This window comes from Boleophthalmus pectinirostris, unplaced genomic scaffold (assembly GCF_026225935.1).
Source record: "Boleophthalmus pectinirostris isolate CB_2022bp ecotype Guang Dong unplaced genomic scaffold, ASM2622593v1 HiC_scaffold_23, whole genome shotgun sequence".
NCBI lineage: Eukaryota > Metazoa > Chordata > Actinopteri > Gobiiformes > Gobiidae > Boleophthalmus > Boleophthalmus pectinirostris.
This window is the reverse complement of record NW_026571207.1, coordinates 33140486-33199991: the sequence shown is the minus strand read 5'-3', so window position 1 is coordinate 33199991 and position 59506 is coordinate 33140486. Positions and strand designations below refer to the sequence as shown.

The 59506-nt window shown below is 40.9% G+C and overlaps 1 protein-coding gene across 2 annotated transcripts; it reads left to right on the top strand.

The window, feature by feature from the left end:
* The first annotated feature begins 12927 nt into the window (after positions 1-12927).
* Positions 12928-51257, top strand: sparc (secreted protein, acidic, cysteine-rich (osteonectin)). Of its 2 annotated transcripts, XM_020920558.2 has the most exons (10): positions 12928-13014; positions 38931-38997; positions 42021-42089; positions 45018-45114; positions 47299-47420; positions 47982-48102; positions 49518-49651; positions 49960-50108; positions 50291-50439; positions 50870-51257. In XM_020920558.2, the coding sequence occupies exons 2-10, from the start codon at positions 38941-38943 to the stop codon at positions 50896-50898; spliced, it is 927 nt and encodes a 308-aa protein (XP_020776217.1). In that variant the 5' UTR covers positions 12928-13014; positions 38931-38940; the 3' UTR covers positions 50899-51257. The 2 variants fall into 2 exon arrangements, with proteins under 2 accessions (XP_020776217.1, XP_020776218.1); XM_020920559.2 differs by lacking the exons at positions 12928-13014; positions 38931-38997; positions 42021-42089 and adding an exon at positions 42703-42720.
* The last annotated feature ends 8249 nt before the right edge of the window (positions 51258-59506 follow it).

The following is a 59506-nucleotide window of genomic DNA, read 5'->3' as shown; positions in this document are numbered from 1 at the left end:
TAGTATTCAGATTATGTTACTCACTTTAAGTAATCCATTAAATAATGGATTATGTTACAAACTACATTTTGGGGTGAGTAATCTGCAATCTGTAGGGGAATACATTTTAAAAGTCACCTTCCCAACACTGATCATGGATCCCTCTCATAATTAGTTACTTACTTGAAGTACTTATTTCAATTGATTCATGCATGTTTGACTTATCCTGCATTTGAGCGCTCCCCCTTTCATCCCTCACATTTCTAAGTAATAATTCTTTAAAAAATCCAAACTCAAATGTCACACATGTCTAAAATAATGGTGTAAATATTCTAAAAACCATAATCTATCTTCTTTAAATGTATAAAAGTTAAAAGGCCTGTACCTGATTCTTTCCATTTATGTGAATAAATTTAGTCCCAGTGCAGATATGTTGTATAAATAAGTCAGCTGTGTACTCTCTGCATCGAATTACTAAGCCATTACTAAGCAATAATCAAAAGTGTGATTAGCATGCTAGTTGTTGTTAGCTTTACCATGACCATGATAAACTCTCACCTCTGAAAATTGTGAAAAATTTAAAATGAAGTAGTTCTGTTTTTCACATTTCAAGACAGTAAAAATCAAGTACAGTGCTTTTAAGAGAGTAAAATACTACTTTTGTCACATGTGAACGCGGTACAAATCAAGTACAGTGCTTTTAAGAGAGGAAAATGTACTTTTGTCACATTTGAAGACAGTAAAAATCAGGTACAGTGCTTTAAAGGGAGTAAAAAAGTACTTTTTCACATTTCTGGATAGCAAAAATCAGGTACAGTGTTTTAAGTAGTGTTTTTTTTTCACATTTTAAGACAGTAAAACTCAGATACAGTGCTTTTAAAAGAGTAAAGTAGTATTTTTTTTTTTTACATTTCTGGACAGTAAATATCAGGTACAGAGCTTTTAAAAGAGTAAAATAGTACTTTTTCCACATTTGAAGACAGTAATAATCAAGTACAGTGGTTTTAAGAAAGTAAAGTTTTGTTTTTTCACATTTCAAGACAGTAAAAATCAGGTACACTGCTTTTAAGAGAGTAAAATAGTACTTTTTCAGATTTCAAGACAGTAAAACTCAGATACAGTGCTTTTAAGAGAGTAAAAAGGTTGTTTTTTCACACTGCTGTACACGTGGCAGCCAATTTCTGTATTATGGACCACCCTACAATTATGCACGGCACTAACCCATCCATGTTAGAACTGGGTTTAATGAGCAGATGCAGAGCTGCAGGTTCAAACATGTACAAAATCTGAGAATGAACAGACAGACCGAGCTCACACCCACCGTGCACTGCAGACATACTGTATATTCACTTCTTCTTTACTGCTTCTTAAACTGTATTGTTTAGTTTTCTGGACCCCTCAGGATTGGGCATGCCGTCTGTCACATTCTTGGGCTTGAAATTAATTACATTTCAGTTCAAAACATCACTAGAAATTGCAGTGAATCATTTTACTCGTGGAGGAAGTAGGGGTTTTAATCAGGTTTTAATCTGTTCACGCTTACGTCACAAACCAGGAAGACGTTTGGAAACATGCTATGGTGACTTCTGGCGTAGTTCCTGACACTGGGCTCACTGACCAACTGTGATGAAACCCACTGAAGTAAATGTGATCAGTGGTAAAATGAAGACTGCAGACATATGTGCTGTTTGGAATCATCTCGTCTCTTCTAATCACATGTACCCAGTGCACTCAGAGTTGTGTGTCAGTGGGGAGGTGTGGTTGTAATTAGGGATGGGCATGATTAGTCGATTAATTGATAATTGATCATTAAGAATTTCATCGATTACGTTCATTTTAATTGACAAACCGAATGTATGTTGCTGTGTGTAGTGTGACCAAACAGGTGTGTGCATGTGTCTCTGCATCAGAAGGAGCGAGACACAAACAGTCGGTCAGTCTGCAACATGTCAAAGCACAAATGCGTATTTAAGGATGACTTATACAAGAAATTCCAGGCTTTCCGTTGCGTTCGGGACAAGTGTGAGGCCATGTGCACAGTGAACAAAGCAGCACATATGTTTTGGATGTCCAGTGGGAAAAAGTTTTGCCAGGTGAGAGTAGCTCAATGTCGATGACGAGTCCCCACCTCCCAGCCCCCGTACGGTGTCCTGGTTTTGACAAACGCAAATATGGTCACACTAAACTGTATTCCACTGAGTCGTGCTGCATCAGCGACACAAGAGCTGTTTTTTTTTTCTTCGCTTAATTTATGTAAATTAGCCATGCGGTTTGAAGTTTTGTTTCTGTGAGAGTTGCGCAAATCTGCATTAAACACATTATAATGTCAAATGGGCTGATGTGGCTCTAGAGTGGTTACGGTTTATATGTCGTAAAGTTGAATTTATTTATGCAGATTAGTAGTGCAGATAGTAATAATAATGATGATCATTTTAATATAAAAATGTTAATGATTAATCGATAATCAATCGTTAATTCTCCCAACGATCGATTAAGAAAATTTAATCGAATGCCCATCCCTAGTTGTAATTGTTGATGAAACATAACGGAACACTACAAGGACATGGAGATGAAGAAAATTGGGACATTTTCTCATTTTCCTAGATTATGTCCGACTTACAACCACGAAAAGAGCCCGTCGGAAGTTATAATTGCATCTTTCCAGACGTCTTCTTTGTGATGTAACCTTGAAAATAGTAATAGTAATAGTAGCTGTGATCTCTGAAGTTGCGTCCTGTATTACACAAAATGGACTCTTGTGAACTTTAAACCATGTTATATTTAGGGCTGGGTATCATTAAGAAGTTGCAGATACAATACATACCTCAATACACGGGCCATGATATGATACAGATCTCGATACAGTGAACTTTTGGTTCAATGCAAAATATTTCAAATTGATTTGATACAGTTCGATAAAATATAAATGCAAAATCTTGGCTGTGATACTAAAACTCTTTGTTAAACCACTTCTTGTGCATTTAATGTGAAACACGCCAATTTAATCCTCAAAACTGTGAAAATGATATTGATACAGTATCATCACAATATGACATATCAATATTTCAATATTTTTGCACACCTCTAGTTATTATGCTGTTATCTAGGGGTGTAACTATATCCAAGTCTCACGATACGATATTATCACAGTATGAACCTCACGGTACGATGGACCTGGCAGGTCACTCAGACTGACCACACCTACAGGAAGTAACAACAGCTGATATACGACACGTCACCACCAACACCAGGAACAGTTCTGAAGATGACTTGCAGCAGCAGCCGAAACATGTCAACAAGGTAAATACACTTTACTGCATTGTCTTTAAAAAGAACCCAAGAAGTTAAAGTATATAAGAAGACAAAATGAACATCATTGGCTTAAGCTCATGATATGCTGGGGAGGCTCACTGTTACGGCTCGCGGCCTGGCTCCGCCTTGCCCAGCGCTCCCCGTTTGTTTTACAGCATGTACCTTCTATATTTGCATGTCCTGTGTGGTACCTGGCGCCTGATTGGTGGGGTGTGGTCCCGTCGCTGTTGAGCAGGTTCCGATATTCCTCATGCCTGATTGGAGGATTGACGTCCCGCTCCTCCAATCCCCTTCCTACACATCCCATCACCTTGTCCAATAAAAGTGCTGTGCGCCTGTCCTCCGTGCAGCTGGATGTCAGTTTCAGTTCGCCACTGTCGCTGAAAGACGTGTGTTTGTCACATCCCTTTGCTACTGAGAATTTTGAGACTCTAGGCTCTCGCTATTGACCTATCGTTTGTTTGTATTTGACAGTTTGGCTCGGCCCTTGGGCATTTGTATTTTCTTTGAGTTATTTAACCCAATAGAGGTATTGTTTAATTGTATTTGGAAATTTTGATTTATCGTATGTAAAACTGTTTTTTTTTTTATTTTATTATACTTACTTACATTTACTTTATAAAAGCCACTTACCTTACATCACATCTTGTTTGTGTTACTTTCCTTTGCTCCTAGCACTGGTTCGTAACACTCATGATTATGGATGTAACAATATCCAAATCTTGGTAAGATATTTTCCCGATACATTTCACGGTACGATATTTACTGTGATCTTTGGTCGAGGCAAACAAAACTGTTAATATGCGACTTTTTCCTCTTAAAATGCCTTGACAAGACTTAATCCAAAGAACTAAGACTAAAAAATGCTTAGAACTGTTATTTCTTCTTGTAGTCTGCACTGAAATGGAGCAAAGGATCATGGTCTATGTAGTTCTTTTTTAGCTATTGCTGCATCATAACTCTTCATATAGGTAAAGAGACTTGTAATTCAATATACTGTGATGTCCATGATATTATTGTGAGAACTTTGACGATACGATATCACGATATTTCGGTTATTCTTACATCCCTATTGTTACGTCATCAAAAAAAACTGACCTGGAGCTGTGTTTTGTTTCATTCACATGTTTGAGTAATCCTTTATTATTGGCAGTGTTGGGAAGGTTACTTTTAAAATGTATTCCCCTACAGATTACAGATTACATACACCAAAATGTAGTTTGTAATGTAATCCATTAAATTACTTAAAGTGAGTAATGTAATCTGAATACTTTGGATTACTTGATTACTTAAAATTCATGTTTGTTCTCTTCAAATTGTCTGTTGAGCCCAAGTCTCCATAAACAGACTTTTGTTTTACTGTAGAGGAGCAAAGACAAAGATGTTTAATCTGCTAAAAGACACAAAAAGACCAGTTTGTCCTTGACCAGATTAAAAATATTATTTATAGAGAAATTATTTTTATATGAGATCACGGCTGCTTTAAATTATGTTCACCTACTGTTAGTGTTATATTGTTTAGACCAAGTTTAGACCTGGTTTAGTCCTGGTTTAGACCGGGTTTAGTCCTGGTTTAGACCTGGTTTAGACCTGGTTTAGACCTGGTTTAGTCCTGGTTTAGTCCTGGTTTAGACCTGGCTTAGTCCTGGTTTAGTCCTGGTTTAGTCCTAGTTTAGATCTGGTTTAGGCCTGGCTTAGTCCTGGTTTAGTCCTGGTTTAGTCCTGGTTTTGACCTGGCTTAGTCCTGGTTTAGACCGGGTTTAGACCTGGTTTAGGCCTGGCTTAGTCCTGGTTTGACCTGGTTTAGTCCTGGTTTTAGTCCTGGTTTAGACCTAGTTTAGATCTGGTTTAGGCCTGGCTTAGTCCTGGTTTATTCCTGGTTTTAGTCCTGGTTTAGCCCAAAATGTGAAAACAGGAAAATACCGCCGTGTAATCCATTCATTTCAACAAAGTAACTGTAATCCAATTTGCACTCATAGAAACAGTAACTGAAACTGAATACAATTACTCATAATTTGTACTCTGATTACGTAACTTACGTTACTCCCCAACACTGATTATTGGTCTCTCCACATCTCCAAAGCTCAAAACGCTCTGTTCTATCTTGTGATGTCCTGAAGCGGTAGTTTTCAATTTAACAGCTGCTTTTGACCTTTAGTTCGGTAGAAACTCCAGGCAATTCCAGGCCTGAAATGATCCAGATGATTCCAGTGAAGGTGTGTGGAGTTTACAAACACAGTGGAGCACTTCCTGTATGACTGCATGACATCACAAGGTGGAACAGTGGGGTGTTTGGAGTTTGAGAGACGAACTCGGGCCTAAACGTGCAGGTTTGTGTGTTAAACGTGTGTGAACGAAACAAAACACAACTCCAGGTCTGTTTGTGACGAGGAAACAAACTTTAAAACAAAGATTAGGAAGCTATTTGTGTCATGGTTTTGGTTTGATTTGGTTTGGATGTAAGCGATTCTGGTTTGGCGGTTTTGGTAGATTCCCGCTACTGCAACGGCATGCTGTGATTGTATCCTTGGGCAAGACACTTCCCTCCCATACCCGCGTCTTCTCTGGTCCTTATAAAGTAATGCATTTCATATTGGATCTCCCGGTTCCCGCTGTGGCCGTCCCGGTTACGTCACCGCGGTCGGCTCCTTCGGTCTTATTCCCGATTTCATCATTGTTAAATTTGGCTCTAAACGGTGAGAACAGATGCCACGTTTGCACAGAGGGAAGGGACGAGAGGAGAGGGTGAAAGAGGAGAGGAAAGAGGGAGGAGAGAGGAGAGAGAAAAAGAGAGAGAGAGCACTGACCCCTCCTCTTGTTCTGCTCTGTTCCTTTCGTGTGTCTGAGGCTTCCAGCGAAAATAATGCCACGTTGCACCGCTCCCTCCATCAATTTTTTCCTCCTCTCTTTCCTCCCTCCACTCTCTCTTCTCTCTCTCTGTCTGTCTCTTCTCTCTCTTTTGGTCAAGCTCTCCCTCTCTCTTGCTCTTTCTCACTCCCTGTTTCTATCCATCTCTTTCCCCTCACTCTCTGTTCTCCCTCTGTCTCTCTTCTCTCCTCTATTTCCTCTCACTCCTCTCTCTCTCTCTCTCTCTCTCTGTCTCGCTCCTCTTTTCTCTCTCCACAATGGTCCACAATGGTCTCCCTTTTCTCTCTTTCCCCCTCTCTCTTCTCTTCCTCTCTCTCCCCCCTCACTCTCTGCTCTCTGTCTGTCTGTCTCCCTTCTCTCCTCTGTCTCCTCTCTTTTCTCTCTCTCTATCTCTTTCTCTCTCCAGTTTCTCTCTCTGTCCCCACTGGTCTAGCTCTCTTTTTTCTCTTTCCCCTCTCTCTCCCCTCTCACTCTCTATCCTCTCTCTGTCTCTCTTCACTCCTCTGTCTCCTCTCACTCCTCTCTTTTCTCTACTCTCTGTCTCTCTCTCTTCTTGCCTCTGTCCCCTCTCTTTTCTCTCTCTCTGTTTCTCTCTCTCTCCTCTTTCTCTCTGTCCCCATTGCTCCAGCTCTCTCTTCTCTCTTTCCCTTGCTGTCTTCTCTCCTCTGTCTTCTCTCTTTCTCTCTCTCTCCAGTTTCTCTCTCTGTCCCCACTGGTTTAGCTCTCTCTTCTCTCTTTCCGTCTCTCCTCTCCCTGTCTCTCCCCCCTCAGTCTCTATTCTCTCTTTGTCTCTCTTCACTCCTCTGTCTCCTCTCTCTCCTCTCTTTTCTCTCTCTTTCCACATCTCTTCTCTCTTTCCCTCTCTCCCTTTTTCTCCCTCCTCACTCTCTGCTGTGTGTCTGTCGCTCTTCTTTCCTCTGTCCCCTCTCTTTTCTATCTCTTTCCCCTTTTTCTCTCTCTGTCCCCATTGGTCTAGCTCTCTCTTCTCTACTTTCCCTTTCTCTCTTCGCTTTCCCCCCCTCACTCTCTGCTTTCTGTCTGTCCTCTGTCTCCTCTCTCTCTCTCTTCTCTTTCTCTCTATCTCTGTCCCTATTGTTCTAGCTCTCTCCTCTCTCTTTCCTTCCCTTCCCTCTCTTCCTCTCTCTTCCATCTCACTCTCTGCTCTTTGTCAGTCTCTCTTCTCTCCTCTGTCCCTACTGTTTTCTCTCTCTCTCTGTCTCTCTCTCTCTCTCAATCCCCTTTCTCTCTCTGTCCCCACTGATCTAGCTCTCTCTTCTCTTTCCCTCTCTTTCCTCTTTTTCTCTTGCCTCTTTCTCTTAAAATGTACCAATTAGTACTTGACGAAAAGGTATTATGACTTTGAGTGCAAGTTAAAAAAAAAAAAGAGAGATGTTTTTTTATGTATTCAACATTTTATATTTTCTGGTTTATTTGTCATTTATTCATAAAAAAAATGTAAACATTTTAGTCGAGCCGATCTCTTTAAAGATGCATTAAACATTGAAAAAAACTGTATTCTGCCCATGATCATCTCTTCCCATCTCTCCATAGATCTGACTTGGAGAGATGACCCGATTTTTACAGTGCAGTCCAGTTTACGTTTATAAAAGTGACTGAACTGATCAAGTGTGTTGCCCAAAGACACAACAGCAGGAAAGAGACTAGAAACAGGCAATAAACAGCCCAACTATGATTCTACTGACAGAAGGCAAAGTCAATGAGTGTGTTTACATGCACATGAGTATCCCGGTTATGATCGGGTTTTTTGAGTATCCCGGTTTCTTCATGGTGCATGTAAACGCAGTACCCCGGTTTCAGTATCCCGGTTATTACAAACCAGGATACTGTAGCTGGTATATTCCGATAGTAACCGCGATACTGTGGCATGTATCCCGGTTACTGCAACATAAAGTTGAGTGTGCATGCGTCCAAAAGACAAACACTTTCCAGTCTTTTCACCTCAACAGTAGCGACATAAATAAAGTGACCAACATAAATAAAGTGACCAACATAAATAAAGTGACCATACACGAGTGAAATGACTGTAGAATAAAAAGCTGCGCTAAACCTGCACACGTACAATCTGCGCACGTACGACCTGCACACATATGATCACTGAAAAGCTAAAACATGAACTATCTCCTGTACGATATCCACACAGAACAGACTCACCGTCATCAGCACCTCCTCTGTCACAAAAAGAACACACATAATCCACTGAGTCGTGTCCTTTAGTCCGAAAGAAACCAAGGAGCGAGCTGATTTTATCATCGTTTATGTAAATCAGCCATGTAGTCTTAAGTTTTGTTTCTGTAAATTGTGATCAAAGCTGAATGATATGATCAAACGGCTGATGTGGCTCTAGTGGTTATGGTTTATATGTTGTAAAGTTGAGTTTATTTATGCAGAAGATTTTAATGAAGAATGTGTTGGGTTTGATGTGTGCAGTGGATTGTGGGAGATCTTGTAGCTCCTCACCGCTGGTTAAACCTCCTGAGCTTCTTATGCTAAAGGAGCTGACGGTTTGTTTTTTTCCTGGTTTATTAAATTGATTTAAGTAAATTTTTGCACTTGTGCATTTGTAAGATTATGTCAAGAAACCGGGATACTACATTTGATCATGTACACAGGGATATGAGTGTCCCGGTTTCTCAGCGCGCATGTAAACGCAGTATCCTGAATACTGACAGAACCGGGATATGACGAATAACTGGGATACTGATGTGCATGTATACGCACTCAAGGGCTCCTGCTGCCGTGAGACTGACTCAGGAGTTTGGAGTCTGAGACTGAGATGTTCCAGACTTTTTTCCAGGTCAGGATGCTCCAGAGACTCATAACTACTGACCCGACTCAGATTCAACAGTATCCAAACGTTTTTAAAGAAGACACACAAAGCAAAGTCAAGTGTTAGGAAGGTTTATCCACTCAGAGTTGAACTGTGATTGAACCGTGTTTGAGTAAGTCCTGTTTTATCACTCACCCCGTAGCTCCACCCACTTTTTATTCTGAAATTCACACAAAATTTTATATCATTTTTAAACAATAAAACTAAGTAAAAAAAAAAAAATGAAGTTGTAAGTTTTTAACAAGAAGTCAGTGGTCCTGTTTATCATCAGGTCATGTTTGTGGTTTGAACAAATTGTAACGTAACAGTGATCTGGATCTGTTATAGTTTATTCTTATTTATTATTAACGTAAAGAAAAGTGTTTTTTTCATGCTGCTGGAGTAGGTCGAGTTTCAGGAATATCTTTGAATATGCTTTTCTACACGTTTGTTTTAATGACGTGACTTTTCGGGTGAATCTGAAATGAAACAATAACGCACTAATTCAACAAACAAAACAAAAGAAAAAAAAGGCTTCTACACAACATGATGTTCAGTGAGGGACAGTGGAGACGTGACTAAAGAGGAAAATATAGCCCAGACAGGACGCTAACCTGCAGCACCGTCATGTTTAAAATATGCTGAAGGACATCTGTTTAAGCCATAAGAAAGCTTCTGATAAGACACCAGCCAAGGCCTCTATTGTCGACTGTTTCCGTCATTACAACTGTCATTACATTACATTTGTTGTTGAGTTGTTGTGCAAAAATATAAAGTCTAAAAATAGTTGCCGTTTTGAAACATGACTTTGAGCAAAAGCCAGACTACAGAGAACGCTGCACTGAAATCATCAAATTAAAAATGAGAATCGCAAAGGAGAAAAGGTAAACATTTTCTAAAACAAGAAATACAGTCAAATAAACGTGTCCTTAGGCAAGACACTTCGCCCACGTTGCCTGGTATGTATGCGGTGTGTGTTTGAGTGTCGATGGTGATCTGAGAGGCCGATGGCGCAGATTGGCAGCCACACTTTTGTCAGTCTGTCTCAGGGCAGCTGTGGCTACAATAGTATATTACCACTACTTAACCATTATTAACCTATAGCTTAATCATTCATGTCAAATCTAATGTTCAAAGTCAAATTCTGATTCAAGTTCTTGCTGGTCCATCAAAGCATGGTAAAAAATCAAGTTTCAGATCACCTCGATTAGAACACTGCATTAGGTTTTAGCATCCAAAAGATGATGTAGCTGCATTAAGTTTCTACATCAAGTGTTGAAGCTCCTGCAGATGATTTGGTTTTCCTTAAAGGTTGTATGGAGGATTTTTTTTTTTTTTTGTTTCAAATTGTCAGTAAAAGTTTAAAATACCATTACAGAGACGCAGCAGCCTTGTAAATATGATGACCAAAAAAAAAAAAGAAAGAATGAAAATCTATCAACTGTGGATGTAGTGAGGCCAGATAAACATCAGCCATTAGACAATGAGGCTCCCTCTTTATCTATTGGCTGTTAGGTTGTCCCTACGTTTCTAATGTAATTGACTCGCAGGTGTGCGGGGATTACGTGGTTTATGCAGCGGTTCTTAGAGGCTTTTTCAAACTGTTCGCTTCCTCGCAATTCGCACAAAGTTTGTTGCAATTGCAGATGAGAATCCACGACCGGTTCGCCGCAAAAGAAAAGAAAGTCAGTTTTTGAGGTCACTGAAAGAAGAAGTGAAGGCAAAAAGGAGCAAAGACAAACTGAGGTGATTCTTGGAGATTCCTTCCAGCGACTGCGCGACTGAAGCAGATGAAGAGTCTAAAAACTGACGCGTCGTTCGCTAAAATATTTCTAGACAGGTCATTTCAACAGTAATTCTGAACGTGCACTGGATGTAAACAAGCATGATTTCTAGAGTAAGGAGGCAGGAGGAGATATTTCTACTGAGGGAGCTGTGGAGGAGGATGGTGGTGTTACGCATGCACAACATTTGAAAAAGGACTGTCGCTGTATTTCACTTCCCTTAAAAAATCCTCTATACAAAAATCCTCTTAAGAAGCTTCACAGTATGAAAATTCAGTTGTGAAGAAATCAGCCTTAACAGTTTTGGGGTGACATCTTTGGTACTTGAGTGAAGAAATGGTGGGACTGGATCCTCCAACTCCAGAGTGACAGAAGAACAGAAGAAGCTGATGGTTCACAATATTATGGAAAAGGAAGTTCAAAGGTTGTGATGCTCTTAATCAAGCAGATTATGAAGGAAGCAGATCAGTGCTGCTAAAATTGTGCATTCCAGGAAAGTTGTCAGTGATGTTGCTGAAAGGGGCTGAAGCTTATTCAAGATTTTAACTGTAGTCGAACAAAGAATGAAGATCAGAAACAGTCAAAGAGCACAGGCTTCACATCTACTGTAATGCCACAGTGGAGCTAGACTTTCTAACCAACTTTTATGGACTTTCTAAGTATTTTTTAATGCAAGTTTCAGTTTGTGTTTCCAAAATAAAATGATAAATTATTCAAATACTCCTTATTTATTTGGTTTTATGTTATAGTCCAGGCTATAGGGCAATTTTCAAGTGCCTTGAACAACCTTGTTACGACCTCCACAAGGTGAGCCCCAACATATTTAAAAAGGACACGAGAGTCAAAATATAGCTCTTTAATTTCTTTTATTTATCGTTGGTTCTTAATTTTTAAAAAACGTTTTTAAAGAAATTTTAAAACCCTCCCGTGCCCCCCCAAAAAATGAAAAGTAATGAATAAAAAGGTGGACCTGCCGAGCCGGGAAAACAGAACAAAAAGGTGTGACACCGGGCCAAACCCCGTATAGGGCCGTAGAAGCCAGTACTAGCAAATGTAACTAAAAACAAGAAAAAAACCCAAACCATCCTGTACTCAAAAGAAAAGCGAAAACAGGACAGCCGGTCCCACCAGGTCAAAACAAAAGGCTAATGGCTAACGAAGGCTACATGGAGCCCACCCATCACCTGGCTGACAGGGGCGAGGCCACCCTCAGAGCGCGCACACGGAGTCTGGAGAGCTCAAGGTGAGCGTGGCTGAGCGGAGCAAGGCGCACGGAGCGGAGGAGCAGAGAGAGAGCGCGTCACGGGCAAACAGCCGCATTTATAGGCTCCGCACAGCCACACAAAAATAAACCATAAACAAAAACCATACCAAAAAGGACCAATCACAACTTACTACAAAAGGAAACAAAAACAACTAATAATCCGAATCAATGTGCCCGCACGTAACAAACCTCTAAATATTAATTAATTTGCATCACATTTGGACCCAAATATTTTGACCAGATATGGAACCAAATGCAGAGTTCTAATCTAGAGAATCTAAAAAAAAAATCTTTTTTGGACCACCCTACTATAGAGGTGCACCGATCCAGCTTTTTCAGTTCTGATACCTATTTCGATACTAGATCTTAAAGTGTCTGCCTGTACCCGATATCAGCTGATACCAGAGCAAAGACCGAAAACAGCATTTACTCCTTTAAAATACAATTATGATCAGACAAAACTCATGCAACTGTGTCATGTAGTTCTTATTTATTACCTAAAGTTACACCGTGTAACTTTTTTGGAAAGGGTCCACAATCTGTCTCCATGGAGATGTTAATGCTTGGGTTTAAATTGTCCTCAGTGTGGCATTAAACTCATCAGTCTTGCATTTACCCAACTACAGTTTTTGGGCCGACTATGAGCAGTAAACAGTTTTATTACATCAATTCAAATGTCAAAACAGGATATTTGCTGAACCAATATTTGGCAACCGATATCCAATCCAGCAATTTTTTCGATCCCGGTGTTTTGCAGTGTGTTTGTTGATCCTCGTGCCACTACCCGCCCACAGAGGGAGTGACTTTGCTCTGGAGAGAAGGAGGAGAGGGGGTGGAGGAGAGAAAAGAGAGAGGGGGTCAGATTCCAGTGTAGTACCTCCCCCTGTGGATGTCCTCAGGCTTAAGGAGAGGAGTTGAGAGTTAGATCGCCCCGACCGTCCTGCTGTGCTCTGCTCCGCTCTCCTGCTCTGAACACACAGGTAAGAAACACGCAGAAATAGAAATAGTCTGTCTGATGATCCCAGTGAAAAACAAATGCACTTTTATCACTTTTTATGAATGAGTTTCTCCCTTCTTTTCTCTTTCCTGCTGTGTTTTGTCATGGCTGTGTTCACATTTGCACACCACATCAAAGCCGGGACTAAACTGGGACTGAAACTGGACTGCACCAAGACTTAGACAGACAAGAACAGGACTAAACCAAGTCTGCATCAGGACTAAACCAGGGTTAAAACAGAACTAAAATAGGACTAAACCAAGTCTGCATCATGACTAAAACAGGATCAAACCAGAACTAAACCAGGACTAGAATAGGACTAAACCAAGTCTACATCAGGACTAAAACAGAATTAAAATAGGACTAAACCAGGACTAGAGCAGGATTAAACCAAGTTTACATCAGAACTAAACCAGGATCAAAGCAGATCTAAACCAGGACTAGGACAGGGCTAAACCATGTCTACACCAGGACTTAACCAGGATCAAATCAGAACTAAACTGGGGCTAAAAAAGGACTAAACTGTGATCAAACCAGAACTAAACCAGGACTAGAACAGGACTAAACTGGGATCAAACCAGAACTAAACCAGGACTAGAACTAAACTAGGACTAGAACAGGACTAAACTGTGATCAAACCAGAACTAAACCAGGACTAGAACAGGACTAAACTGGGATCAAACCAGAACTAAACCAGGACTAGAACAGGACTAAACTGGGATCAAACCAGAACTAAACTAGGACTAGAACAGGACTAAATCAAATCTACATCAGGACTAAACCAAGATCAAATCAGAACTAAACCAATACCAAAAAAAACAAACAAACAAACAAACTTTGAGATTTAATTTTGTCTAACTTTAGTACTTTTTGCTTGCGGTTTCCTGCTTTATTTTGCACAGTGACAGTTTACAAAATTTTCTTTCGCAAATATTCAACCACAAACATTGCAAATTTTGGTCAAAATTTCTAAAATCTAACAAATTGTGCAAAAACTATGTATGTTTGGGGACTCAATTCAATCTCATGCTGCAAATGGATATGCAGATTTTAACCATGCGTGAAACTTTAATATTTAAGACAAAATAAGATAATTTTTCATATATTGGATTGCAAATTCAAGAGATATTTTCAAAGTTACTGAATGAAACAAAACCCATTTTCAGTCTCTGCAAATAGAACAAAGCCGGTTGTTGTTTGCTCCACAAAGCCGGCTTGTACTGAACTTTGAAATCTGCAGTTTTAGCTTCATCCTGCACACTTACATGGACATTTTTGTGATTTCATGGCCTAAAGAAGAAAGAATTTAATGCCTTAAGATTCTGGATCATCCTTTTTTTTTTGTTGTTCACTCAAATTTTGTAAAACAATTTCTGATTACAACTACATTTTCAGCTTTTCGTGGACTTTTTAGCTTTACCAATCTCGTTACCATATCAAACTTAAGTCCTCCGCAAGCTGACGGGCTCTTTTGGCTGCGTCGTGTTCGTTACTCTGTGCTCTTTCGGGGCATCTGGTTTAAATTGTGTGTTGCCACGGTGACGCTCCTCTGTCATTAGCAGAGGCAGGTAGAGGTTGCGGTTTTGGAGCGCTGTATTGTCTGTGCCACATCGACAAGAGGGGAAAAAAAATCAGACGGGGGAGAAGAGAGAGAGAGAAGGAGGAAGAGGGGGAGAGGGGGTGAGTGGAAAGAGGGAGGGGGGGTGGAGGGATAGAGGGAGCGAGAACAGAGAGGGGAGGAGGGGAAAGAGAGAACGGAGAGAGGGAAAGAGACGGGGAAAAAGGGCAGAGGGAGAGAAGGAAGGAAGGAAGAGGGAGTACGAGAGAGGAGACAAGGAGGAGAGAAAGAGGGAGTAAGGGAGGAGAGAGAGAACAGAGAGGGGAGGAGGAGAAAGAGAGAACGGAGAGAGGGAGAGATGGGGAGAAAGGGCAGAGGGAGAGAAGGACGAAAGGGAGTACGAGAGGGGAGACGAGGAGAGAAAGAGGGAGTGTAGGGATGAGAGACAGAGAGAGAACAGAGAGAGGAGGAGGGGAAAGAGAGAGAGAAACAGGGAGAAAGGACAGAGGGAGAGAGAAGGACGGAAGAGGGAGGAAAGAGAGGACGTGTAAGAAAGAGGAGACAAGGAGGAGAGAAAGAGGGAGTGAGGGAAGAGAGAGAGAATAGAGAGGGGAGGAAGGGGAAAGAGAGAATGGAGAGAGGGAGAGAGACGGGGAGAAAGGGCAGAGGGAGAGACAAGGACGAAAGAGGGAGTACGAGAGAGGAGGAGCGAGAGAGAGGGAGTGAGGGATGAGAGTGAGAATAGAGAGGGGAGGAGGGGAAAGAGAGAACAGAGAGAGGGAGAGAGACGGGGGAGAAAGGGCAGAGGGTGAGAGAAGGATGAAAGAGGGAGTACGAGAGGGGAGATGAGGAGAGAAAGAGGGAGTGGGGGATGAGAGAGAGAGAACAGAGAGGGGAGGAGGGGAAAGAGAGAACGGAGAGAGGGAAAGAGATGGAAGAAAGGATAGAGGGAGAGAGAAGGACAAAAGAGGGAGTATGAAAGAGGAGACAAGGAGGAGAGAAAGAGGGGGTGGAGGGATAGAGGGAAAGAGAACAGAGAGAGGGAGGAGGGAGAGACGGGGAGAAAGGGTAGAGGGGGAGAGAAGGATGAAAGAAGGAGTACGAAAGAGGAGACGAGGAGAGAAAGAGGGAGTGGAGGGATAGATTGAGAGAACAGAGAGGGGAGGAGGGGAAAGAGAGAACGAAGACAGGGAGAAAGGGCAGAGAAAGAGAGAAGGATGAAAGAGGGAGTACAAAAGAGGAGACAAGGAGGAGAGAAAGAGGGGGTGGAGGGATAGAGAACAGAGAGAGGGAGGAGGGAGAGAGAAGGATGGATGAGGGAGGAAAGAGAGGGAGTGTGCGAGAGAGGAGACAAGGAGGAGAGAAAGAGGGAGTGAGCGAGGAGAGAGAGAATAGAGAGAAGGAAAGAGACAGGGAGAAAGGACAGAGGGAGAGAGAAGGACAAAAGAGGGAGTACAAGAGAGGAGACAAGGAGGAGAGAAAGTCCTGTTTTAGTCCTGGTTTAGTTCTGCTGAAAGCTTGGTTTAGTCCTGTTCTAGTCCTGCTTAGTCCTGGTTTAGTCTTGTCTTAGTCCTGTCCTATTCTAGTCTTGATTTAGTCCTGTTTTAGTTCTGTTCTAGTCCTGCTTTAACACTGTCTTAGTCCTGATGAAGGCTTGGTTTAGTCCTGTTCTAGTCCTGATTTAGTCCTATTTTAATCCTGTTCTAGTGCTGCTTTAGTCCTCGTTTAGTCCTGCTTTAGTCCTGCTTTAGTCCTGGTGGAGCATACATTTAGGAGTAGTATTAGGAGAGATACTTTATATATTCTGCACATTTATTTTGTTTTTAACCTTTTTTAATGTGGGAAAACACTTCGAAAACCAATTCTTCTGTGTCATAAGATTCTACAAAATACATAAGATACATCGAAGTGAAGGACGGACACTGACAATCTGGATTTAAGTTGTCACAATATTACACTCACCAAGATCCCAGCTGAGTCTGAGTCCAGCTGTGTCAATACAGATGGACACTGCACTGCCCAGATTTTACAGTATCATGTTTCAAGGACTAAACCATGGACTACACCAGGACTAAACCAGACTAGAACAGGACTACAACAGGACTAAACCAGAACTAGAACAGGACTAAACCAGGACTAAAAACAGGACTACAACAGGACTAAACCAGACTACAACAGGACTAAACCAGAACTAGAACAGGACTACACCAGAACTAGAACAGGACTAACACCAGGACTAAAAACCAGGACTAAACCAGGACTAAAACAGGACTACAACAGGACTAAACCAGAACTACAACAGGACTAAAACCAGAACTAGAACAGGACTACAGAACCAGGACTAAAACAGGACTACACAGGACTAAACAGGACTACAACCAGGACTAAAACAGAACAGGACTACACCAGGACTAAACCAGAACTAGAACAGGACTAGAACAGGACTACAACAGGACTACACCAGGACTAAACCAGGACTAAAACAGGACTACACCAGGACTAAACCAGGACTAGAACAGGACTACATCAGGACTAAACCAGAACTAGAACAGGACTAACCAGGACTAACAGACAGGACTAAACCAGGACTAGAACAGGACTACACCAGGACTAAACCAGAACTAGAACAGGACTACACCAGGACTAAACCAGGACCACACCAGGACTAAACCAGAACTAAACAGGACACCAGGACACCAGGACTAAACCAGAACTAGAACAGGACTACACCAGGACTAAACCAGGACTAGAACAGGACTACACCAGGACTAAACCAGAACTAGAACAGGACTACATCAGGACTAAAACAGGACTACACCAGGACTAAACCAGGACCACACCAGGACTAAACCAGGACTACACAGGTTTACGAAGCTCGTTTGGGGTGAGGAAGTAACAAAAATAAACCAAGATGTAAAATGGAATAAATTAAGTAATTTTTAATTAACAGGAATGTAAAGGTAAATTAACAAAACACTAAAAATATACAGAAAACAACCTAAACTAAAGAAACAGAACAACAGAATAAACAGAGTTTTGTACCAGAAAAGGGTCCGCAGGCTACACAAAAACAGTGGTAAAACTTAGGACACACACTAAACTAAAACACAAGTTCCCCAAATTAAACACATAGCCACAAACAGAATCGAGTGACCAAATCAAAAAAGGCACAAAACAGAACTAGACTAACACACAAACACAAAACCAAAATGGCAGACTGGCCACCAGGCAGCCCCAAACAGTGCTTGCAATCTCCTTAAATAGGAGGTGGCTGCAGTGAGGTGGGCGTCGACTTGCCCACCAATCACAGACCAGGTTCCTCAGCAGGAATCAAAGAACTCTGCACAAATATTACAACTAAGGACTGGGCCAGGTAACACCAGGACTAAACCAGGACTAAAACAGGACTCAGGACTACTACACCAGGACTAAACCAGGACTAAAACAGGACTAGAACAGGACTAAACAGAACTCAGGACTAAAACCAGAGGACTAGAACAGGACTACAGCAGGACTAAACCAGAACTAGAACAGGACTAGAACAGGACTACAGCAGGACTAAACCAGAACTAGAACAGGACTTGAACAGGACTAAACCAGGACAGCATCAGGACATACACAATACATAGTCTTGAAATTTCCTTCTCTCTCCCTCTTTCCTATCTCTCCTCCCCCTCCTTCTTTTTCCTCCCCCTTGTCTCTCTTCCCCCGCTCTTCCTCTCCCTCTTCTCCCATCCCCCTCTCCTTCCTCTCCTCCTCCTCCTCCTCCTCCTCTCTCTCTCCTCCCTCTTTCATGACAAACATGTGAAAGAATGTGAGTTTCCACAGCTGTTCAAATCTGTGCAGACGTCTCGGTAAACTCTCCTCAAACCTCGTCTCTGTCAAAACACTCACATCGTTCTCTCTCTTTTGGTTCATTCATTTGGTTCAAGTAAACAAACAAAAAAAACAAAAAAAAAAAAAAAAAAAAAAGTCTTTACAATGATGTGTGGGGGATGGAACTTGGACTTTAATGCAGTAGTAGTGGTAGTAGTAGTAGTTTTTGGAGTAGAAGTAAGCATTTTGTAGGACTAAAAAGTGTTAGGCCAAATCGTAATATGTAAAAATGTATATGTGGCTGATTTGGGCCTTCAAGTGAAGGTCCTGGTTTATTTATGGATCAGACCTGGTTCAGACTTGGTTCAGACCTGGTTTAGTCCTGGTTTAGTTCTGGTTTAGTCCTGGTTTAGTCCTGGTTTACTTATGGTTCAGTCCTGGTTTAGTCCTGGTTCAGATCTGGTTTAGTCCTGGTTTAGTCCTGGTTTAGTCCAGGTTTAGTCCTGGTTTAGTCCTGGTTCAGATCTGGTTTAGTCCTGGTTCAGTCCTGGTTTAGTCCTGGTTCAGTCCTGGTTTACTTATGGTTCAAACCTGGTTTAGTCCTGGTTTAGTCCTGGTTTGCATATGGATCAGAACTGGTTTCAGTCCTGGTTTGGTCCTGGTTTAAGTCCTGGTTTAGTCCTGGTTTAGTCCTGGTTCATGGTTGAGACCTGGTTCAGTTCTGGTTTAGTCCTGTTTTTTTTTTTTTTTTATGGTGCAGACCTGACTCAGATCTGGTTTACTTATGGTTCAGTCCTGGTTTATTTCTAGGTCAGACTTGGTTCAGTCCTGGTTTAGTCCTGGCTGAGTAAAGGTTAAGTCCTAGTTTAGTCTTGATTCAGTCCTGGTGGAGTCCTGGTTGAGTCCTTGTTTACTCCTGGTTCAGGCCTAGTTCAGTCTTGGTTCAGTTATAGTTTAGTCTTGGTTCAATCTTGGTTCAATCTTGGTTCAGTCCTGGTTCAATCCTGGTTTAGACTTGACTTTGGCTCATATCCTAGAATGTTCTTTCCTTCTTTGTCTCACCTCAGTCACACCCGTCCAAACATTTGACTCAGATGTAAACAAACGCAGGTCTCTTTGGTTTAAAACAGGATTCATTCTCAATAGTTTGACACTTTTAAGTAACGAGGCCTTTAACGAACCCTCATTTAGTCCTTGTTTAGTGGAACGATTTAGTGTTTTTGTTTTTTCTTGGGTCACACCTGTCCAAGTCTGTCCCACTGAGTCACGCCGGGTTTGTTTCAGAATCAGAGGAGACGTTCAAGTTTGTAAAGGGGGATTGATGAGCTGGCAAAAGAGAGAAAATGGGGGAGAGATGAGGAGACAGAGAGGAGACAGGAGGGAGGAGCAAAGGATTGTGGGAAATGCCAGGTCTTGGCTGTGTCCAGGAGAGAGAGGGAGAGAGAGAGAGAGGGATGTGACAGCTGTCTGGACCTGGACACAGAGAAAGAGTAAAGAATGTAGCAGACAGAAGAGCGAAGAAGAACTAACGTGCTCCTAAAGACTAAAGCAACAGTTTAGAAGAGAGACAAGAAGGAGCAGTAGTACTAAAAGTCAGTGTTGGGAGAAACGCGTTGGAAAAGTAACAAATTACTGTAATACATCTCTTTTTGCTATAATGCAGTAATGTGGCATTACAGGAAAAAAAATGTAATATTTTACTCGGTACAAATGTCAGTATCGTGGGTTACAATGCTTTTTTAACCTGGATTGAAGTGGTGGGTTTTTCTTTATTCAAATTTTGACCTGGTTCAGACCTGGTTTAGTCCTGGTTTAGTCCTGGTTCAGACCTGGTTTAGTCCTGGTTTAGACCTGGTTTACTTATGGTTCAGACCTGGTTTAGTCCTGGTTTAGTCCTGGTTTAGACTTGGTTTAGTCCTGGTTCAGTCCTGGTTTAGTCCTGGTTCAGTCCTGGTTTATATATGGATTAGACCTGGTTCAGTCCTGGTTCAGTTCTGGTTTAGTCGTGGTTTAGTTCTAGTTTAGTCCTTATTTACTTATGGTTCAGCCTGGATCAGTACTGGTTTATTTATGGTTCAGACCTGGTTTAGTCGTGGTTTAGTCCTGGTTCAGTCCTGGTTTATCCTGGTTCAGTCCTGGTTTAGTCCTGGTTCAGTCCTGGTTTACTTATGGTTCAGACTGGTTTATGGTTCAGTCCTAGTTTAGTCCTGGTTCAGTCCTGGTTTACATATGGATTAGACCTGGTTCAGTCCTGGTTCAGTCCTGGTTTATTTTATGAGCCGGAGACGCGCCCATGTAGACCATCATGGGTGCGAAAGGACCGGAGCAGAACTCCGCGCTCCACTGGGCGAACCACAGCTGACGCCCGATCGCGCCTTGCAGACACCCTGTTCCACGGACTCGGGGTTCTCTCAGGGGCCATCCAAGATTCCAAGTTCTAGTCCAAGATTAGTCCTGGTTTAGTCCTGGTTTACTCCTGGTTTAGACCTAGAGTCAGTTCTGGTTTAGACCTGGTTTAGACATCCTGGTTTAGTTCTGGTTCAGTCCTGGTTTAGACCTAGTTTAGTCCTGGTTCAGTTCTGGTTTAGACCTGGTTCAGTTCTGGTTCAGTCCTGGTTTAGACCTAGTTTAGTCCTGGTTCAGTTCTGGTTTAGTTCTGGTTTAGTCCTGGTTACGAATTACTTTGAAATGACAGTAACAAATAATAAGTAACACATTAGAGTTTTAAAGTAACTTGCCCAACAGTGCTAATAGTAGTAGTAGTGGCAGGAGCAGTAGTAGTTACAGTAGCAGGAGTAGTAGTAGTAGTAGTAGTAGTAGTAGTAGTAGTAGACCTAGTAACTGGCTGAGTCTCTGCCTCAAGTGGAGGAGTTTAAGTATCTCGGGGTCTTGTTCATGAGTGAGGGGAGGATGGAGCGTGAGATTGACAGGTGGATGTGTGCAGCGTCTGCAGTGATGCGGTCGCTGTATCGGACTGTTGTGGTGAAGCGGAAGCTGATCTGAAAGGCAAAGTAATTGTTGATATCGCCAATGTGGATGTTCAGCCAGGTAACCAGCGATTCCAACCAGAAATTTGCTTTTGTCCACTCTTTGTAGGGGTTGAAAAGTGTGATTTGGCGTCCATTGATGCTTATGACCAATTTCTGGTCAAATCGTCTTCGGTCCTCTGCTTTTAGACTGGATAAATAACCAGGATCGATAAACTTTACATGTTTTCTCTCACCGTCTGCCATATATCCGACCAAAATATTTCCCAGCATGCAACGTGCACTTTTGTCAACCACTTGCTTCTAGGATTAGGGTCATTTTCTTTTCAAGTTTTGTTTTGTAAAAGTAGCTCACTGGAGGAAAAACGTTGGAGACCCCTGTTCTAGACACATTTCTCTATTTTGAGACAATAAAGGCTTATCGTATCTTAAGAGGGCTCCATTCTCCCCAGATCTGACCTGTAACTTGGCCTGATGGTCCCAAGTTAGTAGTAATAATATCTTTATGGAGAAAAGCAAGTGACACAATTTCCACCAGAAATTGGCCAAATTGTCTTCGGTCCTCTGCCGTTAAGACTGGATAAATAACCCTTTAATAACCCTTTACGTGCTTTCTTGCTCCGTCCGCCATGTTGAATTAGTGTTTCTTACTGCTGACAAAATATTTCCCAGCATGCAACGTGCGCTTTTGTCAACACTGAAACTCGCCTCTAGGGTTAGGGTCAATTTCTTTTCAAGTTTTGTTTTGTAAAAGTAGCTCACTGGAGGAAAAATATTGGAGACCCCTGTTCTAGACACATTTCTCTATTTTGAGACGATGGGGGAGTTCATGTATGTCGGGGTGAGGGGAGGATGAAGCCTGAGATTGACAGGATTGGTGCAGCGTCAGCAGTGATGCGGTCGCTGTATCAGACTGTTGTGGTGAAGCGGAAGCTGATCCGAAAGGCGAAGCTCTTGATTTATTTGGTCAGTGTATGTTCTTACCCTGTCCTGTTGTCATGAGCATTGGGTAATGACTGAAAGGACAAGATCGCAGATACAAGCGATCGAAATAAGTTTCCTCCGCAGAGTGGCTGGGTGCTCCTTTAGATACAGGGTGAGCTCAGTCACACGAGAAGTTTTCTGGGCATGTCCCACCGGAAGAAGGCCCCGAAGAAGACACAGGACATGCTGGAGGGACTATGTCTCTCGGCTGGCCTGAGGCGTTCCCCTGGACGAGTTAGAGGAAGTGTCTGGAGTGGAGGAAGTCTGGGAATCCCTGCTTAGACTACTGTCCCTGCGACTTGACCCCAGACTACACCAGGACTATACCAGAATTAGAACAGGACTAAATCAGGACTAAACCAGGACCAGGACTAAACCAGAATTAAAACAGGACTAGAATAGGACTAAACCAGAACTAGAACAGGATTAAACCAGGACTAAACCAGGACTAACACAGGACTTGTATAGGACTAAACCAGAACTAGAACAGGACTACAACAGGATTAAACCAGGACTAAACCCGGACTAACACAGGACTTGTATAGGACTAAACCAGAACTAGAACAGGACTACAACAGGAGTAAACCAGGACTACACCAGGACTAGAACAGGACTAGAACAGGACTAGAACAGGAATAAACCAGGACTAACAAAGGACTAGAATAAGACTAAACCAGAACTAGAACAGGACTACAACAGGACTAAACCAAAACTAAAACAGGTCTAGAACAGGACTAGAACAGGACTAAACCAGGACTAACAAAGGATGAGAATAAGACTAAACCAGAACTAGAACAGGACTACACCAGAACTAAAACAGGACTACAACAGGACTAAACCAAGACTACACCAGGACTAGAACAGGACTAAACCAGAACTAGAACAGGACTAAACCAGGACTAGACCATGACTAAACTAGGACTAGACTGGGACTAAACCAGGATTAAACCAAGACATGCTTTGAGTATTTTAGTAGTTTTATAGAGAATTGGAAATTATTGGGAATTATCTGTCAGTTGCGTAAGAATTTGAATCATGTTTTCTCATAGTGTGTACTGTCTCCTGTGTATTCATGCTTGTTATTTGCTTGTTATTTGTGTGTTATTTGCTGCAGCTGTTGATCCATGGGTCGGGTTTGCCTGGGTTTGCAATAAAACAAGAATCCTCCAGTTTGACTCTGTCCAAACGCCGTAAAACTCAGTCAACATTTACACACACACACACACACACACACACACACACACACACACACACACGCACACACACACACACACACACACACACACACACACACACACACACACTGCATCAGCTGTCTGACATTATTCAATCAAATGTTTTTATAGCTCAAAATCTCTTGAAAAACACACACATTCTTACTGTATTAACCCTGTTTTATGCCCCTGATGTTAAAATGTAATTCCCCTACAGATTACAGATTACATATCCCAGAATGTAGTTTGTAACATAATCCATTAAATTACTCAAAGTGAGTAACGTAATCTGAATACTCTGGATTACTTGATTTGCTGTAGAGAAGCAAAGACTAGGATATCTTCACATAAGAAGTTTTGTCTGATAAAAGAAAATAAAAAGCTCAGACTTTACTTAACCAAATTAAAAATATTATTGATAGAAGAGGAGGACACACGTCCACACAACATGATTTAGTCCTGTTAAATCCTGTTTTAGTCCTGGTTTAGTCCTGTTTTAGACCTGGTTTAGACCTGGTTTAGTCCTGGTTTAGTTCTGGTTTAGATCTAGTTTAGTCCTGGTTTAGATCTAGTTTAGGCCTGGTTTTAGTCCTGGTTTAGTCTTGGTTTAGTCCTGGTTTAGACCTGGTTTTAGACCTGTTTTAGACCTGGTTTTAGACCTGTTTTAGATCTAGTTAAGATCTAGTTTAGACCTGGTTTAGTTTCCAGCAATGAGTAGAATTACCGAGGAAAAAAAAAAAAAAAAAAAAGGGAATAGCCCAAAATGTGAAAAGAGGAACATACTGCAGTGTAATCCATTTATTTGAACAAAGTAACTGTAATCCAATTACCACTCACTGAAACAGTAACTGTAACTGAATACAGTTACTCACTAATTTGTACTCTGATTACATAACTCTGGTACATGTAATCTGTTACTCCCCAACACTGATCGTTCCCCGTCTAAGGCTCACCGAAGCTCTTACACTTCGCTATGAGACTCTTCACCAATTTTTCTAGAGATGAAGTATTTGAACACATCGAGACTCTTGGAGGCTTTAATCTTTTCTGCTGTGAATGGCCCAGCAGTTTCCACCAAGTCATTGTTGATATCGCCAATGTGGATGTTCAGTCAGGTCGTTGGCGATTCCAACCAGAGCTTTTGTCCACTCTTTGTAGGGGTTGAAAAGTGTGATTTGGCGTCCATCGATACTTATGACCAATTTCTGGTCAAATCGTCTTCGGTCCTCTGCCTTTAGACTGGATAAATAACCGGGATCGATAAACTTTACATGCTTTCTCGCGCCGTCTGCCATGTATCCAACCAAAATATTTCTTGCCACTCGCCTCTAGGATTAGGGTCATTTTCTTTTCAAGTTTTGTTTTGTAAAAGTAGCTCACTGGAGGAAAAACGTTGGAGACCCCTGTTCTAGACACATTTCTCTATTTTGAGACAATAAAGGCTTATCGTATCTTAAGAGGGCTCCATTCTCCCCAGATCTGACCTGTAACTTGGCCTGATGGTCCCAAGTTAGTAGTAATAATATATTTATGGAGAAAAGCAAGTGACGCAATTTCCACCAGAAAAGTGAATCCTACATTAACCAAAATAGACTCTTGTGATATTTGAGTTGTGTTACAGTGTTTTTACCTCCTCAAAAACAGACCTGGAGTTGTGTTTTGGTTCAGATTCAAAGCTCAAAATGCTCTGTTCCACCTTGTGATGTCATGAAGTGGTAGTTGCAACAGCATTCTGACGTATTATTTTGAAAAACAAATTGGAAATCAAAAGACAGGAAAATATAGTTCAGTGATTTTGAAATGCTCGGTACAGAAGTTAGGCTTGGTTTGGTCCTGATTTGGTCCTGGTTTGGTCCTGGTTTAATCCTGGTTTAGACCTAGTTTAGTCCTGGTTTGGTCTTGGTTTAATCCTGGTTTAGACCTAGTTTAGTCCTGGTTTGGTCCTGGTTTAGTCCTGGTTTAGTCCTGATTTGGTCCTGGTTTGGTCCTGGTTTAGTCCTGGTTTGGTCCTGGTTTAATCCTGGTTTAGTCCTGGTTTAGTCCTGGTTTTGGTCCTGGTTTAGTCCTGGTTTGGTCCTGGTTTAGTCCTGGTTTGGTCCTGGTTTAGTCCTGGTTTAGTCCTGATTTGGTCCTGGTTTGGTCCTGGTTTAGTTCTGGTTTAGTCTTGGTTTAGACCTGGTTTGGTCCTGATTTGGTCCTGGTTTGGTCCTGGTTTAGTCCTGGTTTGGTCCTGGTTTAATCCTGGTTTAGACCTAGTTTAGTCCTGGTTTGGTCCTGGTTTAGTCCTGGTTTGGTCCTGGTTTAGTCCTGGTTTGGTCCTGGTTTAGTCCTGGTTTAGTCCTGGTTTGGTCCTGGTTTGGTCCTTAGTTTGGTCCTGGTTTAGTCCTGGTTTAGTCCTGATTTGGTCCTGGTTTGGTCCTGGTTTAGTCCTAGTTTAGTCCTGGTTTGGTCCTGGTTTAGTCCTGGTTTAGTCCTGATTTGGTCCTGGTTTGGTTCTGGTTTGGTCCTGGTTTAGTCCTGGTTTGGTCCTGGTTTAATCCTGGTTTAGACCTAGTTTAGTCCTAGTTTGGTCCTGGTTTAGTCCTGGTTTAGTCCTGATTTGGTCCTGGTTTGGTCCTGGTTTAGTCCTGGTTTAGTCTTGGTTTAGACCTGGTTTGGTCGTGGTTTAGTCCTGGTTTAGTCTTGGTTTAGACCTGGTTTGGTCCTGGTTCTGACCTAATTCCTTCTGTTTTCACAGCAGGTTCAAGTCCTATTTTTCACTCTGGTGTAATCAAGGAAAATCACACATAATTAAGATTCATATTCTAATTTGAAATCATTTTCCATAATGTTATTTGCATATTTCTCACAAACTCTGCCACATTAAACCCATTTGAGTGAAAAGCCTTCCTTTATGAACCTGCTGTTTGGCTTTGCTTTGCGTTTTCCAAATAAAATAATTTGTTTAGCTGCTACGTCAGTCTGGCCGTCGCGAGCCTCCGTGCGCTTCCTGGGAACGCCGTGTGCCTCCAATTCAAATAGTTTTCCGCACATTAAGCTAGTTTTTATTTAGCGTTAGCCCTGACACGCTACTTAGCTTTGAGTAGGTTTTTCTGCCCGTTTCCCGTCAGAGAAGTCCGTTTTTTTGAGGTTTTAAAGAGGAAAGAGGAGCTCTGTTGTGCTGTGTTCGCTGCAGACGGGACTATCCTAAAATGCCAGAGACGCAGTAGTTTTCCACATCCAAAAGTCGAGATGGTTTTTAGTGTTGGAGAGTTGGACAGAGGAGCTCGTTGTGAAGGAGAAGGGCTAAACAACAGGAGACCGCTTCATTTATTATGATAAATCCAGCTTTAACTTTAATGATGTTTCTTCATCACAAATATCCCTGGAGTTTGTTTGGTTTTGTTCACACATTTAGTTGAAAAATGCTACATTGTGATGTCAGTAAGTGGCACTTCAGGGATGATGCTCTGTGTTTTTAAAGGAAGCCTATGTACAGTTTTGAGTTTACATTTCACAAACATCACCTTTAACATGATAAACAAAGCTTTTATTCATAACAATTGTGATGTTGTTAATTACAAAAATATTGAACATTATGCTCGATTTATTTAATGCTCAAATCAAGTAAGTTTAAATCTTAAATGTCTCTCTGATCTGATGGTCACTCCCTAAACCCCAGTCATGGATCAGTGCTAGTGCAGCCTCTGCAGCTCAGGGAGGGAATTCTGGAGGTTCTAAGCATTTGCTCTGCATGGGACACCCTCGGTTTGGAGTGGTTGGTAAATCATAAAATTGTGAAACGAGCGCATAATTAAAGAAAATTGTTCTGCACTTGGCCCATTCCTGACTAACATGTGAGCCAGTATACTCACATTTTCATTGTGCTTTGGTGATTTTTAAGCAGCTTTTCTGTATTTTATTAGCCTGATTCATCACTTTTGATTCATTTCACTTCGTGGAAACCATTTGATCTTCGATGCTTTGTTTACTGTTGTGTTGTTCCACAAAAGGGACCCAGACAGACATGACGAGTTTGACGTCATGGCTTCACAGCTCTTTGCTGATTGGCCGGTGCGCGGTCTACAACTTCCAAGGTTCTTGCAAACCGTCTAGTGTATTCTGATTCTTGATCTAGTCGCTGGAGAGAAATTAAATTGAGCGGAGGCAGGTGGTGCCAGCCTGGATAGTAATTTTACCTAAACCAATGACAATTTATGCCTCTCTTTACTGTTGACAGGGATCAAATTGGTGAAAAATAAGAACACCTATTCTTATATTTCTTGTATAAAACTGGGACAAATCATGGCTTTGGATAAATCTGCTGGGACAGGGGACACGGGACTCACAGGACTCACTGGGATGTCTGGTCACCCTACACTCGAGCCATGGCCTGTCCGTGTACTGAGAATGACACAAACTTGGATGTGTGTCTATCTGCAGGTTCAGGGTCTGGACACACAGGCTCAGTTGTGTCTATAAATGTCTGAGTGCAGGCTGCAGACATAAACAATCAGCATATATATTTCTTTCAAAATCAGTGTTATTATATTTCTCAATTTGGAACTTTGCAGTGTTTGGTGTCTACATGAAAATCTCCACTTCATATTGAAATGATTGACTTTTGTGAGTGAGTTTTGTGGTTTCACTTTAAACCGGTCCAGACCTGTTCTGAGTCCTGAGCTCTATACATGTCACGAACACACACACACACACACACACACACATACACACGCATACACATGCATACACACACCCTCTGGGTGTACAGAAAAACACACGCCCCAAGGACACACATTCTGTACACTGCAAATCTCTAAATCACTGCACTCAATCTGTCAAACTCAAACTCTCGGCCTCTCCCTCTCACGCTCTCTCTGTCTGTCACTCTCATTTTTTCTGCCTCTCTTTTGCTCTGTCTTGCCCTCTCTCTGTCTCACCCACCCCTAACCCCTCACTCTCATCTCGCTCGCTGTTGCTCCTCACTTTCCCTTGCTCTCTTCTCTTCATCTTTCTCCCCCTCTGTCTCTCTCCCCTTCTCTCCTTCACTCCTCCTCCGTCTCTTCTCCTGTCTTCTTTAGGTTTAGCTTCAGGCTTTGTTCAAATGTCATCACTCAGCTCCACATTATTTTCATGTTAACCTTTTCTCTACATAAGTCCCAACATGTCTGCGGGTTAGGTTGGCCAATTCAGCTCTTTTTTTGCATTTTTGGGACCACCACAGACACTCACATGTACTGTACATCTAAATATGTCAGAAATGTGCAAAATGGAAAAATTGCAGTTATTTAGGTGATTCCTGTGTGTCAGATGCCCTTCCTGTGTCTCTCTGTGTGGTTCTTATTGTGTGTAAAAGCTACTAACCATGTAGTTTAAACATCATCTTGGATTACCCCTGTCCTTTAGCCTTAGGCCCCATCCACACTAGTACGTATTCGAGTTGTTTTGGTTGTGGATGCAGTGTTCGTTCACACTAATCCGATGGAAAACAGCTCCAGAGACGGAACGATCATGAATTCATCTGAGTACGGATCTGATCCGGCACTGTGTGGATGCCTGAAAACGCTGTTATGCTGATGTAGGAGCTCTAGTTGTCGTCATTATTGGACCACATCACTGTGATTTGTGCCTTCCTGATTCCCTGGATTCGTGACATATCGGTCATGTGACGCTATTGCTGAAAACAGTTTAAACAAACCAGAGACAAACGGGAAACAGCGTAACTAGAAGAAAAGACTGTTTTCACACTCGCCATCTTCCTCGGCTCGAAATTGGTCGCTGCAGCTTCAGACAAAGTGCTCCACTTCCTTGTTTTTACCGCCCACGTGACGTCATGACAACGTGATGCCAGCCTAGTCATGTGACTAGGGTTTCAGGCGGTTTTTGCATTACTGTGTGGATCATGTCTGGTAGTGATGGTGAGATGAAGCACCATGAAGCTCTGAAGCGTTCCATTCATTTGCTCGACGCTTGAGCCGATGTTTCAAGGTGCTTCATTAGCCCCACTGTGCCAACAAGTGGCCAAAAAATGTATAACAGGCAGAGTGAAAATAACAATCAACATGATCATCGTGATTCTGATGGAAAGATTTATACTGAATAAATGAATGATTAAATATTTGAAAGCTTGTGAAATCAACATACAAAGTATGAATGTATGAACCTGGAGCCTGTGTTCATGATATAAAGGTCGGGTTAAAAGAAAACGTAGGAACAAATTGGAGATCAGGATGTAATGTGACTGTGCTTGTGTTACGACTTTATGTCTGTGCTTATGCCACAATATGAGCGGCAAAATAGGGTCATTTTATTCATTTTTATTTAAAAAGATCAATTTCTCCACAGTATTTGGACTCACATGGTTTTATAGAGAATTTCCTCTGCTTAAAAAAAAAAAAACTTTCACAGCGCACAGATGAAGCAGGCGTGCAGAGAAATTGCCAAAAAAAAAAAGAAAAATCTAAATTTTAATGTACCAAACTTGCAATAACCCAAAACCACAAAATGTTTTGGGGGAATCCGTTGCATTTCACTGGCCCTTATGTTTCAAATCACACCAAATCTGCAAACCACTTCCCAAGCAGTCACGTGGTAGAGTCGGACAGCGAGGTCGGATGTCATCATTTTTGGCTCCTCCCCCAAATGAAGCAAACCTCGATACGCGCTTCATGGAAACACCTCCTTCATTACTCGACACACTGCTTTGAAGCCTCGACACATCTCATAACATCACTAATGTCTGGACTCAAATCGTTTCCAGTGTGGTGATATAGTGATTCATTTCAGTGTAAAAGTAACCTTAGTTAAGTTTTGTTTTAGACCTGGTTGAGTCCTGGTTGGTCTACTTGTTTTAAAGGTGCATTGTGTAACTTTTCTGGTAGAAGGTGCACGTGGTCTGGTGGAGCTTTGCCTAAACTGTTCCACAGTAACAAAAAGTAAGAAAAAAACCCTGACCTACCTCCATGGATACAAGCAGGTGGTGGGTTTACAGGTCAGTTCTGTGAAGAAGTAAGCCCACATAGTGTTTTTTTTAACACCAATAATTTAATAAATGCTAGTTTTGGGAATTGACACTGGCACCTTCTTGCTGTGAGGCGTGAGTGCTATCTGCCACCATGTCTCCAAGGCTTCTGGTCCTTGAAATAAACCATATATTTAAAGTTCAAACATGTTCCTTTGTTTTGTGAGCCCTTTATCTCCACGGCAACCATTGGAGCGTGTACAAAATGCCGTTATATCCTGGAGAGAGGAGAGGAGTCTGAGTCTGTCTCCAGTGACACTTCATTAGATTCACTGCTCCTTTAAACTGAACCAGAGGAATGCGGAGAATGTCCCAGCATGCTGCAAATCCGATTATATTCAGAGCCCGACTTAAACCAATATAGGACATATTTGTACCAACATTTCAAAGATGCAAGAAAAAAAAAGGAAAAGACTCATTTAAAGGTCCTATATTACTCAAAATGGACTCTTGTGAGCTTTGAGTCATGTTCTAATGTTGTTATGTGTTCAAAAACAGATCTGGAGTTGTATTTTGTGGTAGTCTTCAGATACATATTACCTTTACTTCAATGGAGATGGTTCATTCTGGGGCTGAAATCATCCAAATGATTCCAGTAAAGGTTCCAGTATTATCACGCGGCATCACAAGGTGGAGCAGAGTGTTTTCTGTTTGAGAGAGACAAACTTAGTCTAAATATTCATAATCAGAAAGTTGCACACTACTTGTTGCAGCGCTCATCCCCAAAGTGTCATACAGTGACTCATATGGCTTTCTAACAAATTCTCAGTAGCTAAAATGTTTTTATAATGACATGAAGATATTATGAAGGAGTCTCATTTTTGTCTCGAAGTTCTGTAACTTCTTAGGTTCTTTTTAAAGACAATGCAGTAAAGTGTATTTACCTTGTTGACATGTTTCGGCTGCTGCTGCAAGTCATCTTCAGAACTGTCCCCGGTGTTGGTGGTGACGTGTCGTATATCAGCTGTTGTTACTTCCTGTAGGCGTGAGCCCAAAGGAAATTGTCATGTCACATGTTTCTAAACCAGGACTACATCAGGTCTAAACCAGATCTAAACCAGGTCTATTTCAGGTATAAACTAGGTCTAAACCAGGTCTATATCAGGTCTGAACCAGGACTAAACTAGGACTAAAATAGAACTATATCAGGTCTAAACCAGGACTATTTCAGGTCTAAATCAGGACTAAACCAGGACTGAACTAGGCCTAAACCAGATGTAAACCAGATGTAAGAAAGATGTAAACCAGGAATAAACAAGGTCTATTTCAGGTCTAAACCAGGACTAAACCAGGTCTATTTCAGGTCTAAACCAGATGTAAACCAGATGTAAACCAGGTCTAAACCAGGACTAAACCAGGTCTAAACCAGGTCTAAACCAGAGGATTATAAATTTCATGTGTTTGTTGTTTGTGTTTTTAGTGTCAGATTTTACTCACGTGAATCGAAGATGAATAAAACTACAAACTTTTAAAACGATTTTATTTACACCGGTTTTGTGAATAGAGCCCATTAGGGCGCTCTGAATGCATAAGGTAAAGTTTTACACATTTGCAACACAGTAAAAATCAGATAAAGCGCCCAGATAAAAATCTTCTGTGCTCGTATATTTCTGATACCCTATGTGATCTTCAAACATCTCAGTCTATAGAATCAGTCCATCTTGTTTTGGGTTCGTGACTCTTTCATTCTGAGCCAGAGAGTCCTTGAACCTCCCTTCACCTGCTCACAGAGTTTTGATGTAAAGCTCAGATGTCTGAAGTGAACAAGCTCCACACAAAAGGGCTTTTACTGTGGCGGGGTGCGGAGGAGGGAGGGGTTTTATTTTGACGGGACACACGCAGAGGAGAGGAGGGTTATGGACATGGGAGAGTGAGAGCTCAGAGTTTAAATGGACTCGTAAAAAAAATCCCAAAACACTTATAGACTCTTGAAATAGGGTTTAAAAGCTTTTCTGTAATGTTTTAGAGTGTGTTGGAAATAAACATTATCTTAACGGCGCATTGTTTGACTTTTCTGGTGGAGAAAAGTACGTCAAACGCTTTTCTCCGTAGAGATGTTATTGCTTTGTCTGGAATGTTTCACAGTGTGGTATTAAACCTTTTTATCTTCATGGAAACCAAACCAGACTAAGTCACAGGTCAGATCTGTGGAGCGCTGACCTGATCAAAGTCAGAATGTCTATTGTTCCAGATTTTTTGGGCTATAAATCCACCTATAATTGAAAAAAATATAAAGAGCTGTTTAATGCCACACTGTGGAACATTCCAGGCTTCCCGTCTTTTTTTTTCGATAATTTCCTTGTTTGAGCTCCTGATGAGTAATTTCCAGAGGAACAGTGAAGAATCGAATCATTTTATCCTTTTCAGAGCGTCTAGAACAACCAAATACACAACAAAACCTGCCCATGTTTCTCCGATGCTGCTGAAGTCAGTGACATATCGTGCCCGGTGTCATGGCGGCGTAGGTACCGTTGCCATGGGGGACATGTGATGGTGCAAAGCCTCTACTGAATGTATTTTTAACTAAGAAGTGTTTTTATAATTGACCAAAAGCAGAACATTTTTGAACGTTTGTGTATGATTCAAGGCCCATGCCAAACAATAAAGTATTTCTTCATCAGGTTCAAGTTTTGAGTTTGAGACAGGTTTTTAAAAATTGCGTCTTGTTAGAACTGCTTTTGGAGAAACATGATGTGATCCTGAATAAAAGAAAGTGCAGAGAAGTGGGCGGAGACAGGTGGTAGATTAAAAAAACTGATCACCTAAAGTACAGACAGTGTTGGGGAGTAACAGATTACATGTACCGGCGTTATGTAATCAGAGTACAAATTATGAGTAACTGTATTCAGTTACAGTTACTATTTCAGTGAGAGGTAATTGGATTACAGTTACTTTGTTGAAATAAATGGATTACACAACAGTATTTTCCTGTTTTACATTTGGGCTATATCCCTTTTTTTTTCTTTTTTCTCAGTAATTCCACTCATTGCTGGAAACTAAACCCAGGTCTAAACCAGGACTAAACCAAGACTAAACCAGGACTAAACCAAGACTAAACCAGGACTAAACTAGGACTAAACCAGGTCTAAAACAGGATTTAACAGGACTAAATCATGCTGCGCGGACCATGTCTCCTCGTCTTCTATCAATAATATTTTTAATACGGTTCAGTAAAGTCTGGGCTTTTTATTTTCTTTTATCAGACAAAACTTCTTATGTTACGATATCCTCGTCTTTGCTTCTCTACAGCAAATCAAGTAATCCAAAGTATTCAGATTACATTACTCACTTTAAGTAATTTAATGGATTCCGTTACAAACTACATTCTACATTTTAAAAGTGACCTTCCCAACACTGGGTACAGGACAATATAACATGACTCAAACATGCACAAATCAGTCAAAATCCAACTTAAATGATTATAAATTTGATAAAGGGAAACTGTTCAAGGCTCATTTAAGTGAATTTTGCACAATACGCCTCTTTTACGAAAACTACGTGGACGCCAAGTTGTCTCCGAGTGGACATTCATTTACCTCTCCGCAGTTAAATACTATCGGACTATTTTAATTAAGAAAAACAAATAATTACAGAAAATCACTCCATATTTACCGAGCTCATATTTTTCCCTCTTCTGACTCGGCGTTCCTGGAGATAGCATCTGATTCCGGAGTGTGGAAAGTCCATTTGGTCGGTGTTGACGGCGGTGACAGTGGATGTTTGTGTTGACTCCTTTTTACGGCGGAAAGTTTCACCTGTTGAGAAACACGAGGCGTTTAAGTGCTTTTCCTTTGGCTCGGGAAAACTCGGACCCGTTTAAGCTCCGGCCAAATAAGGAAAGGGAGCGGACAGACGTGAGTTATCCAAAGGAGAGGGTCTCGAAATGTGGAGGAAGGACGGTTTAGTGGGACGCTGGATTCTAACGGCAGTGATTTGAAAGAGGGAGAAAGAGAGAGAGATGAGAAAGGGAGAGAAAGAGGAGAGAGGAGAGTGTGAGACAGAGGAGAGAAGGAGAGAAAGAGGAGAGAGAGGGAGACAGAGGAGAGAAGGAGAGAAAGAGGAGAGAGAGGGAGACAGAGGAGAGAAGGAGAGAAAGATGGAGAGAGGGAGACAGAAGAGAAGGAGAGAAATAGGAGAGAGAGGGAGACAGAGGAGAGAAGGAGAGAAAGAGGAGAGAGAGGGAGACAGAGGAGAGAAGGAGAGAAATAGGAGAGAGAGGGAGAGAGGAGAGAAGAGAGAGGAGAGAGGGAGACAGAGGAGAGAGAGAAATAGATAGAGGAGAGGAGAGGAGAGAAGAGAGAGAAGGAGAGAAAGATGGAGAAGAGAGGAGACAGAGGAGAGAGAGGAGAGGAAGAGAGAGGAGAGAAGGAGAGAAAGAGAGAAGGAGAGAGGGAGACAGAGGAGAGAAGGAGAGAAAGATGGAGAGAGAGGGAGACAGATGAGAGGAGAGAAATAGGAGGAGAGGGGACAGATGAGAAGAGAGAAATAGAGAGAGAGGGAGACAGAGGAGAGAAGGAGAGAAAGAAGAGAGAGAGGGAGACAGAGGAGAGAAAGAAGAGAGAGACGGAGGCAGAGGAGTGAAGGAGAGAAAGATGGGGAGAGAGAGAGACAGATGAGAAGGAGAGAAAGAGGAGAGAGAGGAAGACAGAGGAGAGAAGGAGAGAGAGAGAGGAGAAAGAGTGAGACAGGAGAGAGAGGGGGGAGGAAGAAGAGAGTGAGACAGAGGAGAGAGAAAGAGAGAGGAGAGAGGAAAGAGAGAGAGCAAGATAGAGAGAGGAGAGAGGGAGGGAGAGAGAAAGAAGAGGTAAAAAGAGAAAGAAGAGGTAAAAAGAGGTAGACAGAGGGAGACAGAGAGAGAGAGAAAGACAGAGGAGAGAGAGAGGAGGAGTTTTTTAAAGTAAAATTGTGCTCAAGTTTAATACGTGTAATAAAAGTTCAGACAGAGCAGTGCCTACAGTTATCTTCACACCCCCAGAGAATGTTGATTCCATCAGCTGAGAGTCCTGGTTTAGACCTTGTTTAGTCCAGGTTTAGTCCAGGTTTAGTCCAGGTTTAGTCCAGGTTTAGTTCATCTTTAGTCCTGTATTAGTCCAGCATTGGATCTGGTTTAGTCCTGGTTTAGACCTGATCTACTCATAGTCCAAAATGTTCCTGTTTAGAGACCTGGTTTAGTCCTGATTTGATCCTGGCATAGTTCAGATCTGGTTTAGTCCCATTTTAGTTTAATTTTTAGTTTATACTTTAAAGATGCATTGTGTAACTTTTCTGCTTTTCCGTCACCTGCTTGTTTCTATGGAGACACAGTGCACCTGGTTCTGTTTTTTGTTGTTATTGTTTTATTTGTCTTTAATACATTTTGAAAAACAGCTTTATTGAGGTGTTTCATTTTCAGGATTCTTTGCGGAAATTAATTTTAGTTTGAGTTTTGTTTTTGGAGGAGCTGAGGCTTTTTCCAGCGACACGTTCAGGGACAGAGTGTAAACGAGAGCGCCGACACAGACACAGCCCAGCCCCAAATGTTCTGGACAAAAGACACAAAGAGCAGTTTGTTTGAGAAACTGGAGAGAGTGACCCATTTCTACAGAGGGACGGTACAGTCACACGAGAGAGAGAAAGAGAGGGACGGACGGAGGGAGAGAGAAATAGAAGGAGGAGTTTGTGTGTGAGTTGTGTGTGTCAGTTACTTTGTTGAAATAAATGGATTACACGGCAGTATTTTCCTGTTTTCACATTTTGGCCTATATCCCTTTTTTTTTTTTTTAGTAATTCCACTCAAACCAGGACTAAACCAGGTTTAAACCAAAACTAAACCAGGACTAAAATAGAACAAAATCAGGACTAAAACAGGACTAAAACTTTTTAAAACAGGACTAAAACTTTTTTAAAACAGGACTAAAACAGGATTAAACAACTTAATAAAACAGGACTAAAACAAAAGACTAAAACAGGACTAAACCCAGGACTAAACCAGGACTAAACAAACAACTAAAAAGGACTAAAATAGGACTAAAACAGGACTAAAACAGGATTAAAACAGGACTAAAACCAGAACTGAACCAGGACTAAAATAGAACAAAATCAGGACTAAAACAGGACTAAAACAAGGATTAAAACAGGACTAAAACCAGAACTAAACCAAGACTAAAATAGGACTAAAACAGGATTAAAACAGGACTAAAACCAGAACTAAACCAGGACTAAAATAGGACTAAATCAGGACTAAAATAGGACTAAAACCAGAACTAAACCAAGACTAAAATAGGACTAAAATAGGACTAAATCAGGACTAAAACTAGAACTAAACTGAGACTAAAATAGGACTAAATCAGGACTAAATTAGGATTTAACAGGATTTAACAGGACTAAACCATGCTGTATGGATCGTGTCTCCTCCTTCTTCTCTTCTATTAATAATATTTTTTAATCTAGGCTTTTTATTTTCTTTTATCAGACAAAACATCTTATGTTACGATATCCTAGTCTTTACTGCTCTACAGCAAATCAAGTAATCCAAAGTATTCAGGTTACGTTACTCACGTTAAGTAATTTAATGGATTATGTTACAAACTACATTTTAGGGTATGTAATCTGTAATCTGTAGGGGAATACATTTTAAAAGTCACCTTCCCAACACTGTCCCTAGTCCGGCTGGTGCCACCTAGTGCCTTTGCTCACTTTCATTTCTCTCCAGCGACTAAGTCAGGAGTCAGAATACACTAGATGGTTTGCAGAAACCCTGGAAGTGTGAGTTTGGGCACCAGCCAATCAGCAAAGAGCCATATATTCTGTGTTGGCAACGATTCCCGAGATCGAGGATTTAAAGCCGGATTCACTAGATAGGACCACGCCAACAACGACATAGTGCGAAGACGTTTATTGATAATGTACGAAGCGAGGCAGAGATGGCTGGGTTGAGAGTATGGGTGGGGGCTCCGTCTCAATCTACAATTGGCCCAGCCGGAACGGGACCCAACTGTAGGGGTCTTATGACTGAAAGACAAAATAGGGGATGGGAGGGTGGGGTCGAGTTCGCCGAGACAAACTGGGATGATGGAAAAGGCTGCTACATATAGACTTCTGGGAAATTAGAGACGTGGTCGAGGTGAGTTGTGGTTCGCTGGTGAGAGGAGAGGGCGGCTGAGGCGTGGTCCTGCTCCTGAATCTCACTTAATCATATTAACTACATATAAAGAGAATGTTTGGTGAATTTTATGAAGGGGAAAGACGTTATTGTCCTTCTTCCTACGGGATATGGGAAAAGCTTAATATACCAGTTAGCCCTGTTAGCAGCACATTACATACGTCATGACCAAATAGCAGCGATTGGTTAAATGAAAAAGTACCCGCCTACCGTCGAGCAAACAAATCCTAATGCTGCGAGGTCAGACGGTTTCACTTCGTAGAAACTGAATCAGGCTAATCGATCCCTGTAACCTCACATTTTTTCTCCCCATATTGATAAATCTCGATTTTTGATTTGCTCGTCTTTCACTGTTTTAAAAACACACAAGTGGACTTCAGGCATAAAGGTCAGAGTGTCAGGGTCACTACAGTTTTTGTTTCATGTTTATTCCAGAGATATTCACATTTAAAGTTTGGTATGAGTTTGCACAATATATTAAACCTAAAAGCCCGTGCATTAGAGTTGGAGACAGACACGTGCACGTCACAACAGAAACACGTGTGATGTATGTGCGCTAAATGAACTCTTATGTTTCACTCAGAAACGGTGAGAAAATAGTCGTTTACTTTCTGTAACTTGGATTATAGTGATCACAAGAAGCACAAGAGGAAAGAAAAGAGTGAAACGGTGAAGAACTGCTCCTGGACACTAGACTTTTATTCAAATTGTGCAGATTTAAGTCAAAACTAGTGAACATGTGAGAAGAGATAAAGAGACACGCTCTGGCTCGGGGTTAGGGTGACTTCATTTTCAAAATAAAAAAGTGGGACATCCCTGTTTTGGGTTGGTTGGTAATAATATAATTGTGAAACGAGTGCGTAATTAAGGAAACTTGTTAGTTTCTCGGCACTAATGTGAGTCCGTATAGTCACACTTTCTTTGTGTTTTGGTGATTTTTAAGCAGATTTTCTGTATTTTACCTCAACAAGTGACAGTTTATGCCTCATTTTACTGTAGTCAGGGATGAAATTGGTCAAAAATAGGGACATCTGGGAGATTTTTTTTTTTTTTTTACTGAAGAGCTACTGGTAGTTCCTGAGCTACAGGTTGGAGATCCCTGGTTTAATTACATCTGTGTGTTTTCAGACTGTTGAAGGTGTTTTTAGATGTTGTATTAATAAAAATAACAGTGTGTCTTTCTTTTTCTGTGGTTTCAGACTGTTGAAGATGAGGCTGTGGATCGCTCTGGTCCTGTGCTTTGCCTCTCAGGCTCTGGCTGCTCCGGTCAGTTACACTCATCTTTAAATCTATCTCTCTTTCAGTGCCTGTTCTCCTCTCTCTCCCTTCACACCTACTTCTCTTTCTCTCTCTCTCTCTCTCTCTCTCTACCATTTCTCCATCTCTCTCGCTATTTCTCTCTTTCTTCCTTCTTATTCCTTTGCTCCTCTCTTCCGATTTTCCTCTCCTCTTACGCTCCTTCTCTCTCTCTTTTTCATTTTATCTGCTCCAGTCTATCCTCTTCCTCTCTCTCTCTTCTCTACCATTCTCTTAACTTTCTTTCTTGGTCTCTCTCTTCCCCTCATTTTTCTCCTTTTCTTTTCTTTAAATTTTTTTTTTCTCCTCCCAGTCCCAGCTCCCTCACCCTTTTTTTCTCTCCTCCCCATCTGCATTCAGCCTCTTCCTCCTCTCCTCCTCTCCTCCTCTCCTCCTCTCTTTTAGTCGGGGAGTCAAAGTCTCAAAAATGGGTTGAACCTGACATCGTCTGCCATACTTTTTATCTGTGTTTTTTTTTTTTTTTTTTGTTAACTATAATTGGAGGGTCTGCTCTTCCGGAAATATGAGTTTTTCACTACTACACATTATTATTATTATTATTATTATTATTATTATTATTATTATTATTATTATTATTATTATTATTATTATTATTATTATTTAAAAGATGCCTAGGCCTTGATGTTTAATAATATGGACATTAACAACTATGCTAAATATCCAGTGAGCCTTATGGAATGTTGAGAGGAGCCTAACGTTCTATTGAGGTTCTGGGCCTGTTGATGGTAAAGAAATCATCACAGATCCATTGATTTTGGTTGGATTTTTATATTTTTTTCTGTGGAATGACTATACTATTTGGAGAAAAGAATAGCATGATGTCAAAACTTGAGGGAATAGTTGATTGCCAATGAGGTAAAGATGAAAATATAAAAAAAAACAACAACAAAAAAACGCCTCTTTTTTTGTATTAAATTGAGCCAAAATCACGTAGAAATGTGTTTTAAGAATTATTTTTTCACTGAATGTGTTCTTTGCATCTGGAATGTATTTGTAGACAGTTTACCCAACCCACCGAGGATTTGAGGAAATTTTTCATTTTTCAAAATTTTCTATCACAAAATGAAGGTTACCTACACTAAAATGACCACAATTTTTTTTCGAGATATTTCCGGAAGAGCAGACCCTCCGATTACTGGTTCTTAGGGTCACAGTTAACAACAACAACAAAAAAAAACAAACAACATAAATTAAAAAGTATGGCAGGTTCAACCCATTTTCTAGAGCTTTTGAGAGTTTGGCTCCCCGACTATTTCTACCCCTCTCCCTTCAATGCCGACTTCTCTCTTTCGCTCTCATTATTTCTAGGGATGCACTGATCCTGCTTTTTTTCGATACCGATACCGATACTACCGCTTTAAGTACGCGCAGATACTCAAAAGCAAAATTTTCTGTAGTATCAGTTTATTATTTATCCTCTTTCTCGCTCTTACTATCCCTATTTCTTTTCCACCCAGCTCTTCCTCCCGCTCTGTCTCTCCTCTTCTCCGTTTTTATGACTTCTTTCCTCCCTTTGTTCTGTGCACATACATCCATTTCCTGTGGTCGTCTTCTGATCCTCCCTCTCTTTTTCTCTCTCTCTCTCACGATCTATCCATCATGTTTATGTGTGGCTCCAGACGGGCTAACCGCTCTGCCACAGCGATAGAGAATAGGAGAGGAGAGGGAGAGAAGAAGAGAGAAGGAGAAGAGAAGAGAGAGAGGATAGAAGGGAAGGAAAAGAGGGGAGAGAGAGAGAGAGAGAGAGAGGAGAGTAATACAGAAAGGCAGAGAAAGAGTAAGGGGAGAGAGAGAGGGGAGAGAGAGAAGGAGAGAGGAGATGGAGGGAAAAGGAGAAAGGAAAGGGAGAAAGCGAGAGAGAGGAGAGAGAGAAAGAGGATATGGAGAGAGAAGGAGAAAAAGAACAGCTAGAAAAGAGAGGGAGAGAGAGGAGAAGGAGAGAGACAGAAGGCGACGGAGGGGGTAGAGAGAGAGAAAGAGAGTGAATGAGAAAGGGAGAAAGGAGGGGGGAAAGAGAGAGCGAGGATACAGAGGGAGAAGGAGAGAGAGAGGAAACGGAGGGGAAAAGGAGAGAAGAGAGGGAGAAAGGAGAGGGAGAAAGAGGAGACAGAGGGAGAGAGCAGAGAAGAAAGGGAGAAAGGAGAGGGGAAAAGGAGAGAGGAGAGGGAGAAAGGAGAGGCAGAACAAGCGAGAGAGGAGACGGAGGAAGAGGGAGAGAAGAGAGAGAGGAGATGGGAAAAGGAGAGGGAGAGAGAGAGAGAGGAGATGGAGAAGGAGAACAAGCGAGAGAGGAGCTGGAGGGGGAAAAGGAGAGAGGAGAGGGAGAAAGAGAGGAGACAGAGAGAGAAGGAGAGAGGAGAGAGAGGAGTGGGAAAGAGGAGAGGGAGAAAGGAGAGGGAAAAGAAGAGAGGAGACAGAGGAAAAAGGAGAGAGGAGACAGAGGAAAAAGAAGAGAGGAGACAGAGGAAAAAGGAGAGAGGAGACAGAGGAAAAAGGAGAGAGGAGACAGAGGAAAAAGGAGAGAGGAGACAGAGGGAGAAAGGAGAGAGAGGAGACAGAGGAAAAAGGAGAGAGGAGACAGAGGAAGAGGAGAGAGGAGACAGAGGGAGAAAGGAGAGAGGAGAAAGGAGAGGGAGAGAAAGAAAGCGAGGGAGGGGTAGAAAGAGAGATAGAGAGAGCGTGAGAAAGAGTGAGAGGAGAGAAAGAATAAGGAAGAATGTGAAAAAACAAACAACTCCAAAATGATGAAATTAAACGACTTTACTTTGAAATACGGTGGCTCGTCTCACCGTAACTGCTGCTGCGAGCCTCGGCATTTTGGGTTTTCAAGGTTCCTATTAACCCAGCATGTCAGTTCTTATTCCTAATACGACTTCAGACTCAGCCACGTAACCGCAGGCCTCAGTGAGCTTCATTTGACTGGAGCCGTACGCCGCACACTCACACGCTTCTGTCCGTCCCCGTGTCCGCAGATGGAGGAGGAGCTGATCGTGGAGGAGCCGGCCCCCGAGGAAACCGTGGTGGAGGAGTTTGTGATGGAGGTAAGAACGGATAGAGAAAGAGAGAGAAGAAGGGAGGGAGAGAGAGAGAGGGAGAGAAAGAGAGAGGGAGGGAGGGAGGAAAAAGGGAGAGAGGAAGGGAGGGAGAAAGGAGACAAAAGGAGGAGTGTGTGATGGAGGTAGAGAAAGGAGGTAAGAGAGATGGAGAGAGAGAGGGAGAGAGACTGAGAGAGCGACAGAGAGAGAGGGAAGAAGGGAGAGAGAGAGAGAGGGAGGGAGGGAGAGAGAAAGCGGGAGGGAGGGAGGAAAAAGGGAGAGAGGAGAGTGTGGTGGAGAAGTTTGTGATGGAGGTAAGATTGGATAGAGAGAGAGAGAAGAAGGGAGGGAGAGAGAGAGGAGATTGTGGTGGAGGAGTTTGTGATAGATATAAGAATGGATAGAGAGAGAGAGAGAGGGAAGAAGGGAGGGAGAGAAAAAGGGAGAGAGAGAGACAGAAGGAGAGAAAGAGAGAGAAAGGGAGGGAGAAAGGAGACTGTGGTGGAGGAGTTTGTGGTGGAGGTAAGAACGGACAGAGAGAGAGAGAGAGAGAGGAGAGGGACAGAGAGAGATGGAGAGGAAGAGAGAGAGAAAGCGAGGGAGGGAGAAGACTGTGGTGGAGGAGTTTGTGATGGAGGTAAGAAAGAAAGCGAGAGGGCAGAGAGAGAGGAAGAGAGAGAAGGCACGAGAGAGAGGAGAGAGGGAAAGAGAGATGGAGACAGAGATGGAGAGAGAGGGACACAAAAAGAGCAAAAGAGAGAGAGAGAGAGAGAGAGAGGGAGGAGATTGTGGTGGAGGAGTTTATGATGGCGTGATGGAGGTCAGAACAAATGTTTGGATCCGATTTTTTAAACTGGGATTTAAACCGGACACAGATGTTTGTTTCTACTGCCAATACAAAAAGACAAGTGGGAAAAAGGGATTGATAATGAATTAGGACTAAACCAGGACTAAACCAGAACTAAACCAGGACTAAACCAGGACTACACCAGGACTAAACGAGAAGTAAACCAACACTAAACCAGGATTAAATCAGGACTAAACAAGGATCTAACCAGAACCAGACTAATCCAGAATTGAACAAGGATAATCCAGGACTAAACCAGGACTAAACCAGGACTAAACCAGGACTAAACCAGATAAAATAAGCTTGCTGAACTTGAAAAAAACTCTTCCATAAGCTCTGAGTGTGTGATGTGGAGTTTCCATTGGTCCCTGGGGTCTGGTGAAGCTCCACAGTTGAAAAGGACGGGCCTGGTCTGGAGCAGGAGCGGTTCCTCTCACACATGTGGACTCTGTGGTCTGAGAAGGATTTTATTATTCTTCAGGGAGGAACTGGCTCAGAGCGGAGCAGGACTCCAGGAAACCACAGAGTCTGAGAGGAACGAAGAGTGGAGAAAATAGACCTGAGGGACAGACGAGAGGAGGAGGAAAGGGACGAGAAAAAATGAAAATAGAGTCAATGTAGAGAGGAAATTACGTTTAAAGTGTCTCTGGTTCAGCAATAGATGAGTTTGTTAGCAGAACTGATTAAAGGTGCACTATGGAACTTTTCTGGGTCTGTCCTGCTGCTCCATGGAGATGTTATTGCTGGTGTTAGGGCTTCACCCAAACCACAACGCTGCTCTGTGTTTGTGAACTCACAAACATCGCAACAATTCATCAGAATCCGTGCATCATTCGTTCATTTGTTTTTCAAAATAAAACCAAAAATAAGAAAATGAAAAAACAACTATTTTCTTCATTATTTGTCTCCAAAACCAAAATGAAAAAACGGATAATGATTTGTTTTTTTCAGTTTTTGATTTTGTGTTTAAATGAAAAATGGTAAAAAAGGATAACGGCCGTTTTCTGTTTTCGTGACTTAAACTGCGATGCTGGACTTTCGCGCCGCATACGGACTGAACCAGAACTAAACCAGGGTCCGACCAGACCGGAACTAGACCAGGACTGAATCCGGGACCAGGACCAGGACTGAGACCAGGACTGAGACCAGGACGGGGACCACGACTGAGACAGGAACAGGACCACGACTGAGACCAGGACTGAGACCAGGAACAGGACCACGACTGAGACCAGGACGGGGACCAGGACTGAGACCAGGAACAGGACCACGACTGAGACCAGGACTGAGACTGGGACCAGACCAGGACTGAAAATGGTTTAGTCTTGGTTTAGTCTTGTTTTAGTCCTGATTCAGTCCTGGTTCAGTCCGGCATCACAGTTTCAGAAACGGGAAAAAGGCTGTTATCCATTTTTTCCATTCTTCATTTAAACACAAAATCAAAAGCTGAAAAAAGAATCATTATCTGTTTTTTCATTTTGGTTTTGGAGACAAATAATGAAGAAAATTGGTGTTTTTTTGTTTTCTTATTTTTGGTTTTATATTGAAAAACGAATGAACGAATGACACATGGATTCATCAGTAACATCTTTTTGATCAAATAAATGTCAAATCAAATCAAATAAAACATGCATGAAACTTTTCAGGCAAAGCACCACATCTTCATGGAGAACAGCAGGTGGTACATAGTGCAACATTAAACAGCATGTACATACTATAAGAAAAAGAGCATATTGAAAAATTTGCCAGATCAGATATCGGTTTGGCTCCCAATTTTTTCGTTCAGCCGATATCCTGGTTGGACAGACAAAGTGATGTAGCAAGAGTTTGAACTTTCATTTACACCAAGGTCAAAATGTATACAAATTATATTAAGTTATGGTTTAGTTATTTCAGAGATAAACAACAGTTACACAACACATTTGGATCAGTGTTGACTTGTTTTGTCAAGGATGCTGTTTTCCAGCTCTGCTCTGGTATCTCCTGATACTCGATATCAGCAAATCTTTAAAACTTTCTATCAGAATCAGCATCACAACTAGAAAATAATAATGTTGACTGAGCTGAGCCTCTTCTCTCTCTGGCCCCAGGAGCCGGAGGTGGGGGCTAACCCAGTGCAGGTGGAGGTGGGAGAGTTTGACGAGGCCATTGACCCCGAGGAGGAGGTGGTGGAGGACACTCTGGACAGTGAGTCTGATTTGTTATATATACACACGTGAGTGTGTGCGTGTGTTTGTGTGTATGTGTGTGTGTGTTTATAGGGCTAAACTACAGGGGTACTGGGTTTTAATGGGAAAATAAAACAGATTTTTTCATTTGCAAAAGATATTATGTTACCTAAAATGACAACTGCCTTTGTAATTTGATGGTAAAAAATAAAAGCCCCACTGTGTACATTTCAGTCACAGCAAAGACTAAAAAATATGTTTTTTTTGTTGTTGTTGGGTTTTTTTTTGTTTCATGAGACAAATAAGACAAGGACCACCATAAGGACCATAAACTGTAAATAAAAGCTCTCAGTTGTCAGGTAGAATCCATGGCAAAGGAGAAATTCAACTTGTCAACTGGACAAAAGTTTATGTTGGTCAAAAGTGTTTTGCAGCTCATCCAAACTGCTTCTTCAGTTCTGTCTTATATGATCAGGAAGTGACAAATTGAATTTCTCCTTTGGCATAGACTGTATGTATAAATGGACATAGCTACCCGCTAGCCGCTGTGTTCCAAATAGAAAGTGAGCATGTTAACACTTGTGGCTCCATTGACTCTGGCTCCAGTTAACTTTACACTGAAAAATGTTCCCCGTCTCTCTGTAGCTGCTGCTGTGAGCCTCTTTATTTTGGTCTTAAAATGTTCATATTAGCCCGCTCTACATGGTCCTGGTGTTTTATTTCACAATTTTATCCATAAATAAATTCCTATTTTTAATATGGAACTGACTCCAAATTCACTCCTGTAAGTGCTGGCCTCTGTGGGTGATGTCACACACTCTGTATCCACTTCTTTACACACTCTATGGTTCTGATCTAACTCCTAAAATCTGGTTTTAACTTTCTCTTTCCGTGGAATCATGCAGGTTACAGAGCGTAGCTTTAAGCGGTCCATCCCCTCTCCTCCTCACACGTCTGTGTGGCTCTTGTGTTTGTGTTTGCAGTGGAGGCTAAGACAGTGTAAATGACAGGGCCCGCTTCAGACTCAGACTCATAATGACAGTTTAATGAGAGGCTCTTCTGGTTCCTGTTTAAACCTCTGAGCTTCAAACACAGCTAATGCCCTCACACACACACACGCACACACACACACACACACAAACTCTCAACCAGAGACTCGCTGTTCTGCACTGGTTTTACTAAATGTGAGGAAATTGATCAGAATCAGAATTACTTTTATTCAACTCCACGCACTTCTGGACCATTTTACACTGTTTTCTGATTTGTTCTAATGTAGTTTCCTCATCACAAACAGAGGATGTCCACGTCTGTATTTACTTTGATATGAGTCCATCTTTCCCATATTCACCGTTCCATCTCTCACTTTATAAACAGCATTTCATAATCTCTGGATTACAGCTCTGGTCTGTCGCCTCATTCAGGATTTACTTCACAATTTTGTCATTTTGTTTCTCCATGACTTCACTTCAAATACAGAGAGTATACAGAGATCTGTGCTAGAGACAGTGGGTAAACATATTTGCAGACCGTTAGGAGTCATTTTCCCATTAATAATTCACAACAGTTTCTTGTTGATTTTAACCCACCCTAAAAGATCTGTACCAGATTTTTACTGTTTTAACAAATGAAAAACTTACCTTATACATTCAGAGCATTCTAATATTCACCACGATGAGTTTATAAAAGCTTTTGACAACTTAAAAAGACCCGAGGAGAGTTTTTCCTTGACAGTGCACCAGTGTTATTTTCTGATTCATGTATGACAAAAATGCTTTATAATTAGAAGCAGACAGTAGACAGCAAACTTATTTTGACCTCCAGAGCTGCTTCTACAATATATCTGTACTGGGGAAAGACACACTTTACTTCAACACTGTACATGGACAAATAAGTGCAAAAATACCTTTCCAAAAGAAAATGCATTCTTACAATAAATAGGGCTACCTCTCCACAGATCTGAGTTGGTTGTAAGTCAGCCGGCTGGTGTCACTTGTGTATCTAAATGAAGATACACAAACGAATTCAAAGTGCTTTATAGAATAGCAAACACATTAAAACCACAATACAAGCAATACATCAAAACAAAACCTAAATAAGAATCATAAAATCAACATTAAAAGAGACAAAGTAATAACATCTGTATGTTTAGAATGTGTAAATCCATGATGTTATGTATAAATATTTGTTTTCCCCGTCTCCACAGACCCCTGCCTGAACCATCACTGTAAGAAGGGAAAAGTGTGTGAGGTGGATGAATCAAACACACCCATGTGTGTGTGCCAGGACCCCTCCACCTGCCCCCCCGCCGAGGGAGAGTTTGAACACGTGAGTTTCACCTGCACTGAAAATGACTATAATATCAGTTTAGTTCATGATAGGGCTGCCCAAAAAACATACTCAGACACCAATCATCTCTACAGTGAGACTTACTCTTTTGAACAGATAGGAGAACTGAAAGAAAGTCTCTGAAATGATGGGAAATGGTCTTGATCCATTTCTGAAAAGGCATAATATTAAATTGACTACTTTTCATGTTTAAAATGTAATTTCACTGTCTCAAAATCAAAATAAAAAATCTGTATAGAATATAAGCCACATCCTAATATTGAAATCAAGTTTGACATGGGAGGTTAATATCTATGCCATATTCTTTATTTTGGGAAGAACCACAAACCTTTTTGTCTTCGGGTCCACAATAATAACTCATTATTAAGCCTGTTTTGATTGAGGACTTTAGACAGATTTTACTGTTATAGAAAAAGAGAGCAAATGCCTGAGAGAAAACTGAACCATGAGCTGCTGCACTAATACAAGAATACATATTCAACGAATGGACTTTCATTTATTTATTTATTTATTTATTGACATTTGTTTATTTTGTTTCAGGTTTGTGGAACTGACAATAAGACCTATGACACGTCCTGCCACTTCTTTGCCACAAAGTGCACTCTGGAGGGAACCAAGAAGGGACACAAGCTGCACCTGGACTACATCGGACCCTGCAAATGTGAGCACACCAAACATATCTGATTTGGAATGGGACTCAACTATTTGGCAAAACTGAGTCATTTTGTTGAGTTTAGTCCAGCTGGATCTGTGGAGCTCAGCTCAATGGGGAGGAAGACATCTGGTGTGTTTTTCACTGTATGTAGTATAGATCAGTTTAAAGTAGTACTATGTGACATGTCTGCTTTTCTCCATGGAGCTCCATTGCTTTGCCACAGTATGATTTTAAACTGATCTATCTTACATTTCATTATGGATTTTAATGCCCAAAAATACATTTAAAACATGAATTCTCACCTCTCCACAGATCTGAAAAGTTACACAGGAGCTGTACTTTGACTTTTACATTTTAAAAACAGAACTAGTTAATTTTCAAACAGTTTGCAGTGGTCCAACGTTTTCCCTCACGTACCTTATGCATTCAGAGTGTCCTGATTATTGACTTCGATGAGTTTATAAGAGCGTTTCTCAACTCCAGAGCATGCTAACAGCACACTTCCTGGTTGGCAGAGATGAAAATGCTTTATAGTTATAAACAGACAGCACACAGCAGCTCATTTTGACCCTGAGAGATGCTTTGACACACACATTTGTACTGGGGCAAGAGAGATTCCACTTTATTAGATGAAAAAGAAATCAGGTACATTGCTTTAACTGTGCAATACGTAACTTTTTAGTTTGGGGTCAGTCACCCACTTGTTTTTATGGATATGTCATTGCACTGGAATGTTCCACAGTATGACATTAAAGAGCTCTACTTTACATTTATTCAATTACAGGTGGTTTTAGAGCTCAAAAATACCTAGAAAAACAGACATTCTGACTGTGAGCGGGGTCGCCTCTCCACAGATCTGACCTATAACTTGGTCTGGTTTGGTCTCCATGAAGACAGAGAGGTTTAATGCCATACTGTGAAACATTCCAGACAAAGCAATAACGTCTCCATGGAGAAAAGCTTTTGACAGAGTCTCCACCTTTAACTCGTAACCTGCTGTAGTGTTGTGCAGATGTCCTCGTTCCCTCTCCCTGTTTAAACTGGTTCAGACTCGTTGCAGTTCTGTTTAATCTCCACAGGCTTCTGTTCAGACTCTGGGCCTAAAGGGTCAAAGGGAGATCAGGTCACAACAGCAGCACTCTGCAGAAACATCTCAGGAATGTGGACAAGGAGTGGAGTAGTTTTAACGCTCACATATGAAATAAAAATAAAACATAATTGGTTTTTGTTTTGTTGCTTTGTTTTGGGTTTAGTGTGTGAATGCACCCTTAGTGAAATGAAACTGAATAAATGAAAGATGTGTTTAATGCCATATTGAGGAACATCTCATTAACAAGAACATCCTGTTTCATGATTGTTATCTGAAGCATAATTTACTTTAAAATACTTAATATTAATTAACACTGTGATGTTTTTCTCAGACATCGAGCCATGTGTGGACTCTGAGCTCAGTGAGTTTCCTCTGAGGATGAGAGACTGGCTCAAGAACGTCCTGGTGACTCTGTACGAGAGAGACGAGGAGAACAACCTGCTCACTGAGAAGCAGAAACTCAGGGTAAAATATAATATAATACAATCTACTCTATAACTATTATATAACACTATATAACTCTGTACGAGAGGGACGAGGAGAACAACCTGCTCATAGAGATGCAGAAACTCAGGTTTAGAGTTTGGTTCCAGCTCCACACACTGTTGTTATAAACCTGAGCTTCTGTTTATCATTTAATTGTATATTAATACAAAATGATAAGGTCCGTGGAGGGGGGACTATAATCCCTCCCCTTCCCCCCCAGAGCAGGGCTTTAATAATACTGTTGATAATGTTCAGTTTCTGTTCCTGATCCTTTATCTCCTGTGCAGGTGAAGAAGATCTATGAGAATGAGAAGCGTCTGCAGGCTGGAGACCACTCTCTGGACCTTCTTGCTCATGACTTCCAGAAGAACTACAACATGTACATCTTCCCTGTGCACTGGCAGTTTGGACAGCTCGACCAGCACCCAGCTGATGGGTCAGTCTGATTAAATATATACTTCTATACATATATTCCTCTGAAGAGACACAGTGTGCTTCATATGCATGCTGATGTTTAACCCTCATCCTCCTCAGATACCTGACTCTCACAGAGCTGTCTCCTCTCTGTGTCTTGTGGTTTCTATATTCATGCTGATTTTTAACCCTCTTCCTCCTCAGATACCTGACCCACACAGAGCTGTCTCCTCTCCGTGCTCCTCTCATTCCCATGGAGCACTGCACCACCAGGTTCTTTGAGGAGTGTGACTCTGACCAGGACAAATACATCGCTCTGGAGGAGTGGGCCGCCTGCTTCGGAATCAAAGACCGTCAGTATTTCACTCCCACAAACATACAGTCCAGTCACCACTTTATCTAACACCACATCATCTAAAACTCTGTATAAAGTCTTAAAGTGCAAGTACTTCGCTCTGTAGGGTGGGCTTCTTCCTTCTGCACCAAAATAATCTTTACCCAACAAAACCTGAAAACACAGAAGTTCTGATTAAGATATATAGTTTGATTATCTTCTGGAATAGTCACGTCTGTTTGCTCCACTTACATTCCAACCTTATTTCTAGTTTCCATTTTATACAGTTACAATTTTTGGTCCAAAATGCGACCCAATATAATATAGTGGATTGGACCTTATCAAAATATAAAATAAAAGTGCAAAATAGTCTCAGAAAAATAGTCTAGAAAGCACTTTATTTTCTGATCATATTAACATATTTCTTTATTTCTCTTTTCTTTTTACAGAGGACGTTGACAAAGACCTCATCATCTAAACTCCTGATGATGCAGCCCCGAAAAGAACCGAGCGTTCTCCAACTAAACTAAAAATCAAAAATCAAGGTGCTATGTGCAAATTCACTTTCATTTTAATTGTATTTTTTTTTTTTTTTTTTTGCTTTTATAATGATTTCTTTCCTACCTATACCACTAAAAAAACGAGATTTTTCTAAAGTCAAACCTGCACACGTTTGTACTCACCCAACAGACCCTCAACACCTCTGATGTAAATGTCTTTGAATTTTAAATATTATGAAAATGTAACTCACCATTTGTTAATTTAGGGCAAAATTTGGGAAACAATTTGATATTTTTTGAGACAAAGTTGTAAAAAATAAAGTTTCTTAATAAATTCTCCCTTCGCTTGCTTTCTAGACGCATAGTTTGTGCATTGGTGGTGGGCTCCTTCATTCATTCCTTTATGTCATCGGTGTTTTTTGACGTAAATAATATTTGAAAGAGGATTTTATAAGATGTTTGATCGGGGAAATTCTCGCAGGCTGAGCGTTTTTCTCTCGTGTTTCTACTGACCAGACTAAAATTTTAAATAATAAAAGTGTACAAAACAGCTGCCAATCTCTGCATACTTCATACATGTGTTATGTTAGTGTAAAGATCCTATATTCAGTGTTGGGAAGGTGACTTTAAAATGTATTCCCCTACAGATTACAGATTACATACACCAGAATGTAGTTTGTAACATAATCCATTAAATTACTTAAAGTGAGTAACGTAATCTGAATACTTTGGATTACTTGATTTGCTGTAGAGAAGCAAAGACGAGGAAATCTTCACATAAGATGTTTTATCTGATAAAAGAAAATGAAAAGTCCAGACTTTACTGAACCGTATTAAAAATATTATTGAAGAAGAGGAGACACGGTCCACGCAGCATGGTTTAGTCCTGTTAAATCCTGTTTTAGTCCTGGTTTAGACCTGGTTTAGACCTGGTTTTAGTCCTGGTTTTAGACCTGGTTTTAGACCTGGTTTTAGACCTGGTTTAGACCTGGTTTAGACCTAGTTTTAGACTTTGTTTTAGACCTGGTTTTAGTCCTGGTTTAGACCTAGTTTAGACCTGGTTTTAGACCTGGTTTTAGACCTGGTTTAGACCTAGTTTTAGACTTTGTTTTAGACCTGGTTTAGACCTGGTTTTAGACCTGGTTTAGACCTGGTTTATACCTGGTTTTAGACCTTGTTTTAGACCTTGTTTTAGACCTGGTTTAGACCTGGTTTAGACCTGGTTTAGTCCTGGTTTAGACCTGGTTTAGACCTGGTTTATACCTGGTTTATACCTGGTTTTAGACCTGGTTTAGTGTCCGACAATGAGTGGAATTACGGAAAAAAAAAAAGAAAAGAAAAGTGGGATTTAGCCCAAAATGTAAAAACAGGAAAATACCGCTGTGTAATCCACTTATTTCAACCAAGTAACTGTAATCCAATTACCACTCACTGAAACAGTAACTGTAACTGAATACAGTTACTCATAATTTGTACTCTGATTACGTAACTCCGGTACATGTAATCTGTTACTTCCCAACGCTGTTCTCAAGACATCCAAAGTGCTTCAGAGTGCATTATTCATTCGCTCCACACTTGCCCTGGGACAGACTGACGGAAGTGAGGCTGCCAGTCTGCGCCATCTGCCACCAATCCACCAAACCACCATCACCTACACCACACTGATACTAGGCAAGGTGGGTCAAGTGTCTTGCCTAAGGACCCAGCAACACACCAGAGCCACTGCTGCTCCACTGCGGCACTTTATATTCCAAGCACTGACCAAACCCAGCCCTGCTTAGCTTTTGAGTTCGGACTTTGGCACGCAAGTATTATTATTTAAGTAAATATTAAGCTTGAAAACAGGTATAACATTATTTTTACTATCTACATCCACAGACTGTATATATAAATGGACATAGCTAACACACTGTGACTGTGACTGTGTTCCAAATAGGAAGTGAATATGGGCTCCTTTCCAGCTCCTTATGAGTCTGGCTCCAATTCACTTTGTATTGAAAAAACATCACCTCTCTCTGTAACTGCTTCTGTCAGACTCCTCATTTTGGTCTTTAAAATGTTTGTATTAGCCCGCGCTACATGATCCTGGCGTTTTATTTTGCTATTTTGTCCTTTAATCGATTTCTATTTCTAATATAGAGCTCAACTCCAAATTGGCTCCTACAACTGCAGGCCTCTGTGACCTTCATATGGGTGACGTCACACCAGACATGGGCGCTTGTAAGTCGTGACTTGGACTCGAGTCAGACTTGAGTCACTATTTTTAGGACTTGAGACTTGACTTGACAAAATGGACTAAGACTTGGGACTCGACTTGGACTTGAAGGTTGAGGTTGAGAAGACTTGATGCTTCTCCTACAAGTATATGTTGATAAATGCAGTGTTTAATTTTACAGGCTCTGTTTGGTACGTTGGATGAAACTGAAGTACTGTAATGTGGTATCCTCAAATGTACTACAGTAATATACAGTACAATACAATAATATACAGTACAATACAATAATATACAGTACAATACAGTACAATACAATAATATACAGTGCAATACAATAATATACAGTACAATACAGTACAATACAATAATATACAGTACAATACAGTAATATGCAGTACAATACAGTACAATACAGTAATATGCAGTACAATACAGTACAATACAGTAATATGCAGTACAACACAGGATAATACAGTAAAACAAGAAACTACATTAAACAAGATCCTTCTATTTATGTGCAGACTACCTGGCAAAATAACTGTTATTTAACACTTTTAAATCAGAATTATTTCTGGTCTGACCATAATGATCCACACTCAGATCTTGTCAAGACATTTAAAAAGGAAAAATTTTCATTTCTACAACCTTATATAAATACTCATATATAAATATACCATGACTTTTTATGTACAATTTAGATTAAAAATTCATATAAATTGCAAAAATCTGGTACTTTCGTTTAAAGACTTGAAATGACTTGAAGCTCAAAGCAGAAGACTTGGACTTGACTTGGACTTATGGGCCAGTGACTCAAGACTCAGCTTAGTCTTGCCTGTTTTTGACCCGGGGCTTGACTCGGACTTGAGGTCAAAGACTTGAGACTTACTTGAGACTTGCAAAACAACAACTTGGTCTTCCTCTGCTTCACATTCCCTTAGTCCACTTCTTTATACAGTCTACAACAGTCACTGTCTACAACAGTGTTTTTTTTTGTTTCTGGCTTAGTTGTGGTTTACCCATAATGCATTTGTAAATCTCCAGGTTGAGTGTTTGGGCCGAGTCGTCCATTCAGGGGTCAGGTTCCATGTGTTTGAATGGAGTCTTTGTGCCACTGTCATCCCACGCCTTCTGAAAACTCACCTGACACCGCACTGGAATTTACGTTTTGTGTTGTTTAGTTTCAAATTAAAGTTACTCTTGGACATTTTGTTAAACCTGCAAATAAGTCAGGTCTGTCTCACTCACCACTCGCATTTTGACGTCAATCCAGAAGAGCTCCTCTGCGTTTTTAAAATCATTTCAACTACTACCTTCACCAAGAAGACTCCTGTTCCAAAAAGTAGTTTAAATGTGAACTGTAAACCTATTCTGATGGAGGAAAGCAGATTGCACCAGCAAACCAGGTTACAAGTCAGATCTGTGGAGAGGAAAGCCCGCTTACACTAAGAATGCATGTTTTTCTAGGTATTTTTGAGCAAGAAAAACATAGAGGAATGCTTGTCAGGTGAATTACCACAATGAGGAACATAACATCTCATGGATACAAGGAAAACTAACTCCAGTCTTTTTCTGGTGGAGGGAAAACAGACCGAGTTACAAGTCAAATCTGTGGAGAGGCAAGCCCAGTCATAATAATGTAGGTTTTCCAGAGTATTTTTGAGCAAGAAAAACACCTGCACACATAGTCCAATGAGGTTCATTTGGTCTTCTGATATTTTATGTTATTAGGTTCTTTTTTCAGACCAAGACTTTTGTTTCATACTTGACAGTTTACTTATACTTATACTTGACTAGCGCTCTTCCTCAGAGTGGTCACATGATGTTGCTGTGACGTGTTTGGTCAAGTGATTTAAACAGGTTTTGGCGCTGTCTTCCTACCGGTGGAGGCAGGACGGCAGCCATCTGCAGTCCCACTTCCTCAGGACAGTATCCCAGGTGTGTGAGAGTAAAAAAGCCCCCTCGTCCCGGTTTATACAAACATCATTGGGACAGAGGAAAACAAACATCACCGCTGGATTATAGAGGCAATCGAAATATGGAAACGCCTACAGGACTATAAACCGGGACAACAGAGCTTTTTTACTCTCACACACCTGGGATACTGTCCTGAGGAAGTCGGACTGCAGATGGCGCTGTCGTCCTGCCTCCACCGGTAGGAAGACGGCGCCAAAACCTGTTTAAATCATCTGACCGACACATCACAGCAACATCACCTGACCACTCTGAGGAAGAGTGCTAGTGAGCAGTTGAAACTGTCAGGTATGAAACTAAACTCTTGGTCTCAAAAAAGAACCTAATAACATAACTGCACACATAATTGGTAAGTTACAACACTGAGGAACATTTCTGGTAAAGCAATAACATCTCCATGGAAACAAGGTGCCCCTTTAGAAAAATAATTATAAACCAAAATAATGATTAAAGAGCCACCATTCATTAGACTATTGTATAAAATGTGAATCTAAAACTGATGTAGACTTATCTAAAGTGCATTTATATACAACCAGAATAGTTCAAAATAATAATTTGTCTTTGCACAGTCTAACTCCAGCCTTTTCCTGGTCTTGCTGTTTAATCTTGGGTCACATTCACTTCCCCTTTTGCACATGGAGCTTGTGCACTTTCACCTAAACACACAGATCAGGTTGTGGAGAAGGTCGAGTCTTGGTTAAAACCGTCCTCCGTGTCGTAAAATGTGGTGCGGTCCATGCCCTGGATATGGACTTGTGGCGGTGTCTAAACGCTGGATTTCAGGAGTCTGGTTTGAATATGGGGCCGGGTTATTATTTATAGCTGAATTACAGGCTTCACACACCCATGTGGTCTGAGGGAGGAGAGAGAGAATACACAGGAACACGGAGTCCTCAAACTGTCCAGAAGAAAGCAATATGTACTTTAACACATGGTGAATAATATGGAATGTAAAAGTAGTCAAATTGTGAGCACCAAAATACATTACAAAAATATGAAAACTAAAATCTTGCTAAGTTACAGTGACTTGAATTAAGAAAATGTTATCTTGAGCTGAGTAAATTCACATGAAAAGTGAAATTATTTTATTCTACTTAAAGGTGCATTGTGTACATTTTTTGGTGGAGGGTCTGTCAAACGCTTTTCCCCATGGAGACATTATTGCTTTGTCTGCACAGCAAAAAATGGAGTGTTAAAATTGACTCTTACAGAATCAACTTTAACATTTTCAGAGTTTATATGAATCCAGTCTGTTCTAGAGTTAATTTAACATTTTTGGAAATGTTAACTAAGTAACACTGGACCAAAGTTCCAGTTTAACCCCGAAATCCAGAGTTATATTAATGTTTTGAGAGTAAACGGATAACACTTTGTACAGTTATTCTGATTTAGCTAAACAACACACAGAGATGTTTTATTTTATTTATACTTTATTTTTGTTAATTTAACATGAAATTATGAACAAAACTGGTTCAAACTGGTCTTCTCTCACAGAGTTTGAAGTGGTGAATGGGAGGAGTCAAATTAACACTAAGAGAAGTTGAATTAACACTAAGGGAAGATGAACTAATACAAGAGGGAGTTGAATTAACCTCAACCACATCAACTCTGGCAAATAACCCCAACTCGAACCCCCATGTAACTTTCAAATTGTTAAAATGACACTTTTGGTGTTAAAAACAACTCTGAAATATTTTACCCTAAAATTTTAACCCTCCAGTTTTTGCCGTGTGAAATGTTTCACAATAGTATTAAACCTTTCTATCTTCATGGAGACCAGATCAGACTTTACACGTTATAGGTCAGATCTGTGGAGAGGCAACCCCGCTCATTGTCAGAATCCCTGTTTTCATCTGTATTTTTGAGCTATAAAACCACCTGTAATTGAATAAACGTAAAATAAAGATGTTTAATGTCACACTGTGGAACATTCTAGGCAGAGCGATGACATATCCATAGAAACAAGCTCTTGTTACATAAAAGATGAGAAAAATTACAACTCTTTGCACTTAAAATAAGAAACTACAGCTTATATAATTTTACTTGTAAAGTCAAATCTACTGAAATCAAGTTAAATGTTAGCCATCTAATTTAATCATCATTAATTTCAGCCATCTAAAGGTGCACTATGTAACTTTCTGGTTGGGGGTCTGTCACCTTCTTGTTTCTATGGAGATGTCATTGCTCTGTCTGGAATGTTCCACAGTGTGACATTAAACAGCTCTACTTTACATTTATTCAGTTACAGGTGGTTTTATAGCTCAAAAATATCTTGAAAAACAAACATTCTGACTGTGAGAGGGATCGCCTCTCCACACATCTGACCTGTAACTCGGTCTAGTTTGGTCTCCATAAAGACAGAAAGGTTTAATGCCATACTGTGAAACATTTCAGACAAAGCAATAGCATCTCCATGGAGAAAAGCATTTGACGGACAGAAAAGTTACAATTATCTCCAACCTCATTTATTCATTTTTTCCTTTGTTTTTAAAAGTCCCTAATATTTTACCTGATAATATAAGTCAGTAAATGAAATAAAAACAGTGATTTACAACCCTGACTTCTCAAAGTGCTATTTTACTCCTTATATTGACTCCTCACATCACATGCACAAGCAAGGTGGCTGAAGTGTCTTGCCCAAGGACACAGCAACATCCAATTAAGAACATTTGACTATACAGTATTTGAGTAGATTCAGCTTGTGTTTTTCTTAATTCAAGCAGTATTTGATTGTGTTTCTTATTTTAAGAGCAAAGAGTTGAAGGTGCATTGATGTTATTGCTTTGGAATGTTTCACAGTATGGCATTAAACCTTTCTATCAAATTACGGGTCAGATCTGTGGAGAGGTGACCCCGCTCACAGTCAGAATGTTTGTTTTTCTAGGTACTTTTGAGTTAAAAAACACCTGTAGTTGAATAAATGTAAAGTAGAGCTGTTTAATGTCACACTGTGGAACATTCCAGGAAGAGCAATGACATCTCCATGGAAACAAGCAGGTGATGGACGAAAAAAAAAACAAAGGTTAAGTACAAAAAGTCTTGTTCCATTTGTAGATAAAGTTACTTGTCGAGTGAAGTGTGCTCAAACTTTCTCAGTTCAAGTCATCATAAAGGTGCATTGTGTAACTTTTCTAGTGGAGGGTCCGTCACCTGCTTGTTTCCGTGGTTACGTCATCGCGCTGCCTGGAATGTCCCACAGTATGACATTAGACAACACTAAAAGATGAATTGTTAATTCGGTAAACAGTGACAAAGCTCAAATTAATATTAGAATAAAAGTACGTTGGATGGACTTTGTAAAAGAGAGAGAATAGTTTGGGAGTTCACGGTCTCCTGGGAGTGAGAGAGAAAAGCTCTGGGCCCGGTCTCCATCTCCACCAGATCATCCAGACTCCACCCACCAGACACAAGCTACACCTCCTCCTCTGCTGCGAAGAATATGAGACAACAGACAGGGAAAAGAGAGAGGGAAAGAGAAGGACGGAGGGAGGGAAAGAGAGAGACGGAGGGAGGGAAAGAGAGAGAATGAAGAGTGGGAAGGGTGAACTTTTAAATTCTAATTTCATGAACTGTCCTTATACTTGTTTGTATAGTGAGTGTACTGGGGTTATGTTTGCTTTTGTACGATTGTTGCTTGTACTTGTCACTGTTTAACATCAACCTCAGTTTACATTTTTATTAATATGTGCTGTTCCTTTACAACTAAAGAAATAAAAAAAAAGAAAAAGAAAAATAAGATAGTGAAGAGAAAGAAAGAAAGAGAGAGCCAGAGATGAGATTGAGAAAGGAGGAGGAAGAGAGTCCTTTTGAAAACTTGGCACAGGATTAAAGAGACTTGAATGTAAATCTTATCTGAGGGCACGGACAATGTAATAGCAGCCTATACAAACCGCAATACATTACAAAAACATCAGCTAAATAATAATATTTGGTCCATAAGTTATAAGAATTATTTGTATTTTGCTTTGTACAGAATAAAGAACAACTCCATTTAACAAAATTGTGAACTGGATTTAGAATAAATGTGTTTTAATAATAATAATAATAATAATAATAATAATAATAATAATAATAATAATAATAATAATAATGAACTGTATACGGGGGATGGTTGATTTTATCTTAGATTCATTTGAAGGTTCCACAAATACGCCTAGTCTCCTTTTGCCACTAATTTGAAAATATGAAATAATTATAAGGTCTGTTTGGCCTCACTGTGATGCTGGAGTGTTCGAGTTTTTCTCAACTTTTTGGTATTTGTCGCCCCCAAGTGACTGTTCAACTGAAGTGCACGGGTCGGCTGCAGTATGGAGCGCTGTGATTGGACAAACAAGAGGCTGTGACTAGACCAGCAGCTGATTGGTAAATGTCCCAGATTATTATGATTGACCGAATCAGAG

Bases quoted from the DNA above. Each gene is read 5' to 3' on its own strand.
- sparc (XM_020920558.2), top strand. From the start codon at position 38,941: ATGAGGCTGTGGATCGCTCTGGTCCTGTGCTTTGCCTCTCAGGCTCTG. The intron at 45,115-47,298 runs GTGAGTCTGATT...CCGTCTCCACAG, and splicing joins GGTGGAGGACACTCTGGACA to ACCCCTGCCTGAACCATCAC. The intron at 50,440-50,869 runs GTCAGTATTTCA...TTCTTTTTACAG, and splicing joins CTGCTTCGGAATCAAAGACC to AGGACGTTGACAAAGACCTC.